Source organism: Pseudorca crassidens, chromosome 8 (genome assembly GCF_039906515.1).
Source record: "Pseudorca crassidens isolate mPseCra1 chromosome 8, mPseCra1.hap1, whole genome shotgun sequence".
Lineage (NCBI taxonomy): Eukaryota > Metazoa > Chordata > Mammalia > Artiodactyla > Delphinidae > Pseudorca > Pseudorca crassidens.
The window spans coordinates 88,818,790-88,890,360 of record NC_090303.1 but is presented as its reverse complement, the minus strand read 5'-3'; the positions used below and the strand labels follow the sequence as shown (position 1 = coordinate 88,890,360).

General features: G+C 44.6%; 1 protein-coding gene and 1 long non-coding RNA gene across 3 annotated transcripts in view; both read left to right on the top strand.

Moving 5' to 3' along the window:
• The first annotated feature begins 42,267 nt into the window (after positions 1-42,267).
• AKR1B1 (aldo-keto reductase family 1 member B) lies at positions 42,268-59,135 on the top strand. Of its 2 annotated transcripts, XM_067747063.1 has the most exons (10): positions 42,268-42,444; positions 50,586-50,753; positions 51,487-51,603; positions 52,588-52,665; positions 52,970-53,092; positions 53,599-53,705; positions 54,027-54,108; positions 54,679-54,762; positions 56,426-56,508; positions 58,732-59,135. In XM_067747063.1, exons 1-10 carry the CDS (start codon positions 42,379-42,381, stop codon positions 58,772-58,774), a joined length of 951 nt encoding a protein of 316 aa, XP_067603164.1. In that variant the 5' UTR covers positions 42,268-42,378; the 3' UTR covers positions 58,775-59,135. The 2 variants fall into 2 exon arrangements, with proteins under 2 accessions (XP_067603164.1, XP_067603165.1); XM_067747064.1 differs by lacking the exons at positions 42,268-42,444; positions 50,586-50,753; positions 51,487-51,603 and having other exon boundaries at positions 52,592-52,665; positions 52,945-53,092.
• Positions 59,136-67,482: 8,347 nt separating this feature from the next.
• The window catches only part of LOC137228653 (uncharacterized), a 19,086-nt gene continuing 14,997 nt past the window's right edge, over positions 67,483-71,571 (top strand). The window contains exons 1-2 of the long non-coding RNA XR_010945326.1: positions 67,483-67,569; positions 70,371-70,452. This is a non-coding gene — a long non-coding RNA (uncharacterized lncRNA). The remainder of the gene's footprint in view (positions 67,570-70,370; positions 70,453-71,571) is intronic.

The window sequence follows — 71,571 nt, the reverse complement described above, 5'->3', positions numbered from 1 at the left end:
ACCATGGGCCAGCCACTCAATGCCAGGCTGCAGACCCAGCCCTCCCGGAGGTCGTGGTTCCCCACACAGGTAGTGGAGGGGGATGAAGGGCTCGGGCCCATCCCTCCCCACAGGCCACAGCATGGCTTTGGCCCCTCAAGGGCTGGCGGCCACCAAGAGCAGAGCTGTGGCGTCAGGACAGTGTTCTCACAGAACAGGGCAGGTAGCCTGGACAGGCCAGGGAGGCCAGGGCAGGAGGCCGAGGGCCCCCAGGTGCCTGAGCAGGCCCAGGCTCAGGCTGGTGAGCCTTGAAGTTTAGCCTACATGACTTAGTGCACTCTAGGAGAAAGCATGGCTTTAAGCTGTTATTTTGTTCAGAACCTCAAAAACAGGTATTCTTTATAAATGGTTCAGGGACAATCTTAAGGTCAGAAGAAAATAAGGGAAAAGGCTGTATTTAGGGAAGATTAGACGGCTCCACGGGACAGGGATCAGCCGTGGGGTTTTGATGGTGATGGTCCTGAGGGCAGCAGTGCGGCCTGGACCCGAGGAAGAGCAGCTGATAAGGACATTTCCAAGGGCCATCCCCACGAGCTCGCCAGCTCTCCAGCTCTTCTCACTCGCCAGGATCAAAGACAGACAAGTGCACTTTTTTGTGTTCGTTTTTTTTCTCTCACAGTTTCGTCCTTACCTCATTCCTCCACTTTGCTCAGAGTTTCTGGCCCACTTGACATATAAGGCTGAAGTCCAATAATCAAAGGATCTCCCTCCTTTCCAACATTCTGCTCAGAAAAAAAGCACAAACAGCAGCGGATGCAAAGCCCTCTTACAACATTTTCCACAAACACCAACCCTGACCTTGGCTCAGGCCACAGTACATGAGCACACTGAAGGGAAATCTGTTGCTGTCCCATTCTGTAATAACAAGAAATAACTGAAAACTTTATGAACCAAAGCGGAGTATGCTTGCTGATAGGTTTCTTGAAGACCTCATCAGCAGAGCCGATGAGCTTTGCCCTCTCTCCTGGGAGAAGAGAGCGAAGGTGGGTTTATCCAGCAATAAATTCATGCTGATCTGCTAGAGTTTTTGTTCAGCTCCCTCTCTGCCTTTCCCTGACCGGCAGGAACACAGGCAGCAGCCTCATCAGATCTGGCAGCAGGCACTTAGTCTGCGCCACAGATGGACTGGTCCAGCCTCTGCCACCACAATCTTCTCCCCTTCAGTTGTCCCCATTCATTCCGATACGCAAATGTGTAGAATGGTCATGTTCTATCTCCCTGCTTCCTTCCTCATGTTCAAATATAGTTCTAGTATTATTGATTCTTTCTTTAAAGTGTTTACCTTTCTGTTCCACAGAAACAGAACCATATAGAATCACCCAAAACCACTGTCATTGCCCTTTGCTCCTCTCTGGACCTCTCTTCCTCCCACTGCCATTAGATTATTAGAGTTGCCAAAAGTGTGTCCCAGGGAATAGATGTTGTGTGAAAAAAAAAAAGGATGTATTCAAAATTTTTTGGAAAATTCAGGGTTAAACAAGTGTAAACAGGTCACTTTTGCACAGGACTTGTCAGAGCCTTTAATACACTAATCATGTGCATTGTGAATCTTGAAGTGGAGGTATAGATGTGGTTTTTCTAAACTTTTTTGATCCTGGAACACCATCCTCCCATTTCTACGTACTTTTGTTAGTAGATCATCCTTGACGCGAGTGAACTGCGGAGCACACGATGAGAAACAATACTAAAGAAAACTTACTCCTCAAAAATTATGCTCTAATAGTCCAGGGTGCTCTTACGACCTCCTTAGAATTTTGTGTTGTATGGAAATAGAAAGTATTCTTTGATATTTTATAATAAATAAAAAATACATACCACATTTCGTACCTACAAAAACATAAAGTATGAATAAGCTATAAAGACTAGATAACCCACAAAGACCTACGGTACAGCACAGGGAACTATGTTCAATATTTTATAATAACGTATAATGTATGTATAAAAATATGAAAAAGAATATATATATATATAATAACATATATACAGAGAACTGAATCACTGTGCTGTACACCTGAAACTAACATGACATTGTAAATCAACTAGACTTCAATTTTTTAAAGAATTTTTAAAAAAGAATAAAATAAAGGATGCTTGTGCCTGCCGCCTCACCTCCACACCCCCAGCTTGATGAACTAAACCAGGGGGCAGAAAACTTTTTCTGTAAAAAGCCAAAACTTATCCAATGAGCAAATTAGCTTGGCCCATGTGGTGTCCACATATTCAACTCTGCTGTGTAGCATGAGAGCAGCTATGAACCGTACGTAAATGAATTGGCGTGTTGCAAGAAAATGTTAGTTACAAAACAGGTGACAAGGGTTTCCCTGGTGGTCCAGTGGTAAAGAATCCGCCTTCCAATGCAGGGGACGCGGGTTCCATCCCTGCTTAGGGAGCTAAGATCCCACAGGCCGCGGGGCAGCTAAGCCTGCGCGCCGCTGCTACTGAGCTCGCGCGCCTCCCCTAGAGCCCGCGTGCCGCCAACCACAGAGCCCACGCATCCCGGACCCCGTGCCACAACTTGAGAGAACCCCACGTGCCGCAACGAAGATCCCGTGTGCCGCAACTAAGACCTGATGCAGCCAAAAATAAATAAAGTAATAAATAAATCTTAAAAAACAAAAAAGCAGGTGACAGGCTAAATTTGGGCCATGGGCTGTAGTGTGCCAACCACTGCACTAGACCAGTTCTGGAGCGCCTGGGTACACCTGCCCTTTGGCATATTTTGCTCATGCCAAGGGTCAATCCTCTTAATGGACATTTGGTTTGTTACACTTAAAAAAAATTTTTTTTTTTGGCTATTTTGAAAATGCTACTGTGAAAAATTTTGACAGTTCTTCTAATACACCTGAGTAAATTTCTTTAGGGCAACGCCTTCCAATGTTTCACACTTTTCCAAAGAGGATTTGGGAAAAAATATGAACCTTCTCACACTCCTTATGTTGAAATCTAATGTTTTTGTCCAAAGAAATGTTGCAAAATATATAATTTTTGAAAGAGTTGCAAAGGACATAATCCCAGTTGATTATCAATATCGACATTTTAAAACAAAAACTTCACTCCTAAATGTAAGATTTTCTTTAACATTTAGAAACTTTTCATCTTGCCTCTTGCTCCTTTAACTCATAATTCCAGGCTTCCACCCTCACGGAATTTTATCCTAATGTAGCACCTTTTTATGCTCGAAGCATTTTTCTTGTTCACTAGATCATGTTTCTCTCCAACAAAAATAGAGATTTAAAATTTTAATATATTTTATTTCCTGTGACCATGAAATTTGAAAGATTAGGAAATTTTTCTTCTGAATTGAGTTATCATTAGCATTACTATTAGCACAAAAATGATTTTTTTAAAGAAACATAAATATAATTTAAAATTTTTATAAATCATTAAAATCTGTAAAATTTCACTGGAAATTCATCTCTAAAAAAGACAAATGGAGATTATTTAAAAAGCAGTTTCTGTATCCATGTGTGCTGTGAGAGTTAACTCCGTAGGCCTGAATGACATAAAATGATAAATGTGGCTACGTGGCATGTGGCTGTGTGTCACTGGGCATGAAAATAATGATTTAATAGTGTTGCTTTGTAACCTTGGGTCTGAGGACTTTCAAGACTGTTCATACCAGTATGTCAGCATTGTTTGCTGACAACAGTGAAATCGACGGTTTTACACCTCAGTGTAAATTTTCCTTTACTGCCAGTTATGTCAGCGAGAAAATGCTGATTAAGCCAGTAAGGTATAAGAAGCATTGTCTGAGATCCCATTTGGACACCCTCATTCCAAGGGATTCTGTACATAAGTTGGTGGTTCTTGATTCAGGAGACAAAGTATGTCCTGGCACAGCCCTGATAGTGGGAGAAAAATGGGAGCTCAGGAGTCTCTGCAGACCCTCTGCTGTGAGGCAGGCTTTGGCTGTGATGGATATTCTTACTTTGATGCTGTTCTATACTGTGTCCTTTTCCTACAATAACCTGTAGATTTGTGCATTGCCATTTTGGATCCTGTGAGTCTAATTTAGCATTTGAACCCCATCTGGCCATGTAAACCCAAGGCCTTTTACAAACATGAGGTCACTTAGGGGTCATTGCTACCCATTTGATCTTAGCCTAAGGAACTCAATCTTTCGGGGTCTTCACTTTATTTCCTAACTGTATTAGAACAGTTAGTACTCACCAGCAACAACATGTCTGGAGGATCAAACAGCATTCAGCCCACTCAAAATAAGAGACCTTAAGAGAATTAGGAGGTGGGCTAGGAGAAATGGGCCAGGCAGAATTCATTTTTCATGAGGAAAGACGTATTGCAGAAAAAGACCTTATAACATAGATAGGGCACCTGGAAGGCATCCTATTCCAGGGAGGAGGACAAACATAGCAAGTCACCTGGGATGATAACACAGCACTGATAAAATGGGCCCTGTAATTAGGGCAGATATTAAGACAACATGCCCAAACCCAGCAATGAAAACAAGCTGGCAGGTCCACACAAGCTGGGTTATTAGATGTCTTCATGCGAATGGAGTCTGAGGTATCCCAGGCACCATGGCCAGGGGTGCTCAGAGCAGAAGCCGAAGTGAATGCTTGTGGGGGACTTACAGGCTCCCCAGTCCATGAAAATGTTTAATTGGGGAATGCAGCCCATTGAGACCCTCTTTCCGAGAGTCAGCACCATGACTGAGTGCTAACAATTCTTTCCCCCATCGTGCAACTCATGGTAATTGGACACATTTTATTTACTTCTTTATTTATTTTTGGATAATATCATGCACTTTCTTGACAACTTTTTTGGTGAACAATATCTTGGACATGTGATCATAATAGTACATGTAATATAACAAGGTGTGTACTGGAAAAGTAGTTAGAATTTTGTGTCTAAATTCATATGAGATTAGCCAATAGTTTTCTTTTCTTGCCCTACACTTTTTTTAACAGCATGTTGTTTATGGAATTTAAAAACAGGCATCAAAACTCATTTTACAAGGTTGCAAATATACTAGAGTGCTGGCCCGTGACAAGGTCTGGGAAGGCGACACGGTGCTGGCAGTAGGGTTGAAGGGCAAAGGGAAAAAAATGGAAGTGAGAACAGATGACAAATTGAGGGGCCTTGCGTGCACCGGAGGGAACATGCTGTGCACTGAATAATAGTTATTTGTTATTGGGTTTTCTAGTCTGATAAAACAATTGGCTGGCTTCTTTCAATCTCTCTTTTTTTCTTCCCTATATTTTGGAACAACTTATATGACATGACAATGATCTGTTCCTTGAAAGTTTCTAAAACTCATCCTTAACATTGTCTGGACCTGGTGCCCTTTTTATAGGTAGTTGTTTTATTACTCTTTCCACTGGACACATTCTACACAGGACAAGAATGTTTCCCATAGATCCTGTTGTGGACCTTTCTTATTGGGCAGGAGTATTTATTTAAGCCATATACCCAGAGGAAGGGAATTTGGCTGTGTACTCAAGACTTTCTATTTTTTTACTCAGACATTTTGAATCCTGGAATAACAAAGACATGGCCTCAAGTTCCTACTCTGTCGAGAAATAATACATAAGGAATGGTAGGCGAAATAATGAAACCCCCAAAGGTATTCACGCCCTAATCCCTGGAACCTGTGAATATGTCAGGTTACACGGCACATGGGAATTAAGGTTGCAGATGAAATTAAGTTTGCTAATATGCTGACTTTGAGATGGGGAGACTACCCTCGGTTATTCAGGTGGGCCCAATGTCATCACATGGGTCCTTATAAGTAGAAGAGCTTAGGAAGAGAGATGAGAAGAGAATCCGAGAGATGGCAGCATGAGAAGGGCTCAGCCCAACATTGCTGGCTTTTGAAAATGGAGGAAGGAGGCCACGAGCCAAGGGTGCAGGCAGCCTCTAGAAGCTAGAAAAGGCAAGGAAACAGAATCTCCCCTAGAGCCGCCAGACTAGAAAGCAGCCCTGCCAACACCTCGCTCTCAGCCCAGTGAGAACAATGTCAGACTTCTGACCCATAGAAGGGTAAGATAACAAATTTGCATTGCTGTAAGCCATTAAGTTTGTAGTACAGCAGCATTAGGAAAGTAATTCATATACCATATGCAAAGAGAGATTTTGTTGAGAGGGAAAAGAATAATTATAATGTGCTTATATCTGATTCAAATTGTAACCTTATATCCAGAGTACTACTTCCTATAATTCAGGAAGCATAGATAAAATTAATGTCATTGAAGCTAATGATACTTATGATAATACTGATGATGATAATCACATTTACTGGGAAATTGAATTAAAGCCCCTGAAGGACATTATCTCTATGGAGGAGAATTGGTCTGAAGATTTAGATTTAATTAATGATTGATTACAGTTCTTAACCATTCAACAGATGTATAGCATACAGTGCAAATAGCTAAAGATCAGGGAGGTAAAAATTTGTACAGTTAACTACAAAAATGTGAGATAGTTTATGCTAGAATCCCTGAATGCTTCACCTATTTGTTTAAATCTAAAAAGAACCCCTCACCGGCTATTGAAAATGTTTGGAATCTGTATGTACTGTTTGATGTCTATCTGATTAGGCAATGTTACAAGGCAAATAAGTACTGTCAAACTAAGAGTGTTTGTTTTATCATAAAAAGGCCTTTGACAGCAGATTGGGGGTGGACTGTGCTGTTAGGGTTAATTCCACCAGGCCTGGAATTAGCCTGAACAGTCTTACGAAATAAGAAATGCGGCTCTGTGATGATATGCATGATTTGCCCCTGGTATTGGTGAGGCCCCCAGAGGAGTATGGCACGGGGGCTGGTTACATAGCAAGAATGTCTCCATGACCCGCTTAGGCAATGCTGGGGCTCCATGAGAATCTGGGAACTGATTCCCTTAAACTATTCTTGTTTTCTCCTCCCTTAGAAAGTCCTCATTAGGACCACAGTCATGTCTCCTTTTGCAACGGGAAGGAAGCTTCTCTTCGGTGTAGGACAGCAGAGGGGGGAGGTGGTGGACATGACAGTAGGGTGAAGGAGGTGGTGCTTGTCTATTTTCTCCATGTATCAGTGTCTCTAAACATGCATGGAGATCATCCGCTAAATTTGAAAGGAAAAGTGTTGGTGATTTTAGGAGAAAGGAGAAGGCATAAAACAGTTTTGAAGGAGGGTAAGCAGTAAAAGACAGAGAGCAGAATTGGCCTCTTGGATTTTTTTTTCCCACCAATCAATTGTCTTTTGCCTCTTTTCTCTTTGGCTGCTGGAAGCCGTACTGTCTTGTGCTTTTCTTTTTGGCCCTTTTCCCCACGATCGGTCAACAGGTCCCTTGTGGCCTGCTGGTGAATCTCTATTAACTGGGTTACGTGCACAAAGCTTAAGATCACAGCTGAAGTTGCCCTTCATCGTAAGATGGAAATTGAAGGATCTTGTTTTTATTTACAAGAAGAGGGGTTTCTCATGATCCCTTCCACCCCTGTCTTTCATGGTAATCTTTAAAGGCAAGTCCTGGGGCTTAAATTCCCAGTTCTAGGGTTTCTCAGTGGTCATTACTAGCATTGTCCTTGACAAGGGAAGCCTGGAGACAGCCACAGCTGAGCTGTTGCATTAAAAATAATTAGAAGAGGGCTTCCCTGGTGGCGCAGTGGTTGAGAGTCCGCCTGCCGATGCAGGGGACATGGGTTCGTGCCCCGGTCCAGGAAGATCCCACATGCTGCGGAGCGGCTGGGCCCGTGAGCCATGGCCACTGAGCCTGCGCGTCCGGAGCCTGTGCTCCGCAGCGGGAGAGGCCACAACAGTGAGAGGCCCGCGTACCGCAAAAAAAAAAAAAATTAAGAGAGGCTGCCCGCTGCCCGTTCTTCCCTCCTTCTGACCAAACAGATTTATTGGGCAGGAGGGGTCGGTGTAGCTCTGAAGGGGAGCTCCATGCTAGTCTTGAAGGGGATTGACCAGCTCCTCACACAGAGCCATGACCTGGACTCAAATGTGAGTGGGCAGATGCCATGACAGGTTCTAGGGCCAGCTTTTCCACTGTCAGCGTGCCCTATCACTTAGCCTCTGTGAGCCCTCAGTTTCTTCATGTGAAAAATAACAGTGCTGTGGTGATTCTCAGCAGAGAGAAGGGGCTGCCTGCCAGAACAGCTTGGAATGATATTCTTGTCTCTTGGGGAAAAAAACTTCAAAGTCATTCTGACATACCCACCATCCAGTACTAAAAGGCTATGAAGGGTTCCTAACAGATCTAACATGTAGTCTGGAGAACCAACTCTGCAATAGTAACCTGTGTTAAAGCTTGAAAATGTGGCTGTCTAAAGGCTTGATACAGAGTGAACCTACGCGTTTGAAGGACTGAATCTAGTGACTTTGGACGTGGACCCCAAATTGCCCCATCCAGCTGAATGTGCATGCCAGACTTTGACCAGCAGAGGCCAGCACATACCTACATACCTGGCTTTCCAGACAAATCTAACACAAAACTGGCCCTCAGGTATCGTTTCTGGGGAGAGACAAAGTAGCTTTAACGAAGCCTACTTGGGTGTATCACTTAAAAGCTATTTAGAACACAGTCGGGAACTCAGGCCCAGGCCCAGAGCTAGACCAAGGCCATTTTCGGAACTGGGAAAATCTTGTCTTTGAATCCTCACCACCTCCTGTTTTGTCCCTCTTTTGCTTCTCGAAGTATGGTTGGGGGCCTGGCAGCATCAGCCTGAACTAGGAGTTTGTCAGAAATGCAGAATTTCAGGCCCCACCCCAGATCCACTGAGTCAGGATCTGCATTTTCACAAGATTCCCAGGTGATTTGCGTTCACGTGGAAGTTTGAAAAGCACTCGGGTAAACACCCCTTCTCTGCATACACCCCCCCCACCCAGAAAGCCACCCAGATCCCAGCCTCCCTCCGCACCCTCACCTGCGCACCCTACAGCACCACACAGGCTTTCCTGCTGCTTTCAGGCTGGAAGAGGGCCGGTGGTGTGGCCTGGGGTGAACAGCTGTGAGATTCCCTCTTCAGGACCTCAGAGTGTTTCCACCCATCCAGCTACGTTTGTCTTTAGGTAACTGCTGAGCAGGGGAACACTGGGGCCAGATCCCCAAAGACGTTGAAAGCCTGTCCACAGCCCACAGTCCAGAGCTGGTTTGCATAAATACAGAAATCAATGGCTTAGGAGTCCAAAATGATTGCTTTGTGTATTACCACTTGGAACTTTATTCCTTAAAATAGTGGAAAGAAACAAGCCAGCCCCTTTTTCTTCCTTATGTCACCACAGGGAGCACGTCCCACACCTTGTGCTTTCCCCCCCCAGTTGCTCAGTGCATCTTTGAGGAAGGAGCTCTGTCTGGAGAGTTCCTCTCCCTGTCCAAAGAAGTTGTCTTTGGCTTGCTGTGGAGGAGAAAGCAAATGGAAGCAAATTCCTTTTGTGGGGTGAGTACTTGTCAGGAGCTTCTTCAGGGGAGATTTGTCTTTCTGCAGAATAAGGGGTTTTAAGTTGTAGCCTCATAGTTACTTTGGTGAGAGAGTGTTTCCCCAGGACTGTCAAATGGGTCCTTGGAGATGGATGCCCGGCCCCGGGACTGTGGGAGAGACCCTTTGGGAAGAACGGCTGTCACTGTGGGAGCTGCTGCTGATACTGTGTGAATGCAGGGCGCTGGCCTGGGAAGAGCTCGGCCTCTCAGAAGGCAGTGTGGGATGAAGGATGCTCCCACAGGTGCGAGACGCTCTGTGCTCAGACAACAGAGGCAGGAGCCTGCTGACACCTCCCCAGGCATCTTCCCCCTCATTCCTCTCAGCCCTGCCTTTAGTCTTTGCCTTCCTTCCCTCTCCCTTTTGCGGGGAGACAGGGTGGGGGGGGGATGGGGCAGGGGGGTAGAAAAAGAATACAAGACAGGAAGAAAGTCACCGTATGAATTCCCGAATTCCCTTCCTTCAGGAAGTACACGCAGGAGAAGGGGAGGAACTGATAACAGGCCTGCTCCAGGCCCAGACTTGGAGGTATCTGTGAAATAGGAGCACTTGCTTTCTTCCTCCCTCCCTCCCTTCCTACCTTCCCTCCTCCCTTCCCTCCCTTCTGTGTCCCTGTTCCCTCACGCTGGGCACTTTCTTCCCTGTTTCCTCTACACTAAGAAGCAATTATAACATGAACTCATCTTGTCAACAGGGCATGCCTTCGTGTGTCGTTTTCCCCAATCCCTCCCCCCTACAACTCACCTGAATGCTCCAGGTCTCTCAAGCCCAGACCCCATGGGTGCTCTGCTCTCTTCTTCATAATCACACCCACTGGAAATGTATCCACCTTGAGCCATAAATGATCCATGGATCCTTGAGCTACGTCTTTCTGGCTATTTGCATTTAAAAGCCTGGAGCTGATGGGACTTCCCTGGTGGTCCAGTGATTGGGACTCTGGGCTTCCACTGCAGGGGATGTTGGGGAGGAGAGGAGGTTTGATCCCTGGTCGGGGAACTAAGATCCCACCTGCCAAGCAGCACAGCCAAAAATTAAAAAAAAAAAAAGCCTGGAGCTGAGTTGAAATCTTGAGGGTGAGTTGGTAGAGAAGGTCTGAGGAGTGAGGCAGGTCTGTTATTCCATCTGCAGAGAAGGCTGGATTCCAGGGGAGAGTATATGGGGAGAGGGCGCTGAGTACGTCACTCATCTCAAGGGTATTTGCCTCTTCCTATGGCCCCTGCTTTTGAATTTTCCCACCTGGAAAAGGGCTGGACCTAGGGTAGGCATTCAACCAATATTTCAAATGAAAAATAGAATGGAATATATAGTGGCAACAAAACTATAGTCACGGTGGTGATGGTGAGTTCTTGGGTAAATAATGTCTATTGAAAAAACTGGCGTCGTGAACACTGAATTATTGATATGACATCAGAGATGGATGATGTGTATTGCATCAACATAGCAACCCTGGCCATTGAACCTCTGAGTCTAACAAGATTTGTCAGCGTAAACACATTACTTGTAAACAATCAGAGAAAAGTTGAGAAAGCTAGTTTTAGTGTTTGTGATATTCAGTACTGTGTTCCATGATGTGTGGAAGGCCCTGCACCCCCATGACAAACCCATGGCCTTTGCTTCTGTGACTCACGCTGATGCCTTTGCATGGCCTTGCACAGCCCCTAACATGACTGCAGCTCTTCAGTGCAGGCCCAGGGCCTCGTGTTCTTTGCTCCCCCTGCAGAGGGCCTGGGACAGGGCCTCACATAGAGTAAGTGCAGTCCTTGGGGAATGAATGGGCCCAGAGTCTTCTGCTTCCTGGGTGAGGATAGATAACGGCCTGTGGGGACTTCCCTGGTGGCACAGTGGTTGAGAATCTGCCTGCCAATGCAGGGGACATGGGTTCCAACCCTGGTCCAGGAAGATACCACATGCTGCAGAGCCACTAAGCCCCTGTGCCACAACTACAGAGCCTGTGCTCTAGAGCCCGTGTGCCACAACTACTGAGCCCGTGTGCCACAACTACTGAAGCCAGTGTGCCACAACTACTGAGCCCGCAAGCCACAACTACTGAAGCCCATGCCCCACAAATACTGAGCCCGTGTGCCTAGAGCCCACGCACTGCAATAAAAAGTAACCCCCGCTCTCAGCAACTAGAGAAAACCTGCATGCAGCAGGGAAGACCCAATTCAGCCAAAAATTAGATAAATGAATAAAATAAAATTTTTAAAATATTTAAAAAGAAAAAGAAAACGGCCTGTGTAGGGTGAAAAATGCCTACGAGCAGGGGAGGAGGAGGCATCACTGGGCGGCCCCAGGGTGATGAAGCCACCTGTCGGCTTTGAGGTCAGAGACTGCCTGGGCCGCGGTGGTGACAGTCCAATACCCTTGGTGAGATCCCCAGTGACACCTGTCTTCACCTTCCCTACCTGGCAAGGGTCTCTCGTCCGCTAGGTGTAGACACCACGTCTCCTCCCCTGGGAGGCCCTTCCTGACCCCTCCGGGCAGCAGCCGGGAGTCAATCACTAAATCCTTTGTGCTTTCTCAGCATTTTGCTCAGACCACCTGCACCTTGCTAAGCGTATGAGCTTTAGCCTCTTCCACTGGCCTGAAGCTTCCTGAGATCAGGAGCCACGCGCATTTGCATTCTCTCAGCTCAGCGCTCACTCCGGTGAAGACAGTCACCGTTACCTGATGGGTAAATGAACGAGTTAAGAACTGAATAGATACAGTATCCATGGTGGGCACAGTGGGAAAGCGACCGGGGACACCTTTCCAGATGATCTTTAAAGGCTTTACAGAAGGAAACCGGGGAGATGCTGGCAAGGCACATAACGGATCATTCTTCAACCGCAGAAGCGCTTGAGGTAGGTACGACCTGTGCTTTTTAGTAAAATCTGTGCACCTTTATGGACCCAGGCTGGGTCTGAATTTCTCTTCTACATCTCCATGGCTCTCCTACTCACTCTGACTTTTATCACATTCGTCTCCTGGGTCAGACCTAGTACACCACGTTCAAAGTCATGTTCATAGGCAGGCACAGCACATCATGTATAAGAGCAGCTCTGCTTCCCTTGCCAGCGCCTACCTCCGAGTAGATGCACCCAGACCAGCTATCAGTTCTTCAGAGAGAGACAGAGTGACCTGTGGCTAGGAGCTGACTTAGGACCAGACCTTTCCTGGATGACTCTGCCTTGTTACCGGTGTTACCCAGTGTTGGCTGGGTGTGAGACCCCTCTTGGGAGGGGCATTGACCTGCAGCCAGGCTAGAGGCTGACGCTCTCATTGCCAGAATGCAAGATGCTGAGCAGGCCTTTCTGATGGGAACTTCAGGACACCCCTAGAAGTGCCTGATGGCCAGCTCCCAGGGAAAGACAAGTTGGCCTAGGGAGACACTGTCCCCAAAGAGATTGATGTGATTTATTCATGGGGGATTGTTTGAGGTGTAGAATAAAGGTTCAAAGCTTGAGCCGAAGCCGGCTCTGAGTGATAAGGGCACAGGGAGGAGGAAGTGTCCCCCCCAGCAGCCCTCTGCAGCCCACCGAGTCTGCTCCTCGGGTCAGCGTAGGACCAATCTGAGAGGCCTGAACATAGTTTCTTATTATCCCAAAACTGCTATAGGTTAACAGAAAAGAGTCGAGAAATGAAAACAGTCCTGTGTCTACTGTAGGATGAAGAAGCAGCTCATCCCTGCTCCCTCGGAAGAGTAAGCAACTAATCAGTGCAGGGTGTTTCTGTAATTCTAGCATCTCTCTTCAGCATATAATCACATAAATTAGATGAGCAAAACTAGATTAGGGCTTGGGGTAGCAATCGCTTTATTCTTATAGTAACACCGTGAACATTGTTATTGGTGCAACTAAGCTGGGTCTTGGGAATTATTATAGATATTATTATTAGAGATCATTAAATGCAGTGGGATCCTGAGAAAGCATGGTCTGCACCTGTGGGGACCCAGGTAAATGCTGAGGGGGCCTCAAGAGCCTGTGCATGGGGTTATGATCCACTTGCTGGATAAAGCCATAAGGGGACATTTTGGAACCAATAATCAGGTGTAAAAAGAGAAGGAAAGACCAGGCCTCACTTTTGAGGGGCAGTGTATGGGGTGGGCAGGGAACTTTCCTGGGGTAGAAGCAAGTTGAGGTGTCAAGGCTTAGGGATGCTGACTTGATTATGTATTCAAAGAATGACTGGGGTGGGAGAAATGTACTCTCGAGTTGTCCTCCATCTGGACCAACAAAACTAACTCCAAGTTTTAGAAGAGATGTGCTTGTCTGACACTGAGGGATGAGCTAAAGAAAAATCATTTTAAGAAACTAAAAGGGGGACTTCCCTGGCAGTCCAGCAGTTAAGACTCTGCGCTCCCAATGTAGGGGACACAGGTTCGATCCCTGGTTGGGGAACTAAGATCCCACATGCCAATCCGGCATGCCACGCGGCATGGCCAAAAAAAAAAGACACTAAAAGGGAAAGCCCAATAAGGATTTTAGCGATGGCAGGAAGAGGACCCTCGGTGAGCATGGCCATAGAGTGACCTGGTCAACACAATGATGACGACTTTGGAAGGAAGGACACTGGAAGGGAAAGTAGGCCCACAACTGCTGAAGTCGCAGGCAGTGGAGCCACAGCAACACTGTGTGGAAAAGAACACCCCACACAGAAGGTGAGCACATGTCCAGCATCAGAAAATCAGCAGAGCCAGGGACTGACCTAGAGGTCCCAGCAAAACAGAGAACACCAGGAATCCTGGGGACGTTGGGAGAGACGCCAGGGTACTTGTCATTAGATGGGATCTGAATCTGAGAAAGCTTTTGTTTAATCTTAAAGGACAAGTTGTCCCCACCAAGCAGGAAGACTTGAGGACATAGAAGTATTAGCCACTATGACTATTATAGATACTATGGTTGTAAGGCATAACTGCCACAGGATTTCAAGGTGTAAATTTAGCTGCTCACTTCTCTCTAGGCTTAGTTTGATCATCTGTAGATCAATGAGTTTGACCGGACAATATCTGTTTCCTTGCAACTCTAATAGATTATGATGCTTAGAGTTTGGAAAGGAAGGAAACTCAGTAAAATTGGATCCAATGAAAAAAACATGACAAGAGGCAGCAAAGGAGAGGTGAGCTTAAACTTCTTAAATAAATATGATAAGGTCACTTGTCAGGAATAATTCTTACTAAAGTGTCCAAACTATCTCTGTTTGCCTGGGACCATGGAGAGTTCCTGATCACAGGACTTTCAGGTTTTTTTGTTTTTCAAAATTTTATTTATTTATTTATTTTTGGCTGCATTGGATTTTTGTTGCTGTGCGCAGGCTTTCTCTAGTTGCGGTGAGCTGGGGCTACTCTTCGTTGCGGTGCATGGGCTTCTCATTGTGGTGGCTTCTCTTGTTGCGGAGCATAGGCTCTAGGCACGCGGGCTTCAGTAGTTGTGGCACGTGGGCTCAGTAGTTGTGGCTCGAGGGCTCAGTAGTTGCTGCTCAAAGGCTCTAGAGCGCAGGCTCAGTAATTGTGGCGCACGGGCTTAGTTACTCCACGGCATGTGGGATCTTCCCGGACCAGGGATCGGACCTGTGTTCCCTGCATTGGCAGGCAGGGTCTTAACCACTGCACCACCAGGGAAGTCCCAGGACTTTCAGTTTTAAAATCGGAAAAGTCCCAGGTAAACCAAGATGAATTAGCCACCCTACTTAGGACCTCAGATGCCCCCAAAATAATATTGCATGGAGTAAACATAGGAATGAGAACTAGGTAGTTTAATACAAATAAATCGGAATTTGATAAATGAAGGATGTGTGTTCTTGTAAGAAAGCACACTTAATAGAAAGATAACACTGCACTAAAGAAGGAAAAAGCACACCTGAACAACAAATCTATGACTCTTAGAGAATAATTGGGTGTGAAAATAAAAGGAGAAAGAAATAGATATTGTATTATTCAGGGAGCATGCTTCCAAAAGCCCAGCCAGGCATATAATATGTATGATAGTTTACCAAGGCAAATCAAGAGCTTAAACAAACCCTAAGATTATTAGGCAAATTTTAACAATTCTAAGAGTAAATGCCTTTCTGTGTTGAGTTGAAGGAAGAGGAGAGTAGGGTTTGCTTATTTTGTCTGGGGATCAGGAAAGTTGTATTTCATGGGCTATTGCTAAGAGAGTATTACATTCCAAGTTCAGGATGGCACTGCTGGGACCTTCAACTTTTAGATTGCACATCTGAGGCATAAAGTTCTTTGTTATGGGGTTTCCCTGGTGGCGCAGTGGTTGAGAGTCCGCCTGCCGATGCAGGGGACGCGGGTTCGTGCCCCGGTCCGGGAAGATCCCACATGCCGCGGAGTGGCTAGGCCCGTGAGCCATGGCCGCTGAGCCTGCGTGCCCAGAGCCTGTGCTCCGCAATGGGAGAGGCCACAACAGTGAGAGGCCCGCGTACCACACACACATACAAAAAAAGTTGTTTGTTGTGTACTATGTTTGGTATAAGTTTGTCTCACTGTTTCTCTACTAAGAACTCTTTTTAAATGCGGTTTGTCATTGTAGCACTTTTTACAACGAAACTCTACTTGAACAGTTCCAAACTGTACATACTGTATGAAGCTTCTCCTCTCAATGGGTTTCTTATTTCTATGTGGAATTTCATATCTTGCAGTGTCATGTAAATAAATGTTCTTGGATTGGAAGAATCAATATTGTGAAAATGACTATACTACCCAAAGCAATCTACAGATTCAGTGTAATCCCTATCAAAGTACCAATGGCATTTTTTATGGAACTAGAACAAAAAAATCTTAAAATTTGTATGGAGACACAAAAGACCCCTAATAGCCAAAGCAGTCTTGAGGGAAAAAAACGGAGCTGGAGGAATCAGACTCCCTGACTTCAGACTCTACTACAAAGCTACAGTAATCAAGACAATATGGTACTGGCACAAAAACAGAAACATAGATCAATGGAACAGCATAGAAAACCCAGAGGTAAACTCACACACCTATGGTCAGCTAATCTATGACAAAGGAGGCAAAGATATACAATGGAGAAAAGACAGTCTCTTCAATAAGTGGTGCTGGGAAAACTGGACAGCTACATGTAAAAGAATGAAATTAGAACACTCCCTAACACCATACACAAAAATAAACTCAAAATGGATTAGAGACCTAAATGTAAGACCGGACACTATAAAACTTGTAGAGGAAAACATAGGAAGAACACTCTTTGACATAAATCACAGCAAGAGATTTTTTGATCCACCTCATAGAGTAATGGAAATAAAAACAAAAATAAACAAATGGGACCAATGAAACTTCAAAGCTTTTGCACAGCAAATGAAACCATAAACAAGACGAAAAGACAACCCTCAGAATGGGAGGAAATATTTGCAAATGAATCAACGGACAAAGGATTAATCTCCAAAATATATAAACCACACATGCAGCTCAATATTAAAGAAACAAACAACCCAATCCAAAAATGGGCAGAAGACCTAAATAGAAATTTCTCCAAAGAAGACATCCAGATGGCCAAGAAGCACATGAAAAGCTACTCAACATCACTAATTATTAGAGAAATGCAAATCAAAACTACAATGAGGTATCACCTCACACCAGTTAGAATGGCCATCATCAGAAAATCTACAAACAACAAATGCTGGAAAGGGTGTGGAGAAAAGGGAGCCCTCTTGCACTGTTGGTGGGAATGTAAATTGATACAGCCACTATGGAGAACAGTATGGAGGTTCCTTAAAAAATTAAAAGCAGAATTACCATATGACCCAGCAATCCCACACTGGGCATATACCCAGAGAAAAGCATAATTCATAAAATGAGTTGGGAAGTATTCTCTTCTTCAGTTTTCTGAATGAATTTGTGTAAAGTGGGTATTATTTTTTCCTTAAATGTTTGGTGAAATTCATCAATGGACCTGGAGGGTTTTTTGGCAGAGAGAGGTAGATTCAATTTCCTTAATAAATATGGGGCTATTCAGATAACTATATCTTATTTTGTGAGATTTGAGAGTTTGTTCCTTTTTCAGAATTTGTTCATTTTATCTAAATCATCGTATTTATTATCAAAATATTGTTCATAATACACTATTACCTTTTAATATCTGTAGAATGTGTGGTGGTATCACATCTCTCCTTCCTGATATTGGTAATCTGTGTCTTCTCTCTCTCTCTCTCTTTTTTTAAACCTGATTAATCTGGTTAGAGATTAAGCAATCTTATTGATCTATGTTAAAAAAAACACATATTTTGGATTCATTTGATTTTCTCTATTATTTTTCTGTAATCCATTTAATTTATTTCTGCTCTGACCTTTATTATTTCCTTTCTTCTCACCTCAAGTTTCAGGGTTTGTTTTTTCCCCTAGTTTTACATGGTAGAAATTAAGGTTATTTGTTTGAGACCTTTATTCTGTTTAATATAGGTATTAGCCTTTTAAATTTCCTTCCTAAGTACTGCTTTAACAGGATCCTATAAATTTTAGCATGGTATGTTTTCATTTTCATTCAGTTCTAAATACCTTCTAATTTACCTTTGATTTCTTCTTTAACCCATGAGTTATTTAGAAATGCATTATTTAGTTTCCCAATATTTATTTGAGGTTTCTCCAGAAATATTTCTGTTTTCTTTATTCCTTCCTCCCTCCCTCCATTCTTTCCTTCCTTCCTTCCTTTCTTTTTTCTTTTTCTTCCTTCCTTTCTTTTTCTTTCTTTCTTCCTTCCTTCCTTCCTTCCTTCCTTCCTTCCTTCCTTCCTTCCTTCCTTTCTTTCTTTCTTTCTTTCTTTCTTTCTTTCTTTCTTTCTTTCTTTCTTTCTTTCTTTCTTTCTTTCTTTCTTTCTCCCCCCTCTCTCTTTCCTTCTTTCCTTCCTTCCTTCCTTGCTTCCTTCCTTCCTTCCTTGCTTCCTTCCTTTCTGCACTCTCATAGGATTTATTTTGCCAGTTAAATAATACATCACCTTTGTGTCTGTATCAGATGGAATATAAGTATATTTTAACTGACAAATAATACAATATTATGGCATCTACTATAGGTTTGCAGGACTGGTTATGTTGTGAGGGTTTTTTAAAATTTTTTAATTTTTTTTAATTGAATGAAAGATTCTTTAAATTCTGTAGTGCTTCACAATTTTCAAAAGTTTCACATACATGATTCCATAAAAGCCAATAATAACCCTTTTTCCCCCACACCTGTGTTGTCCCTCCCCCTCCCCTGGTAACAGCTAGTTTGTTCTCTATATCTGTGAGTGTGCTTCTTTTTTGTTTTATTCACTAGTTTGTTGTATTTTTAAGATTCCACATATAAGTGATACCATATGATATTTGTCTTTCTCTGTCTGACTTATTTCACTTAGCATAATACCCTCCAGGTTCATCCATGTTGCTGCAAATGACAAACTTTCATTCCTTTTTATGGCTGAGTAATATTCCATTGTATATATATATGCCATATCTTCTTTATCCATTCATCTGTTGAAGGACATTTATGTTGCATCCATACCTTGGCAATTGTAAATACTGCTGCTATGAACATTGGGGTACATGTATTTTTTCGAATTGGTGTTTTTGTTTCTTTTGGATATATGCTCAGGAGTAGAATTACTGGGGCATATGGTAGTTACTATTTTTAGTTTTTTTGAGAAACCTCCATACTTTTTTCCACAGTAGCTACATTCCCACCAACAATGTAGGAGAGCTCCCTTTTCTCCACATCCTCACCAACATTTATTATTTGCATCCTTTTGGATGATAACCATTCTGACAGGTGTGAGGTGATATCTCATTGTGGTTTTTGTTTGCATTTCCCTGATGATCAGCAATGTTAAGCATCTTTTCATGAGCCTGCTTAATTCTGGTTTGGTCATAGAACATACTTTGTATGACTTGAATATTTCTAAATTTATTGAGACCTGTTTTATGGACAAGATTATTGTTTATCTTGGTAAATATTCCATATGCATTTTAAAATAATATATATTATCCTGTTGTTGGGTGGGGTATTCTATAAATTTTTATTTGATCAAGTTGATTGTGTTGTTTAAGTTTTATATATCCTTACTGATTTTCTGACTACTTGTTCTATCAATTATTACAAAAGGAATATTGAAATCTCTTATAGTTGCAGTTTTCTTTTCAGTTCTATCAGTTTTTGCTGCATATATTTTAAAGGTCTATTATTGGGTACATAAAAGTTCAGTGTTGTTATACCTCCCTGATTAATTGAACTCTTTATCATGAAATAACCTTCTTTATCCATGAAATATCATCTGCTCTGAAGGTAAGTTTGTTTGATGTTAATACAGTCCCTCAAGCTTTCTTTTGATTAGTGTTAGCATGGAATATAATTCTCACCCTTTTTCTTTTCACCTAATTGCTTCCTTATAATTAAAATGCTTCTTATAAACAGTATATAGTTGTATTGTGCTTTTTATCCAATCTGATGATCTTTGCCTTTTAATAGGGGTGTTTAGACCATTTTCATTTAATGTGATTATTGAGGTAGTTAGGTTTAAATCTGTTACATTGCTATTTATTGTCTATTTGTCTCAGCTGTTCTTTGTTCTCTTTTTTCTTTTTCTGTATCTTTTAGATGAACTGAGTATCTTTTATGATTTCAGTCTATCTCTTTCGTGAGATTATTAGTTAAAACTCTTTGCTTTGTTTTTTAGTGGTAGCTTTAGGATTTAAAGTATACATTTTTAACCTACACAGTCTCAATGCAACTTTTTTTTTTTGGGGGGGGGCTGCATTGGGTCTTAGTTGCAGCAGGTGGGATCTTCGTTGCAGCCACAGGCTTCTCTCTAGTTTCGGCACACAGGCTTAGTTGCCCTGGGGCATGTGGGATCTTAGTTCCCCCATCAGAGATTGAGCCCGTGTCCCCTGAATTGGAAGGCGGATTCTTAACCACTGGACCACCAGGGAAGGCCCTCAATGCAACTGTTAAAAAAGGTTTCATGTTCACTGAAATTTACCAATGTTAGTTTTAATTTGAGATTATTCTTCAGAGCAATTTATCCAAATGTGAAGAGTATAGCGCACTAGCTAGCTTTGTTAAAAGTTGTATTGAATGTTACTATTGTGAACCAAAAAAAAAAAAAACACCAAAGAGTGTTGTTTTAACCCACCAGTTAAAACATGCCAGCTTTAACCCACCAGTTCTACAAGGGTTAAATTGTAACCCACTGCAATTGCCAGACAGTGCACCCTGAGAGGAAGAAACACTGGATGAGGGCCTCTGTGCTTTGGATAAACAGGCCCTTAGTTGGATGTATCTCAGGAAGAATCTCAATGACCCCAGATTCTTGCATCTTCCTATACATAGAAAAGCACTAAAATCCTTAACTTGAGATATCTGTTCTTTGTGATCTTTTACCAAGATATATACTTGACTGCATGTATTTCCTAGTGAAAAAAATTCATATATAAACTGACTTCTCCCCTACCTCTTTGGAGCAGTTCCCTCAGAGCTACTAGAAGCTGTCTCCTGGGCTATAGTCCTCAGTAAGTCCCTGAATAAAACTTAAATTCACAACTCTCATGTTGTGCATTTTTCTTTAAGTTGATACTATAGATATTGATTTTGGATTTTCAACTTAAAAGCTTGAGTTATTAAATTGAGTTATTAAAGTCACCTGAATGGAACAGACAGGGTTATGCTCTCCTACCTGGCCCTTGCGAGACACTCTGAAGGGTTTGTACACTTTGCCTTTGACAGGTGAGTGCCAAATAACTTTCACTTGCCCCACAACAAAGCCAATGAGATTCAAAGATTAATTTAATAATTCCTGTTAGACAAATTCATCTGGGGGTCAAGATAACTATAAATACACAGTACATTCAGTGCTTAAAATTAGATCTAGGAAGGAGGGTGAAGTAAGATGATTTGTTTAGCATTCCCTTTGGAGATAAAAGCCAGTAACGCACTTTTTCCTGGTACAGTCATTTCAGGCAATTTGCCTAAAAGATAAGATTATTTCGGGTAATCCGAAAAAGATGTGAAACCGCTCCCCACTCCAGTTTTTACCCTTTCCACAGACACTGAATAGGTAGGTCATAATTATCAGTATTATTTAACTTTTCCATTTCTAATACAACATCAGTTTTTTGCTGGTTTACTTGCTTTAAAATTTCATATTCCAATTTCTTATTCCAAGAATGGAAGAAGATTAATAATGGAATAAAGTTTTGCCATTTTTCATCTAAGAGAAAATAAAAAATGTGCTATGCTAAAATTTGGGACCAAACCCAACACAATGATGTTTGAATCAGGGTTAGGGTTTAAAGACTCTATTGCACAAACACAGAATAGGAGAGATGGAGGGACCTAATTCTTGGAGAAATTCATAATAAAAAGAGATAACGATTGGCTACCAGCAATTCAGTAAGAAAAATAATAGTATAAAAAAATAGAATGACCAGTCAAGAAAGCTATTGCCTCATTACACTTGGCTCTGGTAAGATCCCTTTCCAGAGAAATTCTCTTTTCTTCCTATGTGTGCTGAGACCATGAAAAACTGAAGTGTGCTGATGAGAAGGTTAGAAATCATGTCAGACAGAGAATACACTAAAGAAATAGGAATAATATGCTTGGAGAATAAACTGCACAAGAGATGATACTGTCTTCAGAAATTGAAGAACTATCATACAATATGAAACTTTTATGACTGCAAGCACTAAGGCCAAAAAGAAGATGTTTCCAGGAGTTCAATGGGGCACAAAATAGAGACATTATGACGTTATGATTGTCCAACAAACTGGCAAGCTACCTCCCAAACCTCTGAACTCGTCATCTTTTCTTGGGTTGGGTGGCCAACAGTGTGGGATGCTGGCAATGATTCCTCATTGAATGGGGAACAGTAATAGAACTTTGTGGCTGTAGTTCTCAAAACTTTTTGGTTTCAGAACCCCTTTATATGCTTAAAAATTATTGAGGACCCTGAAGGGCTTTAGTTTAATGTGTGCTATATTAACTAATATTTGCTATGTTAGAAATTAAAACTGAGAAAATTAAGAAATCTTGATGTATTAGTTCATTAAAAATAGCAATAATAAAACCATGACATATTATACAAATAACATATTTTTAGGCAAAAATGACTATTTTCAAATACAAAAATTGAGTGAGAAGACTGGCATTATTTTGCATTTTTACAAACTCTTTAATGTGTGGTTTAAGAGAAGACAGCCAAATTCCCATATCTTCTGCATTTAACTCTGTTGCAACATTGCATGCCATGTAACCTCTGAAAACTCCACTGTATGCTTGTAAGAGAATGACAGTCAAAAAGGAAAATGCTGTCTTAGAAGTACTATGAAATAGTTTTGGCTTCAGGAACCTCCTAAAAACATCTTGCACATACCAGCCACATTTTAACCCTTTTATTGTCTAATAACATCAACCCACTTTATCAAACAAATAATACTACATGAATAAGCCAGGCTTTCCTCTTTCAGTGCAGGACTGAGAGGATTCTATCAATACTTTGGAAGAAAGCATCCACATGTGAATTCATCAAAATATAAAAGGATTGTTTATTGATTGATTGATTTTGCCACAATCGAGATGTATCAACCTTCAACCAGAAGTTCAATCCTCTTGACAGCATCATATCATTGGCTGTTATAAATTCAAATGATTCACCTGTAAAGAAACTGTCTTGAAAAAATGTTACAACTGGGTCATGTCAAAGTTGACACATTTATGAGGAAATTTAAATTTGAAGTTGTCCAAAAAGTAATTTCTTGATTCACAAATCTAAAAGCAAAGTGGATTTTCAATTTACAAGTAATTTTCCCTGTTTCCTCAGTTCCACATAAACTTTATTACAATTATTCTGTGAACGTGTTGGGATAAATACAAAGTTAAATTACAACTGAAGAACACTCCATCTTGTACTAAAATTTTTAAGCTAAATTTAAACTTACATGTTTCCACAACACTAAAAATTTTCAGATCATATTTACGAGAATGCACTTGTTTATGCATGACAAAATTTATATTTTTATAAATTTGTAAAAACATGTACTTACACAATATGTGTTAAACCTCTGGCAGATTGAGATGAAAATGTGCTAATTTACAAACAATAAAAGCTTATTTCCACTGGAAGTATTAAACTGACCAGTCTAAATATTTGCTTTTGTGGTACCATATTACAAAAGCCCAATAACAAAACAAATTCCATTTCTCTACTTTTTAGTACTGCTATAATATTTAGATTATTCTCAAAACAATCCAAGTTTATGGCCTAGTCCACAGCTTATTCTTAATAATTAGATAATAATCACAATATTTGTTTAGTAAAAGATGAAGTTGTCTAATCATTTTCCAAAAGGATCTAACTTCCTACACTCCTTTTGCTTCTTCTTATTTGTTGCTAACAATTTCCATGCATCTCTCAAATTCTTTTATTTACCTAGTCATCTGATTTTTCCTACTCTTGCGATCTGATTTCTAGGCAAGGCTGCACATCAATCAATTCAATCGCTTAAAACCTTTTCCCACATACACTTTTCCAGCTCAAACATTCATATTTCTACTAATTTAAGAGAAAGGCTTCTTTGGAATGCTAGGTTCCCAAAATAAGACCAAAACAACCTGCTGATAAGAGGATGCTGACCTGACCGAGGTAAGGGAGAATGCTGCCTCTATGGAGTCTCATTAGCATCTCAGGGGGGACAGGCAAAGTTGGAATATTTATTGAGACTTTTAAAAATATATATTTATTTGTTTATCTTTTGGCTGCGTCAGGTCTTAGTTGCGGCATGTGGGATCTTTCATTTTGGCTCTAGTTGTCGTGATGGCTCCAGAGCACGTGGGCTCTGTAGTTGTGGCACATGGACTCTCTAGTTGTGGTACGCAGGCTTAGTTGCCCCATGGCATGTGGGATCTTAGTTCGAACCGGCATCCCCTGCATTGCAAGACTGATTCTTAACCACTGGACCACCAGGGAAGTCCCTTATTGAGACTTTTGAAGTCTGGTCTTTTGAAGGAGGAGGGGGCAGAGGTGGAGCTTGATTCGAACTGGGGAAGAATAAGAATGTAATAGACTAGAATTGGTGGATCCAGAAAGGTAAAGGTTTTGAGGATAGGATTTAAAGATTTTCAGGGTATAAACTGTCATTTAATGTTGTGTATTAATTAAGAGTTGATGGGTCTTTTATTGTCCTGACATGAACAATAATGTTATCTTCAATTTTAATTTTCCTGGGCAAGAATCTCCTGGAAGAGTAGGCTGATGAATAAAGTAAATTCATGTTAATGTAGACATAGACAGTAAGCTGTGTGTCATAGATGGTTTCAGTTCTCAGTGTGATTCTCATTTAAAGAAAACAGAGGACCACAAAATTTTTGTGGAGAAGAGGATGCCTAGTGTATAAATATTTTAAATAAATTTTGTATTTTAAATATGTATTATATGTATAAATAATATACATTATTAAAAGAAATATATTTATAAATATGTATTTAGTGAATGAATGAATGAAAACTCTAGGTAGGGAGGAGAAACTGACCAAGCAGCCTGATTCAGTCCCCCAAGTTTCTCCTTCCTCCGTAAGTTCTAATATTTAATGTCTTTGTCACCACCATGCCCAAATTTCCCTGAGTACAGTTTACAATTCCAGCCAATAAAGAACAAAAATATACTTTCTTCTGAATTCCCTTGGCATAGCTAAGTTAGGCAAGAATTTTAGAAATTGTTAGATACTAAGAAAACATTGAGAGACGTGAACAAAGAAATAACCCTAACATTCAAACAAAAGAATGACACCTATAATAACCAATGGTATGTCCACTCACACCAATCAGTGCTGAGTAAACAGAACCATCCACTTACTTGGTGAAAATTCCATGGTTGTTTCCTCAAGGCAGCATTGCTGATAGCACTTTAATCACTGCTTAGCAATGGACACACTCTGATTTTCTAAGACAATTTCCATAATAGTGCACATCCACAAGATGAAGTTAAAGCTCCTTTGCTTGGCACTCAAGACCTATGCAGTCTGGACCAGTCTGCCTTTCTGGCCACATTCTCTGTCCCTTCTCTTTCCCCAATGCCTTCCTGACCACTGATGCCAAGATACTTGCCATTTCCTGGACTCAGCATCTTCATTCATGTCAAGGTAACCACTTCTTAGAATGCCCTTCCCAAACTCTCTGTATCATGCTGCCCAACTTACCTAGTACAAATAGGACCCCCTCTGTGAAAACTTTCCCATCCTCCCTCCTGTGCATCCCTACTGCCCTTGCCCCGCCATCTCACCGTTAGTTCTGTACATTTGCTCTAAGCAGGTGGTTGGTGCACCGTTCAACACATTGGTTGAACTGCATTAACTTGACTTGGTTTGGTTAAATTTAGCTTGACGTAAGCCTGCCACTTTGCACACTTCTATTGTTCTGCTGTATTTTTAACCCCTGTGGTGGTTTCCTTATTGCATTACAGAGTGAGCAGATGCATGAGGGAAATGGAAAAAGAATAAGAACATCCAAGAATTTCGACTCTAAGTTCCATGACGACTCCCTGTCAAAGCTGTGTTCCTCTTGCTTCTGGTTTCCAGGTAGGAGACAAATAGAATCTTATTTAAAAATAGATATTATTAATGATTACTCTGTTTTTTCACCTAAAGAATAACTATCTCCCACCTATAGACAATTGATCCTGGATGTTAGGAATTGATCCAGGATGGAGAGCAGATTCCATTTTATGTGGTTTGAGACCCATGAATGGCTCTCTGCCCTTTCCCTCCAGAGAGCTGCCTGGGGTTAGGGAGGCACGTCAGGCAGAAGCGGCCTTCACAGGCTGATCATGGTGTTTCTTACTGTGAAAAAAAAAGTTTTTCCATATCTCTCATTTCGCCCACCATCTTTGGGAACCCTTGCCTGCCTTACCGGGTCCTATCTCTAGTACTTGTGACAGCCACAACCCCTAGACCCCCTTGCCAATATGTGTATCAAGTATCATCTTCTTGGTGCAGCTGCCGCGTTGGGCAGCCCTGGAAGAGGGTCTAGGGGTACAAAGGGAGGAGTACATATATTATTTATGGTGCTTTGTCTCGGCTGTGGCAGACATGGGATTGGGAAGTGTTAGTGCCAAGCCCAAGTGGAGGGACCCATAGACTGGCCTAGGCAGAGGCAGGCCTTCATTGGGATCACCTAGGCCTTGCATTCCGGGAAGGATACTGTCCCCCATTGAGGCTGAGGGCCTATGTTACACCCATTGCTTTGCAAAATTCCTTCTTCAAGAGAGCGAGAGGGGGAAGCTTTGTCCTTAAACCCATCTCCTACATAGACAAGAAAGTATGCAATCTGAGTAAAACGCAGAGCTAACTAACAATCTAGAAAGGAATCCGTTATTTCTCTGTGTTGTTTATCACAATTCATATCCCGTAGTCATTGATAAAGAGACACTTCTTTTCACTGAGAAATACTGTAACTTAATGACTCTTGAGTACAGATGGCATCACACGTTTTTATTAATCGTTATTACTTTCACGAGTAATACCCTATGCTTATTGCATGTAGCTAGACTTTACTCTTTATTTTTATTCTTTTAGTTGTCTGCCTGACTTTTTTAAAATCTTTATTCCATTACTTATGAATTCTGTCAATTTTTATGGTTTTACTCCTTGTTAATACTGGTGGAAAAAAGAAAACCCCAAGTTTCTTCTTGCATAGGATAAATAGAAGAGATGATGCCTGAGACCTAGAATGCTTATGTGACTCACAGTATAAATGGGAAGTGAAGCCTAGAAGAGTGTTGGCTCTGGAAACAGGGAGACCTGGTTAGAATCTCAGTTCAGTCACACAATAGCTTTGTGGCCTTGGTCAAACCCTCTGAAGCTTTCTCTTCATCAGTAAAATGCAGGTGATGAGAAACCTATTTCACAGTAGCTTTGTGAGAGCTACATGAGATAATAAGTATCACCCCCTTACTCTATCATTATTATATTAAACCACATGAACTTGACATTTCCTATATTTTAAAAACCTGAATATTTATACATATATATAGTTCAATCTTATGTTAGTTAGTATGATGCAAAGCTGTAATCCAAACTCAAGCCTTCTGTGTCCCAGCCCCTTGCACTTCCATACTTTGCTAACTTTTGTTGTCAGTGAAACTTATTTTCAGATGGACATGTAAAGGAAAAAAAATGTTCCCCGCAATTCCAGTTCTACAAGGTTCAAGCCTTTAGCCACTGTAGTTGCCCTGAGAGGAATTCAGGTTGGAGAAAAACAGGAAGTATTTTGTGCTTTGGATATACCAGCCCTTAGATAGTTAAGATACGTATCTAAGGAAAATTTTCAAATTTCAAAAATTTCAAAACTTTCAAATTTCAAATGATAGTTAAGATGCATATCTAAGGAAAAATGTCAGATTCTTACGTCTTTCCATACATAAAAAAGCACTAAAATCATTAACTTGAGATGTCTGTTCTTTGTGATTAGCAGTAGTATTTTTGATGTTTGGCTACATGTTTTTCCCAGCAGAAAAAAAAAAAAATTCTATTTATCTTGGCTCCTCCCTTATCTCTTCCAAGCTGTTCCTCAGGGCTGTCTGCGAGGCTGTCTCTGGGCTACACTCCTCAGTAAGGACCCCAAATAAAACCTAACTCAGTTTTTATGTTGTGCATTTTTATTTCAGTTGACAGACAAGTGTTGCCAAGTGGAATTACGGAGCAGCTTAATATAGGAGATGTGTGAAGAGAGCAAATAGTAAGAGTGGGAGAGAAAGAGAAGGTATGGGCTTGGTGCAAACATCTAAAGTTTATGAATATAACGTTTGCCCAGTTACCCTGCCTCTCATAAGAGAGCAATGAGGTGTATGTGGTGGAAGATCTCCATTATCTTTCTTAATGCCAATGTCATTTGTTAGGTAATGTGATGGTAAATTTTATGTGTTCACTGGACTAGGCCACAGGGTGCCCAGACATGTGATCAACATTAGTTTGGGTGTGTCTGTGAGGGTGTCTCCGGATGAGATTCCATTTGAATAGGTAGACTGAGGAAAGCAGATTGCCCTCCACAATAAGGGTGAGCCTCATCCAATCAGTTAAACACCTGAATAGGAAAAAGGGTGGAGTAAGAGGGAATTCTGCCTACCTGACTGCTGGCACTGAGATGCCAGCCTTGTACTCTGACTGGAACCTACACCCCCAGCTCTCCTGAGTCTCCATCTTGCTGACTGCAGATCTTGGGACTTCCATGCAGCCTCCATAATCACATAATCACATTTATCCTTATAATAAATCTACCCCCCATCTATCTAGATAGATACATGTAGATATATAGACATATTGATATCCTTGTGAGGGTTAAAGGAGATCTCTCTCTATATAAATTCTCTCTATTGATCTTACTAAAGGATCCTGATAAAGATCAAAAAGAGAGAGAGACATTGTAGCCTAATTTTGCAGGTTCTTGTGAGGATTAAAGGAGATAATATATAATATACAGTAATATATTTATTATATATTTATGTATATAGAGAGAAACAGAGAGAGTGTGTGTATATATATACAGAGAGAGAGACAAAGAATGTATATCTATCTGTCTATCTATCTATGGAGAGAAATATAAACATCCTATTGGTTCTGTTCTTAGCAGAACACTGACTTATACAGGGATGGATGCCAAAGGTTTCCTTTAACAATGGTCTCTGGAGCTGCCATCCATAATTGTACCTAAGGGTTTTTGTTTGTTTGTTTGCTTGTTTTAAAGCTAATGGTGTTAGCCATCACTTTTTTTTTTTTTTTTTTTTTTGGCAGTATGCAGGCCTCTCACTGTTGTGGCCTCTTCCGTTGCGGAGCACAGCCTCCGGATGTGCAGGCTCAGCAGCCATGGCTCACGGGCCCAGCCACTCCGCGGCATGTGGGATCCTCCCGGACCGGGGCACGAGCCCGTGTGCCCTGCATCAGCAGGCAGACTCTCAACCACTGCGCCACCAGGGAAGCCCAGCCATCACTTTTAGATTCAGGTTTTCAAAGTCTGAGCACACAAACCCCCAGTCTGTCTTTAGGCAGCAAGCTTTGTTTTGTCTGTGAGGCCATTATGCAAATAGAAACGCTTCCTGTGGGTGAAGAGGAATGTGTCTCAGATTTCAGTGGCAGTGTCCTGGGCAGAGTTTGACATGGTGTGTCATTTGAATTCTGCACTTGAATTCCAACTCTGCTATTTATTGGCTATAAGAAGTAACTTTTTTGAGCTTCAACTTTTTCACCTGCAAAGTGAGCACAGCAAAAAGTAGCTCAAGAGGGGTCTGGGAAACACTTAAGAGGACAATGTATGTGAACTGCATACTCACTGTATGCAGAACTCATTGTAACTCAATAGTGTTTAAAGAATATTAGTTGTTGGAATGTATTCTTGTATGCTGAAAGGAGTTTGGGTTTTGGACTTGTGTACTTAGGTTAGTTAATCTTTTTGAGTGTAAGGATCTTCATGTACTAAAGCTCAAAAAGAGAGAGAAAGAGATTACAGCCCACTTCTGCTGGTTCTTGCGAGGATTAAAGAGAATAATGTATGAACCATCTCTAGCAAAAATCCTGGCAATGCATGTGCTTCCTTTTTCCTATAAAAGTATAACTCTTGGGCTTCCCTGGTGGCGCAGTGGTTGAGGGTCCACCTGCCGATGCAGGGGACACGGGTTCGTGCCCCGGTCCGGGAAGATCCCACATGCTGCAGAGCGGCTGGGCCCGTGAGCCATGGCCGCTGAGCCTGCACATCCGGAGCCTGTGCTCCGCAACGGGAGAGGCCACAACAGTGAGAGGCCCGCGTAAAGCAAAAAAAAAAAAAAAGTATAACTCTTTATTAAATTAATAAACGATTAGTTACTTTAATGTTACTCTAAGTGTATATTTTTAAATAAAGAAAAATCAGAGAACCGCTCACACCCAAGTTCTGGCAAGTGGTGTCTGCATGCATCTTCCACTGTCACCCGTCACTATCACCTCTTCCAGCTCCACAGAGCTTCTCACCCTGAACCCTTCTTAGCCCATCAAGAACCTGTAACTGTGAAACACAAGGCCCCCAAGATTCTACCACAAGAAACAATTGTTGAGATGTATGGCTGACAGATATGTATTATCTCTGCTATCTGGTACTCAAGACTGTCACATAGTTATGAGATTTCACAGGAAGGAGAAAGAGATTTCAGCTTTGAACACTTAGATGAGCCAGAAAAAGGAAAAAATTCTAAACTCATCACATATTCAGAGCTTCCTCGCCATGATCCTTGTTTATTCATAGATCTTATAACCACTCTTTCTGAGAGATCTTAAGGTACAAATCAGTTAATGGTATACTCAACCTGGTTCAAGCTCTTGGAAGATCATTTTCTCCTTGGCAGTGAGATAAGAGGCAAAGAGAAGGCATTTGTAAAATATTCAGTCCTGGCCTTATCCTCTTTTTAGCTCTGTATAGTCTGGGGCAGGTCACTTAACCCCTCTGAGGGTTAAAGACCTCACCTGTAAGGTAGGACCAATGCCTACCTACAGGCTGAACTAATAAAACCTGAATGTAAGTAGGCTGCACAGAGGAGGCGATTTCACACACTCCCTCCTTCATTTCAGAACCCACTCTAAGGATGGAGAGAATGATGCAGGCTTGAGATTGAACAATGACTCGCATGTGACACTCCTTTGATGAGATGGGTCCCTGATCCAAGATGGCCCTTGGTGACTGCTCTTCACACACTGGAGGTGCCCATGCAGTGTGGGGCTTCTGTATGGGGCCTCTGGAGTCAGACTACCTGTCACCTCGTCATATAAAACTCTTGGCGCATTGCCTTTCACTCGAGTCATCTTAGCAGGACCTCTTGGTTGTATGTCTCTAGATTCCACGTCGCCCCCATAAAGTAGGACAGTCTGCTCTCCGGCAGCTCTTTAGAGGACAACATTCATTCCCTTTCACCTGCCCCTTCACTTACTCTTCCCTAAGGGTGATGGAGTGACAGTGACTTATTTGGTGAATCTAGGACTTTTCCTGAATTTGAATTGTGCATACTTGGGACAGCATTTTCCAGATCTTCTCTCTCTCTCTCACTCTCTCTTTCTCTCTCTCTCTCTCTCTCTCTCTCTCTCTCTCACTCTCTGTGTGTGTGTGTGTGTGTGTGTGTGTGTGTGTCAGAGAAAGCAAGCCTGTCTTTGGGTTGCATGCATTTTCCACCAGGTAAATGACTAACCTCTGAAAGGGAGACACAGTGGTCCAGCTTTGCATGGCCCTGGTGGACACATTGAATCCGGGTGCATGGGGCACATGATGGATGCTGGCTGCAAAGTTCAAACCCTATTCTCCACCTCAGGCTTGTCAGAAACAAAGCTGATATTTGATGTCTGTATCCTTGTGTCTATGGCTCAATTTATTCTCAGCTCAGGAAATGAAGAGCAGTCACCCTCAAACTCCAATAGACTGTGACTAATACATGTTGACAATTACTTTGACTTTTGTTTGCCCAGGGATTTCCAGGCTAGGAACATACAATATGCTATTTTTCTGAACATCAGATAAGTGTTCGCTTCTCAAACAAGTTCTGATACTCTTAAAATAGACAAATACAACTTTCGTATATGGGGGCATTAAATCAGATTATGATTTGGGTAAATATCTTTCTAAGCTTTGCTACAAGGGTATCTCTCTTTGAGATTTTTTATTTTTTTTATAAATTTATTTATTTATTTGGCTGCGTTGGGTCTCTGTTGCTGCACGCAGGCTTTTCTCTAGTTGCGGCGAGCGGGGGCTACTCTTTGTTGAGGTGCGCGGGCTTCTCACTGGGTTGCTTCTCTTGTCGCAGAGCACGGGTTCTAGGCGCGTGGGCTTCAGTAGTTGTGGCACTCGGGCTCAGTAGTTGTGGCTCGTGGGCTCTAGAGCGCAGGCTCAGTAGTTGTGGTGCGCAGGCTTAGCTGCTCCGCGGCATGTGGGATCTTCCTGGAGCAGGGCTGGAACCCATGTCCCCTGCACTGGCAGGCGGATTCTTAACCACTGCGCCACCAGGGAAGCCCTCTTTGAGATTTTTTAAATGACTACTGAAGAGAATTTTTTGCAAATATTTGCTTTTGTTTCTGCCTTTTTAAAATTAATGTCTATATATAGTTTGGGCATTGGCAATGCTACAAAGCTGATCCCTCTTCAATGCCAGAGTTAAATCAAGGCCAACTCTGGGCACATGGTCCCAGAGTTTACCCAGATGACTGATGCCTGTTCACTGGACAAAAGCAGCCCTCTGAGAAAGGCTGTATTGCAGAGTGTTAGCAATGAATCCCAGAGTCAGATACCTGCCTTAGACCCTGGCTCCATCTTACTCGCTATGATCTGTGGTACCTTTTAACCTTCCCATGCCTCAATTTCTTCTTTCACAAATTGGGGGAATAATAGTAACTGTCTTGTAAGTTTCCTTTAGGGATTACTTAATTAACAGGCTTGGAATAATGCCTGGCATGGAGTAACAACACTGGTTCTGGAGCCAGACTGCCTGATTCAACCTGCCACCTACTCAGCCTCTGTAGGTCTTGGCTTCCTCATCTATAAAACTGGCATAACAATACTTACCTCTTGGGGTGATTACAATGCATAATTGGGAACATCTGTGCAGAGTTTGTGGCAAGCAGTAGCATAAATAAGACAGAAGTTTATATTTTTCTATCATGTAAAAGAAGATTGAAGGAAGGCACTCCAGGTCTGATAAGGCAGCGGCACCATTAAAAGAATCTAGGCTCCTTCTGTCCTGCGGCTTTATCCATGCTGTCTCGTGATTCAATCTGGCTGCTTGAGCTCCAGCATTACATCTACAATCCAGGCAGCAGAAGGGAAGAAGGGGCAAAGAAGAGATGGTATACACATAACCCTTTACTTAGTTGTTAGGTTTACCGAGAAATGTTCTCTTAGAAAACTCAATTCCCTTTGCTTGGTTAGCATGGAATTAGAGCCTTTTCTCTACTATAATTTTACTTCCTATAAAAACTTGCTGGGGATTTTTCTGCATTCATAAGCAGAACGAATCACATAGTTTCAGAAAACATTTTCCCCCAAGAAGTTTCCTATATACATATATGAAACAAGTTGTATGTGTGTGTAGACATGCTGCAGTCGATGGGCTTATAGTGTATATATTTGTCATTTACATTTTATGGAGGCTGCCCTCTGATAATCTTAACTTTTGGGGGGTCAGAAACCCACCTGAGAATCTAAAAGAAAGCTTGGAAGTCCTCCCTGGAAGAATGCACATAAAAACATACACTCCTAATGGTGCATGTAGTGAGTTTTTATTGCATTGAAAAGGTATTTCTTTCTCAGAAATAATATTAAAAAATGTACAGTGATTTATGACTCATTCACTCTCATAAATGTTCAAGCTTGGCGAATTGTTTTGACAATGGGCTTTCCTTTGCTCTTAACAAAAGTCCGTGAGTTTCTCGGGAGCGTGCTCCCATTTCTCGACAAAGTCTTGTGATTCTACTGGTGACTCAAAGCCCTGATTCTGAGCAAACTGATGATGCCTGCAGCAGCAGACAAGGCTTCTTTCAGGATTTTCGCAGAGTATTCGAAATTTATAATGCAATGTGGGGCCTCCTCACACCCAAGGAGTCCCTCCCCCGCCCCGAGGCACTCCCCACCCCATTATTCTTTCAACGTTGTTATCCCTATATGAAATCATCACAGTCGTTTGTTTAATAAATTTATTTCCTTAAAAACTATCGTCTTAAAATCTTATTCATCGTGATTACTGAGCTTTTTGTCTCTGCACCAAATTGTGAGTGAGTGCCTCTCTTGACCCACCCTGATCTTGGCCCTCGAGGTTGGGCAGTTTGAAATAGGTTGGACTGAGGGGTGTGGGGAGGATTTACTCCACAGAAACTGGCAACCACTGCAAATCAGACCTCCCCCGCTCCCCGCTCCCCAGAGCCCTGGTTATTAAACACTATCCACAGACCACTGCCAACAAGCCTCATTGCCAGAAGCCCTTGTACTTTATCCTCCAGCTCTTCTCTGAATGTTGGGTTCATGAACTTGCTGTAAGTGAAAACCAGCGCCCTCTGGAGGACGATGCTTCCCCTGCAGCTCTCTTAAGAGGGGGGCTGTTTTTCCTCTGCCAGTCTTCATTCCACTGAGCCTAAAAGTGAGGTGAATATCCTCCTGGGATATCGCAGCTTTTCGTTTATTTCCTCTCTCAACATCTCAGATACTTTGAAGTACATGGCATCAAACTGTAAGCCCCACTGTCCCTTCTACTGACCCCAGGGTCACTCTTCCACTTTTCACCACCCCTTCTGTAACCATTCTCCAAGACTTCCAACATCCGTATAATTCTTGGTGCCTCTGGTATCTCATTTAGTTGACCCCCTTCAATTGTTATGAACTTTTCCTCTCTTTACTGTTACTACCAATACATCTCCTACCATTAAATCTCAAATTTCAGCATCGCATCCTGACCAATACCTCTTTCCCCTGCTTCTAACACTCACACTTCATCAATTCCTTGGCGCCATTAAGACCCCTGATCCACTCATCTTATCTCACTTCACTGTCCATCACCTCCACCTTCCCTAGACAGTCATCATCGCCTCGTCCTTGATTCCCTCTTTATCCAGCTTAGATTCCATGGTCTATTGCAATAATTGTTCTTCCCATTTATGTTTAGCTGGCAAATGGATTTTTTCTGTTCCCACCAATAGGAGGATCAAAGACATTTTGTATTCAGACAGAACAGACAACAGTATGCATTTACAGATTTTCCCCAGGGCTCAGTTAACTGTCTTTCTTTCTGTTGTAGTTCAAAGGTATCTGGACCTCTGGACATCCCACCTTGATCCATTATACCAATGACAGCATGCTAATGGGACTGTCTGAGCAAGAAATGGCTAGCACACTGGAGACCCTGGAAAGAAACATGTACTCCAGAGGTCGGGGAGTAAACCCCATCAAGACTCAGGATGCGTGCCACACCAGTAAAGTTTTTAGGGGTCCAGTGGTTGGGGCATTCTGGGACATTCCATCCAAGGAAAGGAAAGCACAAATTATTGCATCTTGAAACTATCATAATGAAGATGCTTTTCTTGGGAAACAGCAAGAGTGCCATTAAATGATAAGTTCGGATTGTTTCTTAGGCATTTGGGGCGTCTTGTGCCAGAGGACAAGCAAGCAAGAAGAGTCACCATCCTTCCTTGCTTCTCCACCACGCCCCTCCCCCCACCCCATGTACACACAAAACAACTCAACCACCCTCAAGGTCCACGGAGGCCTCTTCTCACCTGCTGGAATGTGTCTCTCTAGGTATGCACATGCATCACCTCCCTCTCCATCCTCCTTCCGACGCTGCCAACCCTGCCCTCATCTCTATCCTGATCACCTCCTTTGTCTTCATCATGTGGCTTAACATTGTCTGGCCAGATATTACATTAGCTTGTTTTTAGGTATGTTTACTATTTATCTCTCCCTGGCTAGAAAGGAAGCTGCATGTGATCAGAGACTGTCCTGTTTATCTCTGTAATCCCAGGACCTAAAACAGTAACTGTTGGCATTAAACATTCAGTAAATATTTATTGGATAAGTGAATGAGTTTGTTGACTGAATACACTTCTTCCATAAAGGTACCAAACTTGCTAATACTACATGTGCTTTACCTACGCACAGAGATCTTTTCTTTTAGTAGATTTTCTCAGGACGGGTATGGTGCTGGCCACTGAGGATGAAACGGGGGCTGGCAGCCAGGAAGTTATCAATCATGTCATCCAAGTCCATGCTCAAGTCCAAGCTGCCTACAAATACCAGAACCTGGGTTAGCAATTCTGTAGGTTCACTGACCTGCACCCACCCCACTCCACCCCTCCAAAACCAGGACCCCAGACAAATGAGGAGACCCCTCAATCTCACCAGTCACCTATTCCTAAATTGGAGCGCAGGAGACTTATTTATCTGCACTACTGTTGCAGCAAAAATAGAAATGAGACTTTTCTGATCAACAAGGAAAATAAGGAAACAGTGAACAGTCTGGGGAAACAACATAAACAGGCCTGAAAGAGTTAAGCAATCTTGGTTATTCTTTAGCTGTTACTACTAACAAACACTTGTAGCTAGACTTGTCCTTCACGAAGCTGACTACTCTCTGACTCCATACAAATTACCATTTGCACCTGACATTTCTTCTCCCCCTACACTCCCTTGCAGCACTCTTCATTTCAGAAAGAAGGTCACGGGCCAGTAACTTCAGGGACACCAGACCCGGTTGCTGAGCCACCTGATGCCAGCTTTGGCCATGAATTTGCAGAAGAAAAGAAACGCAAGACCTTCACTACTTTGATCCTTATCACATACCCCCAGACTGCAGACTGCGAGCCCCACGCATAAAATCTTCTCCGATTCCCCAAGGAGGGAGGCACAGTTCTTGAGGCATTAGCGTACTGTGTCCTCCCTTGGCCTGGCAAAGAAAATAAAGCGCCTATTTCTTATCTTCCAATTCTCTGTCTCCGTATTGCTATTCGGCATTGGTGCACAGGGAGCCAGATTTGGCAACGCTCGCTACGCGGCCCATTCCCCTCGCAGTGACGGATGGGTAAGTCTCTCCTCTTGCCACTAGTGTACTAAGTCCCCTCCCTCGGAAAGCAGGAGCCGCAGGCCGCAGAGGTTCTCAGCCACAGGGCCACCCCACCTCGGGATAAAGAATTCATTAATGCCTTAGGCATTTAATACAATGCCTCCCTCAGTCATCTGCTTTCTCTTAGGCTTTTTTGACTGGGAGAAAAAGGGTGGAGTCACTGCTGCAGGGGCGGGAAATTGTGCTGAAGCCCACAGATGCGCACACGTGCTCTCACGCATGCGCATGCGCTGTAAGAGTGTGGCTGGCACCAGTGCTCGTGGTGTGGATAATGAATGCTCTTTGCGAATAACTCCACCCCTGGGGGTTGGTTCCTTTTTATTTTGATGCTCTTAGGCAATGTGAGGTGAGGGAGGCCTTTGCCTCTATGCGGAATTTAAGGGGAGGAGGGCGCCAAAAATCTCAGGAATCGAGATAGGTTATATTTTAATGCAATATTTTAAAAATTGAAATTAATGCCAAAAAATCCATGATGAACAAAATATCAAAATTTTAAAAGAAGGCCACTTAACTAACTTGTTGGTATTGGGCCAATTAATATTACCAAACCTCAGTTTCTTCAATGCCCCAAATGGGAAAGGAATAGTCAGTTGTCTTGACCAGGAGGTTGTAAGGGTCAAATCAGACAGTGAATTTGAAGTGCCTGATACATGGAAGGCACCCATGGATATTATTATTCACAGGAATTTATTGAACAGTTGTGCTAAAGGTGACACAATGTTTGCTTCTCTCTCTCTTTTTTTTTTGCTCTTCTGCTGTATCTATGAGTCTATGAGGAAGGTTAATATTGACAGTTCTCCCAACGATGTTTGCCATCTAAACCTCATCTTGCAAACAAAAATAAATATTGACACAGCTCCCCGACAGACCAGTTCCCTGAGCTTCTTATGTCCAGCCCACTCCATGACAGGAGCTGAAGCCTCTGTCCTTTTCCTGTGACCTCCACGCTCTTTCTCATCTCTCCCTGCTTCCCACTTCCAGAGGACCAATCTCAGGCGTTCTCATTCCAAACTGATGATTGCTCAGCCAAGGGTACCAAAGGATGGAGTGGGCAGAGGCGGGGAGAAAGACGCCTTTGTTGGCATGACAGGAATGCTCACCCTGTGGATTTCTCCTGGGGCTGCTGTTGTCAGGTGCCTGGTGTGTGGTTATCACAGTTTTGCTGCTACCTGAAATGAGGAGTAGTGGTGAGGCCACGGTATGGATGGAGGGCAGAGTTCCAAACTGGAGACCATGACTCAGTAGTGGACCACGAAATCATTTATCATGGAATCAGGAGTGAATCATGGTTGCAATCAATACTAGAAAAATAAAACAAAACAGAATATGCAATATCAGAGTATGCCACAGATAATAAGGATGAAAATTGTTTTGTGGGTCTTTGGTGTGTGTGATACATATACATATGTGCACTGTGTCACATATGTGAACGAAGAATGTCACCTGCCATATCGGTAAAAAAAGAATTTGTGGCCATCAAGCCATCAGCCGCTGGCAGCCACCCCCAACGGTGCACCCTGAGGGGATTCAGGATGGAAAAAAAACAGGATACTGTCCCTAGATAGCTAAGGTGCATATCAAAGGAATAACTTCAATGAGCCCAGACTCTTGCATCTTCCCATACATAGAAAATTGCTAAATTCCTTAACTTGAGATATCCGGTTTTCTTTAATTAACCATAATCTTTTGATGTTCCAACTACCAGGTCTTTGTTGCAAAAACTCCTACATATCCTGGCTCCTCCCTCACCTCTTTGGAGCAGTCCTCAGAGCTCTCTGAGAGGCTGTCTCCCTCAGCAAGTCTGCTGAATAAAACATAATTCTCAACTTTTAGGTTGTGCATTTTTTTTTCAGTTGAAAAAAACATATTTCCTACTGTGAGTCGTGGTAAAATAACTTGAAAGCCACCGGTGTAGTGGATAAGAGTTCAGGTGCCATATAGTCAAAGTTCTTGGGTTTAAATCTTGACCATGCCACTTACTTGCTATGAGACCTTAGCAATTTCTTTCCCTTCTCTGTGCCTCAGTTTCCTCATGTGTAAAATGGATGAATAATAGTACTCACTGCAAAGAGTGGTTATGAAGATTAAATGATTTAATGCACACGATGCTTGTAGAATAGTGCCAGGCACATAGTAAACTCAACAGAAATTAGCTATTATATTATTACTATCAGCAACAGCACCCTCATGTAATGTATGTAAAGTGTCTAAAGCAGTATCTGAAACATAATACGGGCTCAGTTTGTCCTTGTGGAAGAGACTTTGCTGCTTACTTTATTCTACTGTATTCTCTTCTCCTCTGCTTTCTGGCACACAGGAAGATGACACTTGCCCATCTCACTGAAGATAGGCAGAACCTCGCAAGTAGGTCTGGCCAGTAGATTGTAGATGGAAGTGATGTGTGCCACTTGCAGGCCTGAGCAATTCATTACTCATTTGTGACTTCCTGGTGCTCTTTGGCTCTCCTGAGGCAAACCCTGAAGACTTGGGTTGGGGCAGCAGTGAAACAATGTGGTGGAACCTCTAGCCTGGGTCCTTGAGGGACTGCGAATAGAGCCTACTAGCTCCTTTCACCTCCAGCAGCCTGTGTGGACAGGTAGCATGTAACCTTTGTATGTCTGTTGATAACAGCTTTATGCAGATATAATTCACACGCCATCATATGCACCCTATTAAAGTGTACAATTTGGTAGTTTCTCATATATTTACAGAATTATACTAGATTTCACAGGACTTTGAATGCCAAGCTAAAGAGTTTATGTTTTAGGGCTTCCCTGGTGGCGCAGTGGTTGCAAGTCCGCCTGCCAATGCAGGGGACACGGGTTCGTGCCCCAGTCCGGGAAAATCCCACATGCCGCGGAGTGGCTGGGCCCGTGAGCCATGGCCGCTGGGCCTGCGCGTCCGGAGCCTGTGCTCCGCAACGAGAGAGGCCACAACAGTGAGAGGCCCGCGTACCGCAAAAAAAAAAAAAAAAAGTTTAAGTTTTATCCTGTACTTAATAGGAAATTGTCTTTTAATTGCAAAAAATGTTTATTAATGAAATAATCTGACAAAGAGTATCCTCCCTTACATTTGGCTTATTCCTAACTTTATCCCTATGTTACACGTTGTTTTCTTCATGTTTGTAATCATGTCCTATTTATGATTTTGTTTTCTACTTTCACCTTAGTGTTATTTCATATACACTTTTCTCTATATCTAAATTGTCTTCATTTTTAATGGCTACACTTCATCTCTTGCTATTATTGGACATTTACAGTTTTACATTATGTGTATAGAACGGTTTTTCATCCATACAGGTGTGTGTGTGTGTGTGTGTGTGTGTGTGTGTGTGTGTGTGGCTAGACTAGGGTGAGGCAAGTGAAGTGCCAAGGGTAGAAAGCTTAAGGAGGTGTCCACGTTCAGGCCTGCAATTTTTCACCTAAGTACCTCACTTGCCTCACCCCAGTCCCAGCCCTATACCTATAGTATGGTATGTGTGTGTGTGTGTGTGTGCGCGCGCACGCGCATGTATGTGTTTTCGTTTCAAATTATTTCCTCAGGATGAGATTACTGGTTCTCATGATGGGATTATTGGTTTCGAGTACATTAAGATTCATATTGCTCTTAATAGGAATTACTAGAATGTTTCTCAGAAGAATTCCATTGATGGATTTCTAAAGAATAACTTTGATATGTGTACAATGTCATTTTACAAAGATTACAGAGGCAACAGGGCCTATCAAAACAGTATGTTCCAAATACAGTACTATTGTTGCTACAGAAGAGCCACAGGTCTGACTTTTTACATTTGATAGCCCAGTCAGAATACTCCATTTTTAGCCAGTTATGCTTTCATGCAGTCAACTTGTAAACTCAATCATCAAAGAAAGAACAACAAAGCCATTCATAATGAATATACGTCCCTAACAGATAACCCCTCTGTGTATAGCAACCTGGTCACTCAGGGTGACTTTGGACGGCAACCTCTATGCCGACAAAGATCTTATGAATGCAGCGTGGTAGGCTACTGCTGTTCTACCACAAACCAAATTCCCAGCGGTAGGCTCAAATTAAAATTCTCTTACTGGGGGGACAAATAGTATCAGAATTTGCCTACTAACAACAGTTTTTGTAATAGTCAAAAGGAAAAACTCTCTGGGCTAGTCTGTTTTGTATAAATTTTTCCTAGGGGGGGCACTTTTTAGAAGTCACTAAACGGAAAATCACCAGAATGGAGTTTGGAGAGGTCTGGTTCCTGAGTCATTCACCGGGCAGAGGTAGTTCCCAATCTTGCATAATTAGGGGAAATATTAAAGGGGGATGGAGCAGAAAGATCAAATTTGAGGTATGGTGCAGCATCATGGAGAAGGGTTGTTGGAAAGAATCCAAAATTGTCTACAAAGGTCTTCCAGCAACTTTCCTATGGTTATCTTGGAAACTAATGTGTTTTCCTACCTGCCAATTAAGGCCGATTAATTTATTATCTAGCACCTCCTAATTCGGAATATTTTGAAGCCACAATATTAAAGTTAACTTATCTTTTGTGGGTTTCTGCCTTATTCATCTAGAGAGCTTCGCTAAGTTACCATGTATGAAATGTGCTGCTTTGATGGAGTCATACTTACCAAAGACTGAATGTCCTCTCTGTGTTCTGGATTAAGCTCATCAGGGATTTCTAACCTCGAGAGATGCTGGCTTTTGGAGGAAGGCTTGCTGAACCACACTCAGTGTGTACAGACACAGCTCACATCTAGGGTGGAGTGTGAAATTAGCCCTAGGAGGCTACATACAGGCTGGACAAACCCTAATCTCCAGGTGATGTTTTGTAGCAAGATTGCAAGCCACTTCTCTGGCGTGCACCTTTCTAAGAGCAAAGTGTGCTAAACTACAGCAGCAGTCTGTGTGTTCCTACACGTTAAAGACCCGGCTTTGGTCACATTCCCAAAGAGCACGATACTGGTCTTGAACAATAGACAAATGTACCCATATGCGCTCTTTTAAAAAATGAAAAAAAAAAACCCTTCCCAGGCTACTTATTTATGAGAAGTCTGTTACTTTTGCTAAAACATTCGCGTTTCCACGCTCCACAGCAGTTGGCTGAGCCAGCTGCGCCGCGCGGGGCGTGGGCGAACCAACGGCTAGAAAAGAATCCGGTCCCGCTAGGACCTAGCAGGAGGAGCTTCCCGGCAGAGCCACCCCACCCCGGGCTAACAGAGGCGCTGCGTCCTGATTGGCGGGCGGGCCAATCAGAAGCTGCCTTTGCGTAGCCGGGCGCCTATCGTACCCGCCGCTTCTGCGGGCCTCACCGGCTATATAAAGGACCGCGCTACAGCCTACGCTTCATGGTCCTCTGGTCGGAGTCAGCGGAGCGCAGCAGTCATGGCCAACCACCTCGTGCTCTACACCGGCGCAAAGATGCCCATCTTGGGGCTGGGCACCTGGAAGGTAGGTGCCCTGAGGAGCGCAGTCCGGGGCTCGCTTCAGGCTCGGCGCGGCCTGGGGCGGGAAGAGACTTACAGTGACCCTGAGCGACCCCGCCGCGGACGCCCCGCCTGGGAGGAGCCACGCTCGGGCTGGCCGGACCCCCGGCGGGGTCGGGCCTGCAGCGCGGGAACCTGGACGCCGAGGCGGGCAGGGCGCTGGCCTGCGGTTTCGACCCAGGGGCCTTGCGTGGGGGGCTTGAGAACGCCTCATGGGCGGCCGACCCTGTAACCCCTGGTGCTTGGGACCCGCGGGCCGCACTTTGAATCCTACCCCAGCTGGAAAGTCACTAACGGGGCGCCGAACGAAGGGGGCTTCCCGTGTCCCCGCCGCTGTGGCCCCGAGGATGGAGGTCGGGGGCGGGGCCTGAGAGATGGAGGGGAAAGAGACTTGGGCTTCGGCGTCCCTCGCTTAACGGCACCTCTTACGCCCGCTCCTTTGTCTTTCTTCGAAATAGTTTGTCCTTAATCGTATCCGGTTTTGCTCCCTCAGGAATAAGCGTCCCAAGGTAAGCTCGGAGACTGCAGGTGATTCCGTTAGGCGGCACGAGTTTGCCCAGGACCCGTCTATTTACATGTCCCCAGACGCGAGCCACTGAGCCCCCCGGAGCCGGGCGTGCCTCTCGGGGTGTAGTGTGCTGGCGGAGAATCTGGGCCGGGAGGTTCCCGCCCGTGCAAAACTGCGAGCTGCCCTCAGTAGTAAAACTCTTCGGAGACCTCGGTACCACTGAAATCTGTGCACAGAGTCCCCAAGAAACGGTTAGGAGTAAAAGGGGTAATCTGAGTATCTGAAAATTAGCGCAGAGGGGTGGTATTATGGGCGCCGAGGGAAACCCAATAATTTTAAGCCGCTTATACGTTAGCTTCGGGTATTGTATATTACATTGCACAGCTGTGACCAGGGTTTTCCTTGGAACTTTGAATATAGGATTGGGCATTGGTTATTTACACACAGACAAGGAAAAGAAAACACTGCATGGATTGAGGGCGCCGTGGAATGGTTTGAAATAGAGTAGCGGATGGTGCTTACCTCAACCCGAAAACCTGCAGTTGAAAATTTGTAAATATAAGGGTGAATACAGGGTCGTAGAGTTGTCTCACACAGAAAGTGTTTCTTGGCCAAAGTGATCAGAGTATATGTGACTTGTGTTTCCTTCCAAAAGCCCAATGGTGGCTCTAAGGGTGTAATTGAATTATGACCATTGTACCAAGTTAAATTACATCTGTCACAGGTTATTCTCTTGGAATGGATGTGAACAGACACTTTGTTGGCAATGGCACATTACAGTTTTTACGATGGTGAACCACCATCACATGTAACTGGAACAAAAGTTCCACAAAACAATACTTAAACCTTACTGGGTGGGATGCATTCCAATATTTTTATTCTAAGCTCGCGGTTTCAGAAATTATGGTCCTGACCTTAGGTTCATCATTTCAAAATCACGAGGCTGGGGTAAATATGGAGTAAAAGTTGATAAAAGCGGGTTTTAAATCATTTGCTTGAGCACTTGACACTCCCCCCACCAACCCCAAAGCTGTATATTTAGTTAAGATAGCTCTGTAACTGTACATTTAGGTCATTCATTCCAGCAGACTAAGTTCATTGAGGGCAAGGGTAGCGTCTACCTTGGTCACAGCTATTTACAGCACTGCTCAAGGTGCCTGGTAAATGGTAGGTGCTCTAAAGATATGTGTTGAATTAATACGAAGAAGTAAGATAAACTAGATTTTGGGGGCGGCGAGGAGATGTTGTACAGAATTGTGTAGAGGCGTGGTAGGGGAGGTGACTGAAATGGTATAAGTATGGGCTTGGAGTAGATTTCCTTTTTTTTTTTTCAAGTAAAAAAGGTATATGAATAGTGTTTTAATACCTTTCCCCTGTGTGTGTGTGTGTATATATTCCTTCACAGATGCTGGACAAAGATGGGGTTACCTAAATACCGTTTGCTTATCTTTGTGAGAACTGGGGGAGGCTCTGGGAGTGGGTGCAGCACCTCGTTCCTGTGGATCTTCCATGTGACGGTGGCTGTGTTGTATCCTTCAGACTCCTGGCGGGGTTCTGGGAGTCTCCAATCACTGTTCCTTTGAAGGTCCTCACACTCTCCGTTCTCTCTTTGGAGGTGAAGGTTTCAGGCCGATGGGAGAGCATCTCTGCCTCAGAGCCCATGTGGCTTAGAGGCAGTTTCCCTTGGCAAGCTTGACGTCCCCAATGGACGGTAAATAAGCCATGAGCATTGTATTGCCAGGAAGCGACTAAAACAGAGATTACTTCTGATGCTGACCAGTGTCCTGTTGCTGATAAATGTTTGGCCGTAGCTGAAAAGTTGATGGTAAATGGCCGTTGTAACTCACCCACATACTCAAAACCTAGGAATGGAGGTAGAGTTTCTCCATCTCTTTTCCATTATCTCTGTATCTGCCCACACCCAGGAGCCTTTGAGACATTTTTCCCTAATTTCTAGCCGCCGCCCCCCCCCCCCCCCCCCCGCCGTAAAGTTCAACATCACAGATAGACTGTACATCTGTCTGTGTCCATTGGCTCTTTGGCGGGCCACAAACCGTTTTATAAGCTAAGATTTTTTTTTGCCGCCGATAAACCAGTTTTTGCCTCTTTGAGGATGATATCACTTCCTTTAAGAATAGGAGAAAATGCTGAGAAAGAACTCAAGGCAAGCTCATGATGGCCTGAGATCCCGGCCTGGGGAAGAGGGGAGAGGGCAGAGGTGCTGGCACTGGAGCTAAACCAGTAGTTCACAAGCCTCATCTCCCTGCAGGCCTACACCTGGAGCTCTTCAAGGGCAAAGATACTTAAATAAGACCTGCCTGCCCAGGGCCATTCCTGGTCCATCCCCATCTCAACCAGGTGGAGACAGTGATGTCTCGGAATTCAGGACAGATTGATTCATGTTGAGCGGGAGGAAGTTAATCTTGGTTTCGTAAGTTGGTCTGTGTTTGTTGCCAAACCGAGTTATGAGCTTTGGTGTAAAAACCATAGCCAGAATTGACTGTTGTCCTGTGATAAGGCAATGAAAGAGATTCTTCAGCAGAATGCTCTTTATCATTGGAAATTGTGGTTTACATTATTAAACTGTAAAATAAATTTGGACATAGTTGAACACGATAAGCCAAGTGAGGTTGGCTTCTCTGCACCAAACAATGAAAAGCGTCTCTGTTGCCGTGAAAAATTGCACATTGTTGCCATTCTCAGGGTTCTGCCAGATGCTTATGTTGTTGGAGTCCACAAGTGTGGCAGATTTTAAGCCTTGTTGATACAAAGCTGCCAGATCCAGGTCTCCCAGCTGTGCAGAGTGGGAGCGTTGTGTGTAAGCACGGGGCAGGCGAGAGGCGAGCAGGCCCAGCTCGCTCAGGTTTACCCCAAGTTGATCGGGACTGTATTGTCAACTGATTAAGTTAGAGCAGGGGCTGAAACCCTTTTCGTCCCCAGAATATCTGCGTTCAATATCAGAATACCTTTTTATTTACGGAGGGGCTGAATTGGAAGCCAGAATGTTATTTGTGAATAGGAGTTGGGACAAATCAAGGCTGGGACTGTTGCCTAATCCCCATTTCTTTGTATGCTCTTCCAGCAGCTCAGGGGTTGGTAAACCGCAGCCCACAGCCTGTTTTTGTAAATAAAGTTTTATTAGAACACATCTCATTCCTTTACATGTCTTTTATGACTGCTTTTGTGCTGCTCCAGCAGCAGAGTTGAGCGGTTATGACAGACCATTTGGCCCACAAGCCCTAAAATATTTTCTGTCTGGCCACTTTCAGAAAAAGTTTGCCAACTCCTCTTCCAGAAGATTCTAAGTAAATTAATTGGAACCTGGAATACATTTTGAGAAATTAGGTCACAGATGTCTGTTTAACATGCATCTAGTTAAAATGCTTTATATTCACAATGAAAAACAAAATTATATTGTGACATCACTAGTATTTAAACAAAACCAATAATAAGAAATAAGCTTAGTTTCTCTTAAATGCAGGTTGAATTTCTCTGAAGAAAAGCTGGTTTAATCAGAAGAGGTTAAACAGTGTTTTTCAGTGACAGCTTTTCCGGAATGTTAGTTTATAAGGCCTTAGAGGTTGATGCCCTATTTCTTTATTAATCTAAGTTCACATCAAAAGTTATGGTTGGGGACTTCCCTGGTGGCTCAGTGCTTAAGAATCCGCCTGCCAACGCAGGAGACACAGATTCGAGCCCTGGTCCGGGAAGATCCTACATGCCGTGGAGCAACTAAGCCTGTGCGCCACAACTACTGAGCCTGCTCTCTAGAGCCTGCGAGCCACAACTACTGAGCCCACGTGCCTAGAGCCTGTGCTGTGCAACAAGAGAAGCCACCACAATGAGAAGCCCGTGCACTGCAACAAAGACCCAATGCAGCCAAAAATTAAAAAAACAAATAAAAAAATAAAAAAGTTATGGTTACCTGTTTCTTGCTCCAGGGTTACCATTGGCACACTGTTCTCATACTTCTTACCCAGGATGGTTTTTCTTCCCCAAAGTGAAGTTTCCTTTGTTCCCTACCCACCTCCTTCATTACAAAAGCGATACCTGCTAACTAGAGAAAATTTCAAAAAAAAAAAAAATGTCTGAAAGGACACAGTCCTTTCCTCCCAGAAATCCCCATGTTAAAACTGCAGAGGAGTCAATCTCCGAGATACTTGTGTTTTTACCAATGACATTGTTTTATAACCTTTCTTCTTTGGATCTGTGGTGTTTTTGTTGTTGTTTTTTGTTTTTGACTTGCAGAGGGAATAGAGGGAGGGATATTATCTTAAAGTAACGTTCATGGGCTACAAGCAAAGTGGAAGATGATGAGGTTTTTAAAGGGTGAGAGAGAGAGAGAGAGAGAGAGACTGACAGTGGTTTTCCTGGGAGTGTTACATGAAAAGAAAATAGGCTCAGTTTGTGAAGCTGATGGGGGCCTCAGGGGCAGAGACTTGTCACCACTGTCACTTGCTGCCGTCAGAACATCAAGTTGCTACCCAAGCTAGAGCTTTGGAGCTGTAAGGTCTGAGGGGAATGGGAATAGGTCCTGTGGCCAAGTCACAGGACAGATTAGTGGCAGAAATGAATTTCAAACATGATTTTGTCTGTAGGATTTGTATTATTATTATTTTAAAATAAATTTAAAGGATTTGTATAATCTGGTTATTTATAACTTGGGTGTTTCCTCTACTGCTTTTCTGCAGATTTCCTATTAGACGTATGGAAACAGATCTTTACGAGTTGTTTTCTTTTCAAAGTCTCAGTCTGGACCCCTGCCTTCCATGGGCAGTTTTCAATGTGGACATGGGATGGGGAGATGGTGTAATTGTATGTTAGCATTCCCAAGTTTACTGAGTCATTTTTTACCGTATCTTAAAGTGATGAGGGAAGTTAGTTTAGTCTCTGTGGGAAGGGCTCTTGATTGAGATAGTATTGAACATAGTTTGTGGATTCTGGTATATTTTCATCTCAGAGGATGATTTTCCAAGCCCAGGAGACTTGTCCTCTCCCTGACCAGTGCCTCACAGCCTCTTGGGGTCCACCCCAGAGTACACAGACCTCTCAGCAGAGGCTGGCTCTCAGGTCCTTGTGCCAGGGTTTGAATCCTGACATCTTACTGCACCATCATGGCTAGTTTCGTAACCTCTCTGCGCCTTAGTTCCCTTATCCACAGAGATAACAGTATCTACCAGGGTCGTGGTGAAGGTTCAATTCAATAATACGTTTAAAACTAGTGAAAATTGACCCATCACAAATGGCAGCTGTTGTTATTTTCAGTTTGAGCCATTGTGGGCTAAACACCGCACGGGGCAGGTTCCATTTTGTTACATATCTGCCCTGGCACAAGCCTTCTCCCAACCGGCATGCCTGTCCCAGAGGCGGGCCTGGCCTGCCCAGCCCAGGTGAGAGCCATTGGTTTCCGGCTGTACACAGAGCCGGCGGCCGCAGGCAGCCTTAGTCCCCACTGCTGCAAAGCCGTCTCTGAAAAGGGGAGGCCGGCATGTAGCACCCGTTCGCAAGAGTCTTTTTATGCATTGCCACAGCTCGTACAAATTTAATTTGTAAAATGCGTGACAGTCCTCGCTTCTGCTTTGCTTTCCCCTTTGAAAGCAGTTTGGGCTTAACTTCCCGGCACGTGCTTCTCTCGCTTATCAGCCCTCTGTCCAGGGAAGGGTCAGGGAGCTGTAGCTTCTTCATGACCTTTTGAAGGTCATTTCTGTCCTTGGCTTCTCTATAAAAACATCACAAGAACGTGTTTTTAAGTTTTTTTGTCAATTGTTCAGCAGCCTTGATTATCCCACTCTGCAGTCTTCCGGTTCCAAGGCACTGAATAACCAATTTAATCTTCAGCAGGAAGAAAAATGTGTCCGGGTGGGGATTCATTGACTTACAAAATGATGTCAGGTGTACCAGATTCAAGGCTATAAAAGATGTGCCCAGGAGCCGTCTCTCACCAACCCTCATCTGTCCCTCAACCCCACTTTACTCTAGCAGCTCCTGGCTCACATGCTTCCAGCACCGGGACCCCAGCAGAAGAAAATCTTGTCTTGGTAGCATCAGCTGAAGTCCAAAGATTGATTCTCATGGGCCTGGCTGGGGTCATGTCTCTGGCCCTGCGCCAGTCGCTGTGGCAGATGCAGCGTGTGGCTGGGCTGGGCCTGGGAAAGGTTCCTGCCCCTCTGCCCATGGTTGGGGGCAGTAAGGTGCTGGACTGGCACAGTACAGGCCCACAGAGAAATCCAGTCAGGGCGTCATCAAGCCTGAAGAGAGTTGACGCGCGCCGGCAGCCAGTTCCCCGGCTGGGTCTCCTTACCTGCTCTCTTTCCTGGGGAGGGGTGTGCTCTGCTCTGCTCTCATCAGCAGCTGTGCCCAGGACGCCACAAGGAGGCTGTGGTACTTACTCCGTTCTGGTTATGCCACGGTTTCCCTGCTCTGTTCCTTTAACCGAGAAGGGTGGGGGGAAGGCTGCAGGTGTAGCTTCTTGGGTCCTCCAGGGAACTAGGAGGTTGCCAGATTGTCTGAAGATGTTTTCTGATCTCATACCTGAGGTCAGCATCGCCTATCCACGCCCCCTACTCCCTCCGTGGTGGCCAGAGAGCTGGGCGAGGGTCCCCCGCTCCTCTGCCCTGGCCTGTTCACAACAGCCAATGTCAAAACAGCAGATGTCTGCAGCTGCTCGTGGCCCTGGGGAGTTTTCCTGGTCATTCTTTTCTACCCCAGCTCTCCAGAGGAATGCGCTGTGTGCATGCAACAGTCTGATGCACACGCGTTTGCTTTCCTCCTTTCTGGTCTGAGAGGAGCATCGCGGAGATGTCTGTGCGGCCAGACTGGGTGCTGGGGGCGCTCCCCACGCCTGTCCTGCTCACTCAGACGCGCAGATGGTCAGGGCAGGCGCGGCATTCAGTCTTTTTGCCGCTCTGACCACAGGCCATATGGTGGTCTTCCACAGCTCCCATTTCCCCCTCCTGTCAACTCATTTCTGTCCGCTAATACCTCTGAGGGCCCACCTCCCACCTCCACCTCTTAAAGCAGATTCTTACACAGTGAGATTGGAGCACAGGCCTTTGAATCTGCACCAGTAATGTTCCTGACTTTGATACACTCAAAACTGCTTAAAAACAAGTGATGGCCAATACCAGAATCCACGAGTGGAAGGAGAAAATAAATCCTAGGCATTCACTCACGGAACTCGGGAACCAAACGGGAATTGGAGTGAATATTTACAGCCTTTTGAAATATTTTGAGCTGTTTGAAGGAAACGGTATCCCTTATTGTCTTGGGAACCTAATAGATCCAGAGAGTGGGGGATTTTTTATACCGTCAGTGGGTTCTGAAGAAACAAGGAAGGGAGAGGCTTTGGCCCATCTAATTAAGGTGATCTGTGCTCCTAGTAAGTGGTGGTCAGATTTTCCTAAAATGAAGCAACATTGCATCTCACCTCGGGATGTTCAGACACTTACCGTGGCCTGCCTTTGCTAGCCTTAAAAGAAGCAGGAGCCCCTGAGGAGCCGTGGGTTCCTGCTGCCCTTGCTTCTGGGTTGTGTGCACACTGTGTGTTTTGTTTCATTTTTGGTTTTATCCCCATGCGTTCCATTTCCTGTTTCTTTCAGTCCCCTCCGGGCAAAGTGACGGAGGCTGTGAAGGTAGCGATTGACCTTGGATACCGTCACATTGACTGTGCCCACGTGTACCAGAACGAGAACGAGGTGGGGTTGGCCATCCAGGAGAAGCTCCAGGAGAAGGTGGTGAAGCGTGAGGACCTCTTCATCGTCAGCAAGGTACCCTGCTCTGCAGGGGAGCCTGAGGGAGGGTTCTTGTCCGCATTCATCCAGGGGCAGCATTAGCTTAGGGGCCACGACCACGCTCTGGGGCCTCCTAATACAGCTGCGGTTATCACCTGGCAGGCAGTTCTTCCAGGGGAGGTGTGTTGACTCAAGGCCATGGGGGCTCTAGGGCTCGCCCGTCTGTGGCCGCCTGTCTGTTGGATGGTCATTCCGCCCGGACCCATTGGTTGGAGCCCCTTGCTGATGCGGCCAAAGCTGTGGGTTGGCACCCCCGTTCCAGGGAGTTACCTTTGAGGACAGTACTTGGTTCCCACCTGCAGACTGATCTCCGCCGCTGGCCGCTGTCTTTCACCCAGAGGCTGGTGGTGCCCAAAGGACACCGGGTGGGAGGGTGAGGCTGGCCCCACGAAGACCAGCCTGTGGGAGAGTAGGCCAGAGAGCTCATGTTTGGAGCCTGAGGCTGGCTTGCTGACCTGTCCATTCTACTTGGTGGCTTCAGTTTGGTCCTTGTGAAAGGTTTCCTTGATCTGATCACCCTCCCTTCCTTTGGAAGAGTTAGGATCCACGTGTGAAATGGAATCTCCCTCCCCACTGTGTACAGCGTCATAGTGAAGTGGGTGGGTTGTGGGGAGAGGGAAGCAAGTTCTCTGTCCCCGAGCTGTCTGGCTCCCGGCCGGGAAAGCACTTCCGGCACGCAGGGTAAGACTTGTTCTCTCGCTGGCTTCAGCTGTGGTGCACGTTCCATGAGAAGGACCTGGTGAAAGGCGCCTGCCAGAAGACGCTCAGCGACCTGAAGCTGGACTACCTGGACCTCTACCTTATTCACTGGCCCACTGGCTTCAAGGTAGGTACCCGGGGCTCAGGTGTAGCCTGTGGCATCACCCTCTCCTGTTAGCAGGTCGTGAGCAGGTACACAGTCTGTGTGTGTCCTTGCTGCTCTGCTCAAGGTATGGTGCCTGGACCAGCAGCAATGGCATCACCTGGGAGCTCATTAGAACTCAGTCTCAGGCCCCACCCAGGCCCTTTGAATCTGAACCTCAGGTGACTTGCATGCACGTTTCAGAGTTTGAAGAATGCTGCTCTTTGTCATTTGGTGATTGTATAACTTGAAACTTTGTGACAGTGAACATGGCTCAGGTGACACTCCTGCCCATGGCCATAAGATGTCATCAGTGACCGCCCCTCCCCCCTGCCTCAGGCACCTACACACACACCCATTCATACCCTGTACATGTTTGTGCGTGTTTCTACATTCCACACACACCCCATCCTGCGGGAGCTGGGTAAACCTTGGCAGCCTGCCTCTTCACAGAAAGCTCTAGAGCTATTATGTCCTTTGCCTCCTTTCTAGCCACGGGGCTCAGTTTTCTGCTTTGTCAACCAGCTTGAAGGCATGCAGGTTTTTACCCTGTAACTCTTATTTTATTGCCCTGTGGTATATCGGGGCCTTACTTTCAACCTTTGTTTTTCACAGTAAGCTGGCAAGGCTCGGTGAGGTGGTGGTTTTGTAGGTTTGGATCCAGCCAGGACATGGGCCCTGTGAATCCTGGCCCTGAGTCCTCCCTGCCCATGCACACACTGCCATCCACGGCGGGGTTCATCTCACTGACCGAGAATTGTCCATCTCCACCTGATGGCCAGCACCAGCCCAGGAGTCGTCTGCCGTTTCTTCTTCACACTGACACGGATTTGCTCTTGATTATCCTCTAAAACTGTAGCCAGCTATTGTAGCTTAGAATAATTGTATCAGAACTTTGCTTTCAAAGATGCAGCTCCCCCAGCAGATCTACGCAGGGCTGTCACTGATTGTCTTTGATTGTTACCACAGCCTGGGAAGGACTTTTTCCCATTGGATGGGGACGGCAACGTGGTTCCCAGTGACAGCGATTTTGTGGACACCTGGACGGTAAGGCAGCCCCTGGCTTGGCCTCCCCTTCCTTGCCAGCTCCCCAGTCTCCTTGCGAGGGGCCAGGTGTGAATACCCAGCTCTGCCATTTCTTTCGCTGTAATTGTCACTCTCTGTTTTTTGCTCTTCCTGTCTCATTAAAGCCAACCTGGCTTTTGTCTTGGTGCCTCTTGTCTTCCCAAAGATCTCATTTGCTATCACCAAATAGGGCAGGACCTGGTAAGGTGTCTGGTGCGAGAGGTGCTTCTGACCCTTGTCCTTTTGGGCACATGTCAGCAGCAGGCAGACCCTCTTTGGTCTCTAGGCCATGGAAGAGCTGGTGGACGAAGGGCTGGTGAAAGCTATTGGAGTCTCCAACTTCAACCATCTCCAGGTGGAGAAGATCTTAAACAAACCTGGCTTAAAATACAAGCCGGCGGTGAACCAGGTAACATCCGGCAGGGAAGCCACTGTGCCTGTTTGTTACTGTGTGATCCTAGCAGTTACTTTCTGTCCGTGTCACCTGGGGCGCAGCCGGGAGGCAGGTCCCTGGACGCCGGCAGAGTCCTGATTTATGGCTCAGAAAGACAGTGACACATCTGGGAGTGAAACTTGCAGGAGGGAATGGGTTTGAGCCTGCCTTGTGAAGACTCAGGGTCCTGAGATGAGCTGTGTGCAGACATTGAGATCCTCAGACCTGTCACAGTTGATAAATGGCCAAAGCCAGAAAAACCCTCAGGGCCCATGGCGACGGTAACAAGATTATTCTCGTTAATGTCAAGGACAGTTGCTGGGAAACAGAGACAGTTGTTAACAGCTTATCTAGGAGTTGGGACATTGGTTACATATAACTTTATGTCTGGGGAGGGAAGGGCTTAGCATGGGGAGACTTCCTGTGTGTCCCATGGCCCCTGCCCACAGTGGCACCATCAGCCCTCCTGTTTGCATCTGCAGGTCGAGTGCCACCCGTACCTCACTCAGGAGAAGTTAATCCAGTACTGCCAGTCCAAAGGCATCGTAGTGACTGCCTACAGTCCCCTTGGCTCTCCCGACAGGCCCTGGTGAGTTTCCACGGGATTGTGTTCTCTTGTCAGCTAGTGACGGTTAGAAATGGCTACAGAGAAAAACCCAGCGTCAAGGAAAACGCTTCTGGGGCCGATGGGCAGACGTCCCCAGGAGCCTCCTGTTGGGGTTCCTGGTTGGTGTTTCCAGTAGCGAGATGCCTACTCTTTTTCCAGCGGGTCGGGAGTTTGGAACTGAGCTCTGAATCAGAAGACAGGCAGGCTGCCCTCCAAGGTCGATGAGGGTTAGGGTTAGGGTTGACGGCTGCCTGGAGTGGTGGCGATGATGGTTGCTCACGCAGACCGTGTTTCTGTCTCCAGGGCCAAGCCCGAGGACCCTTCCCTACTGGAGGATCCCAGGATCAAAGCGATTGCAGACAAACACAATAAAACCACAGCCCAGGTACAGCCATTTCCAGGCGCTCATGACTGTTCCCAGAACTTCCTGCATTCGTGGTGGTGGTTCCCATTAGCCGGGGGGTGCGGGTGGGGAGAGTGACCGAGCCCTGTCGAGCGCTCCCTGGACGTGTGGCTCGGGTCCTGGAGTGTGTGGTGGAAAGGGACTTAGAAGACTGCGTGTGGTCTGGGGATAATCGGACCTGCCCTTCTACCTCCGAGGGCTGGCACGAGGGTCAGCCTCAGCACTGTTTGCGAACACCCGTCTCTATACTCATAGAAGGACACTCGTGATCGGCTGAGCGCTCCCAAGTGGTAGAGCGCGTTCCCAGACAGGGAGTCATGTACCCGGGAGATGCGGAAGCACGTGGCAAGGAGGCTGAGAGCGGGGCTCGGGGGTCAGAGCCTGAGTGTCTCCCCTCCCCCTTGCTGGGCATGACCCCATCACCTCTGAGCCTCGGTTTCCTCGCTGTGCAGTTCTGGGGTTTCTTTCTCCAGGTGATGGGTGTGTAAGGTTAGGTGAAATGAAAGTGCAGAGCTCCCGGTATACGGACGCACTCGGCACCTCTGTTCACAGGTTCTGATCCGGTTTCCCATGCAGAGGAACTTGATCGTGATCCCCAAGTCTGTGACGCCCGAACGCATTGCTGAGAACTTCCAGGTAAGGTCCTGGCTGGTCGGCCCAGGGTCTTCTTGGTGGAGGAGGGGCCAGCTCTTCACAGGACCTCTGGATTGTCGTGTGTGTGCCCACCCCGCCCCGTCTCCTCTTGGAGTGGCAGGGAGCCCACCGCGGACTAGGGACAGTGGTTCCTCTGGGAGGCGGTGCTACGCCCGGCAGGCCCTGGGCCTCGGGCCCCGCTCTGCATGCACACACCTGTGCTGAGGCTCCTCGGGGAACTCATCATTTGCCGAGAAATGTTGCTCTTGAGTGATGCTGCCTGGGTTTGCCTCAGGGCTCCGTTAGTTGCTGTGCCTCTGTTTCCCCATCTGTAAAATAGTACCTATTTCAAGAGTTGTCATGAGGATTAAAAAAGATGCACCGAAGGGCTTCACGCAATGCCTGGTGCCGTCATCAGCGCTCAGCAAACGCTGCTGTGCTGACACGCCCAAGGCCTGCAGGGACCTTCCAGGGCACCAGTGAGGTGCTCTCCGAGCACCTGCCAGAGCAGAGCAGACCTCCTGGCACCTCCTGCCTGCCTGCCTCTCATACCAGTGTTGGGGGCTGGGCTGGGAGAAGAGCTCTCCAGGAGGGTCCCTGCGCCTGTGAGCCTCTGCTGTCACTGAGCAGAGCAGCTCTGCCCGGACCCCCTCTGTCTTCACCTGAGCCCTGGTTCCCAGCAGCTCTTGTTTCCATAGCAAGCAGCTGATTTTTGCCTGTTCCACTGGCCAGGCTGTGGCTGTAACACGTGCTGCTGGTCCCTGGGGCCTGGGGAGGGTGGAGGAGATAAATAAAGTGGTAAAACAGTGACCACGAGAAACACATATCCTGCTAGAGGTGCATTTTTTGTTTCATATTTTATTTTTTCAAGGTGTTAGAAAAGAAACATTATAAAATGGCTAATCTCTAGTACTGACGTAATTATTTTGCATCTTACTGTGTAGTCTGCACATTTTTGCACGGTTGTGATCACAGAGTATGCAGCAGGCTTGCTTTCTGCACATTCCGCGATCATCCAAGCTGAGGGCCCTCCTCTGGTCCTGGGGCAGGCAAAGTTCTCCACCTGATACGCCTTTCTCGTCTTCTCTGTCTGTCAAGACCTTATCTGGCTTCTTAGGCCCATCTCAAATGGCATCTCCTTTGACCACAGCCTTCGGCTTCCCTGCTGGAATTCCTTCCTGATTCCTCTGGATTCCCTGCGTGCTTTGTGGAGCCTCTTTCCTGCAGTGCGCAGCTAATTATTCCCTGTAGCATAGCTGTTGAATTACCTCGTCCTTTGCTTCATTGTAAACTGAGGCAAAGACACTTCTTACCCATCACTGTATTCCCCCTGGTGCTTATCACAGTGGAAGCGGTCGGCAGAGGTTTTGAAATGAATGGAAGAAATAAATGGAAGAAAAGGTATCATTTTGTTCAGAGGTTCTGGAAGGGAAGGTCTGTTTTCATTGTTCACATAGTACCCCGACAAAACATGTGCGTTCTCTGAATAGTCATGTGAGAAACTTTCTCTGAGTTTAGTCTACCTTCCTGTCCCTCCGCACTCCAGGCAACATCTCACCAGTGATCCTTCCTGGAGCTGCTTGTATGCTTCCCTATTCTGTGTTTGATAGCTGTTTACAGAGCTTATTGGAAGGTTGTTTTTTTTTTTCTTTTTTTTTCTTTTTAGGTCTTTGACTTTGAACTCAGCAGTGCGGATATGACCACCTTACTGAGCTACAACAGGAACTGGAGGGTCTGTGCCTTGGTGAGGTGAGTCCCGGGAGAGCCCCAGGAGGGTATCAGGTGCTGCAGATGAAAGAATAGCTCCTGGAGGCCTTACTGTCCAAGTCCTGCTATTGCAGCGGCTCTGACTTGTGCATGTTACCTTGCCTGTTACCTTGCCTTCTCCTCCGTGTACAGCAGGAAACATTTATAGTGTGTCAGCTGAGCCGCACTCAGCCCCCCGGGAAACACAGGGAGCTCTGCCCTAGATGTCTTCTCCCGCTCCCATGCACTGTTGGCCTAACCTGCAGTGACCACATATATTGACTTTTAATTCTTAAATTTTAGTGGCACATCTGAAACCAGATGATCCCAGGTGGCGCGTGCCCCGCCTTCTTGGAAAAATTTGCATGTGACTCTTCACCTCTAATGACTAATGAAAGGGTTCTAGTTGGAAGACCATGGTGCTTGGGGCTCAGCTCCGACAGCGATTAAACCATGTGACCGAGAGAATCACTCGGCCCCTCCAGCTATATATATGCTGGTTCCTTGTATTCCCTCTGACTTGTAGTGTGGAATCTGAGGGAGATGACAAGGAAGGTTGTTTTTTCTCTTTTCGTTTTTGCACCACTGCATTAACTCCGTAAAGTTTAAAACTCATTTTCTGCTTTCAAGAAGAATCTCCCCACTTCACAGTGGAGACTAAGAACCTCCTCTCTCATGATTTTTATCATCCGACTTCTCTGTTTCTTCTCTTCTTCTCAAGTAGTTACTCTTCTAAGCAAAATCTGAGCATTCCCTAAGGCTGGCTCGGGTGCTAGCTCTCTCCTTCCAGCCTCTGCTCCCTCTCCAGTTCTGGGTTTGCACTGCTGGTGGCTTCCCACCGCCCTGGCAGGTGTTCGCCGGGTTTGCATCTTGGCCGATAACTCTCTCCTGAGCTTCGTTCAAGCACGCGCCTGTGAGTGTGTTGCTGCCACGCCGTGGCCTCAGATTCGGAATAGGCCAGAGGCAGAGTTTACCACTGGCCCTTTCTGATGATCCTGTTTGCGTTAATGGTGCTTACCCTTTAGACATGAAAATCGTTTTTGATCTGGCGGGCAAGGGAGAGAGAAGAGAGAAGTGAATCAGTCGCCAAGTTACATCTGTTCTGCTTTGAGAATCACTGATTGTTCATTCAGTTTCCTTTTCCCTTCCCGCTGCTGACGCAGCATATTGAAGGGCAGACAAACCACAGGGGTTTTCTGTTCGGCCCCTTTACGTATAGACTCCTTCTACTCTCTAGTGCTATTCTAGAAACAGCTGTCAGATTATCCTGTGGCCACTGATGTTTAATGGGTCAGGGTTGGAGCGGGGAGGGAGCGGCTGGCTGCAACATCCCCGGGTCACCTAGGAAGCGTTTTCTAACCATATGTACACATACATATGTGCATCCACATTGCCACAGTTTGGCATCTATCGCTATACGGAGCCCCTGTGGCTAATGGCAGTGTTATATTTCTCAGGTTTGATAGGATGCCAAAACAAAACAAAAAAATCCATGTGGAACTTTTGAATTGCCTAAATATTTGAGTAGGAGTTGTATGCCCCAAGCAGGGTTCACCCTGGGCCTTTCACACTCTGCCCAGCCAGACTTCCCAACGCTATTGCCATTACATTCCCAACACAGGCCATCGGCCCTGCAGATGGGACTGTGAACCTTGGCCAACACGTACGCCTGCGTCAGTCCACCCCCAGCTCAACGTCCAGCCTGTCCCCTCACCCTGTGTTTCCTGTAGCAAATCCTCAGCTACTCTCCTGGCCTCACTTCAGCTCCCACTGGTACCAGGAGGTTTTGGAGGTGACAGTGGCTTCTTGTTCCACGTGTTCGGAGCACTTGCTGTGTCACGTGTGCAGACTTGTTAACATCTCTTATGTTATTATCACCCTCTTACTGTTTAAGGCAATAGGTGCTCTCTGGTCCTGCAACTAGACTGAGTTACCAGGCGGCAGGAATCGTGTCTTGCCGCCCTGCACACCCTAGGCACAGTGCTGGGCACACAGGGAGGGTGGTGTCCATCACACAGGTGCTGATGGATGAGAGCCCCCTGGCAGAGGACTGGAAGGTGGGCCACGACCCCAAGGGCAGACCCAGGATCTGCAGTCTCAGAAGAGGCTCGTGCCCTCTGAGGCCTCTCTTTCTACCTAAATGAGACACCATTTCTGACTTTTTGAAGTTTGTTGTGGTCAAAGTCTCTTCGTCAAAAGGTAATGTGTTTTTTTTTTTCCTGATAGCTGTGCCGCCCACAAGGATTATCCCTTTCACGAGGAGTTTTGAAGCTGTGGGTGCCTGCCCTTCCCCAGGTGACCTGCTTTTCCCCGCCTCACTTTTATTGTGTGTAGTATAGTTTGGCCTGTGTCCCTCAGCGGTGGGTCAGCGACTTACAGATGAACCAACGAGGGCTCAGCCAGCTTGGTGTTGGGTCCGAAGAGCAGAATCAGTAGATTAGAAGTCTCTTCAGTTTTCTTTGCCCTTCTTCTTGTCCATCTGGGGAAAGCACAACCCAGTACCCTTTTCTAAATTGAATTTACAAAATCAAAATAGTGCCTCTAACAATTGCATTTTGATTGCTTGGAACTGTAATCCTTTTAGCTAGACTTTTCTTTGCCTCAAATAAAATGTGCTCTTATGAGTTTGATGCTGTTTATTTTGTTTTGGTTTGTTGAGACGATGTACCACCTTCCCTGCCCCTCAACCTTCCTCCTGTCGATACCCATACAGCAGGCCACTCAGCTCTGCAACAGGAGGGAGGACTTGGTGTCTTTACTTTTAGGTGGGGACCCATCACCTCGGTACTTCACCCATTTAGCTTTAGGGGTCTGGGTCTCATCCTGGCTGTGCATCAGAGACACCTGGGAGGTTTTGAATGCTAGCGTGTCTGGCCCTCATCCCTGGAAACTGATCTCATTTGTCCAGGTGTACCCAGGACATCAAGAGTTTGCAGGATCCCTGGGTGACTCTAATGTGTAGCCAAGGCTGAGAGCCTCAGCCCTACGGCCGAGCCAGAACACAAGTCCATTTGTTATTTCACAAATTACTTGGTTGTGCCTCCTACCTGTGCAGGCCAAAGTCCTATGGTTACTAAGCAGCACCACTCACAAGAAACTGCTTTCATGAAGCTCGTTGTCTGGACCAGAGGGAAGAAAAGCATCAATAATTGGTATTAGCTTGGGCCACTATAACAAACTATTGGGTTGGCCAAAAAGTTCGTTTGGGTTTTACGGAAAAACCAATTGGCCAACCCAATACTAGAGACTGGGTGGTTTAAACAACAGAAATGTATTTCTCAAGGCTCTGGAGGCCTGTAGTCCAAGATCAGGGTGCCAGCATGGTCGGGTTCTGCTGAGGGCCCTCTTTCTGGCTGGTAGACGGCCACCTTCTCGCTGTATCTTCAAGTGACAGAGATGGATGAATACTTTAAATAGGGTTACAAAAGTAAAGGCCTTGTATTACTTTTACAAATGCTGTTGCTTTTAAAAAAATTAATACTGTTTCCTTATCCAGAATTAAATTAACAAAGGCCAGGAAAGGGGGTCGGATAGACAAGTGTTGACTTCAAGTTTTACAAAGATAGGTTGCTTTGCTCCTGGCTTTGTTTGTTGGATGATTATGGCCCCTGTGGTTAGGTGACAACTGCTTTGCAGGTTATCCATGTGTCGGATGGATAGCGTTTAGTTGGGCAACATTGGTTGCTGTGTCTCACCCAGGGATGCAGGAGAGCAGCCCAGCCCCTGATCAGCTGGAGTAGAGCCAGGTGGGGGGCACAGAGCACCAGGCACTCACCGCTGCTCACTGCCTGGGCCCCTCGCTTCCTGGAACCTACTGGTCACTGTGGTCCAGTCCCCACTGCTGGATAGGCAGGTCCCACCTTATCCCAAGTCAAACTGCAAACCTCTTCAGTGACCCTCTAAATCACCAAGACCAGACTATCATTAACAGCTGTGGCAAGTCCTCTGCGATCTAGTTCCCAAATGATCTCTCCAGGTAGTCAAGAGTTGGCTTAAGTGCACTTTGGAAAAACTTTAGGGTAATCACTAGTAAGAGATTTTAAATCAGATGCCTGCTTTCTAGAGCCCTGCTTAAAAATTCTCTCAAAACAAGACCATTGAGAAGTCAGCCAGGAGCACAAACAAGATAAAGGGCCCTTTGCTAGCCCTCCTCCCTGCTTTCTAGAAGACCTCCGATTATATCTAAGAACTGTCCCTTGCCTGGGGTGAAGGAAGAGGAGAGGGATCAGAGCTGTCACAAAGGACTGGGGCTGCATTTTGAAGACAAGATAGAGGAGTATTTGCAGCATAAGGCTGGAGCAGATAGACGCCAGAGGGTCTCCATAGGTAGAGATGCTGCATTCCCAGTGGAGAGCCCCTTTCCCCCCTTCCCTTTGGGGAACTAACCCCACCCCCATCCCCCCACCACCATCCTGGGCAGGTTGCATCCCAGCCTCAGGACTCAGGTAAACTCCTGGTCACAAATGTACTGACCCTGCAGGGGCCAAGTTGGTGGGAGTTACAGAACAAGGGTGTAGGTTCCTGCTTTGAGGAGCTCTGCTGGGGCCACGAAATATACTCGTGGAACAGTTGGAATTTGACCAAAACAAAGTTCCAGCCAAAGAGTGGAATTGTTAAGATAATGAGACCAACTGAAAGATGGAATAAAATTTGATTGACTCTCACAGGCGATTAAGACTCGCACTTGAAAATCTGCTCTGAACAATAATGGCGCAGGTTGATGGCAGACAGCACAAGGTCTGATTTCACGTTTCTCAACGTGAAACTGTGTCCTCTGTGTTGACACAATTCCCAAACAAGCTGTCTCAGTGCAGTGTCTGTGGTGCTCGCTAATGGAGGGCCCCCTCGCTTATGGTGGAGCTGCCAGCAGAGCCCTGGGGGGACCACCAGCAGGAAGAGCACCGGCTGTGTTGGGCTCAGCCCGGAAAGGCTTCCTAGGGGGACTGTCTTTGGAGGCTCAGGTTCTTGGGGTCCAGCTCCAGGTCACACTTAGTCTTTCTGACCCTTGAAGGCATGTTCTAGCTGTACTGCAAGGAAGACATTGGGCTCAGGAACCTGAAGGGAAGCTTCCCTTCCTTCCTTCCCCAGAGTTTGGCTTCTCAGGTCTTCCTCCAGCCCAACTCCCAGCTAAGCCTGAGGGAACACCAGTGTCTGTCTTCCTCTCTCTTGTGTCCGCAGTGCCTAGAACCGTGCCTGGGCACACAGTGGGCGCTTGGTAATGGCAGTCGCATGTACGAGTAAGTTGATGAATGAAGAGCTTATAATGACTAACTATGAAAACCTCCTAGTGTGAAATCAGTGTACTTCAGACCCAAAGAGGGGCTGCTCATTTCTGACTAGTGGCCTAAAATACGTGAGATGGTAGCAAAAAATTGTATAAATATAGACAGACTGAATCTTCATTGCAGCTCTGCTCTTCCTAATCTGTGAGTCTGGCAGATCATTTAACCTAACTCTGTTTCCCCAATCTACAAATGTTTCCCTCCCAGGGGTCATAAGGATTAAACGAGGCCATGAGTGTGAAACCCATCTCCCAGGCTTTGCACACAGCCCTCGATACATGCTAGTCATCATTGTTGATGTTGTTAGTATCGTCATTATTATTATAACAAAATGTGGGCAACAGAAGCAAACCCACTGTCCCCCCCAGTTTGTAGATGGTGCCCCAGGGGGTGGAGCTGTGTCCAGTGTGGGGCTCTTTCCTCTGCAGGACCAGCTCTTTCTCTGCTGCCTGGACCCTGTCCAGCCTCATGCACAGGAAGGGCAACTCCTGATTCATTTATCTGTGAGCAGCACAGTGTGAACTTTTGTTTCCAACCTCAGGGATTGTGCTTTCCGGCAAGACGAGTGAGCCCTGAAGAAAATGCTGCCCATGTGTTTGTAAGAAGGTTTTTCTTTTTCATACTGATAGATGGAATCATAGGCTGTTAGAGGTCGTCTAAGCCAGTGTGTCCTAATCCAGTGTTTTCAAACATATTTTTGGCAGTGCACTCTTTTCTTTAAAATAACTCCGCTATGTATCCTCAATATATACACTAGATGATGGCAGAGCTGCTGTGGTTTAAGTCGGGGAAGAGGCTGGGAACCAAATCAGTTATTACCCCCATACACAGCCCCCAGCCGGGAGGGCCCTGGAACACAATTTCAAAGCCTTGGGATCCAACCCTTTGTTTTTCTTTTGTTTGTGTGTGTGTGTGTGTCTTAACAATTATAACACTTATTTCACACACTTACTGGAGTCCAGGAATTCCGGGGCAGCTTTCCTGGGTAGTTCTGGGTGGGGGAGTCTCTCAGTAAATATGATGGTTGGGACTCATCATGCTAAGGCTCGGCTAAGGCTGGAGGATCTGATTCCAAGATAATGCACTCAGTCACTGGCAAGTCAGTACTGGGTATTGGCAGGAGGCCTCAGCTCCTCCCCACGAGTACCTTCCATAAAGCTGCTGGAATGTTCATGACATGGTGGCTGACTCTCCCTGAGTGAGTGATCCAAGAGCGCACAAAGTGGATGCCACAATGTCTTCATTGTCTAACCTCAGAAGTCAGACACCGTCATTTCCACCAAAGATCAACCCCATTCACTGGGAAACCGTGGAGGCTGGCTACCACAAACTGCAAACCTAGAACTGCATATTGTTTAGAAAGCATTTCAGAAGTGACTACAAATGTGCAAATGGTATTTCAAAAGAATATACGTTCAGATTGGCATGCCTAGCCAAGCAACACTTTGGTTTTACAATGAAGAAAACTCTGAGGATCAGAGAAGTGAAGGGACCAGCCAAAGCTCACAGAGCAATTTTTAAAATTTTATTGAAATGTAGTTGATTTACAATGTTTTATTAGTTTCAGCTATACATCCTAAAAGAGATGAAATCACTATCTCAAAGAGATATCAGCACTCCCATGTCCATTGCAGCATTATTCATAATAGCCAAGACGTGGAAACAACCTAAGGATCCATCAATGATTGAGTGGATGAATGGATAAAGAAAAGAAAAAATAATGTATATATATATATATATATATATATATATATATATATATATATATGGAATACTATTCAGCTATGAGAGAGAAGGAAGCCCTGCCATTTGCAAGAACATGGATGGACCTTGAGGGCATTAGGCTAAGTGAAATAAGTCAGACAGAGGAAGATTATCTACTTATATGTGGAATCTAAAAACATTGAACTTGTAGACACAGAAAGTAGAGTGGTGGTTGCCAGGGGCTGGGGGTGAGGGAAATGGGAAGATGTTGGTCAAAGGGTACAAACTTCCAACAGTTCTGGGGATATAATGTACAGCACAGTGACTGTAGTTAACAATACTGTATTGTATACTTGAAAGTTGCTGTGAGAATAGAGCTTTAATGTTCTCATCATAACAACAACAAAATGGTAATTACACAAAGTAAAGGATGTGTTAACTAACCTTACTGTGGTAGATATTTCCCAACGTATGTGTGCATCAAATCACCACATTGTGCAATCCCTATCAAATTATCAATGGCATTTTTCACAGAATTAGAACAAAAAATTTCACAATTTGTATGGAAACACAAAAGACCCCAAATAGCCAAAGCAATCTTGAGAAAGAAAAACAAAGCAGGAGGAATCAGGCTCCCTGACTTCAAACTATACTACAAAGCTACAGTAATCAAGACAGTACGGTACTGGCATAAAAATAGAAATATAGATCAATGGAACAGGATAGAAAGCCCAGAGATAAACCCATGCACATATGGTCACCTTATCTTTGATAAAGGAGGCAAGAATATACAATAGAGAAAAGAGAGCCTCTTCAATAAGTGGTGCTGGGAAAACTGGACAGCTACATGTAAAAGAATGAAATTAGAATACTCCCTAACACTGTTTACAAAAATAAACTCAAAATGGATTAAAGATCTAAATGTAAGGCCAGACACCATCAAACTCTTAGAGGAAAACATAGGCAGAACACTCTATGACAAAAATCACAGCAAGATCCTTTTTGACCCACCTCATAGAGTAATGGAAATAAAAACAAAAATAAACAAATGGGACCTAATGAAACTTAAAAGCTTTTGCACAGCAAAGGAAACCATAAACAAGATGAAAAGGCAACCCTCAGAATGGGAGAAAATATTTGCAAATGAAGCAACAAAGGATTAATCTCCAAAATATACAAGTAGCTCATGCAGTTCAATATCAAAAAAACAAACAACCCAATCCAAAAATGGGCAGAAGACCTAAATAGACATTTCTCCAAAGAAGATATACAGATGGAGAAAAGGGAATCCTCTTGCACTGTTGGTGGGAATGTAAACTGATGCAGCCACTATGGAGAACATAGTATGGAAGTTCCTTAAAAAGCTAAAAATAGAACTACCATATGACCCAGATATAGCTGATTCAGTGTGTTATACAGCAGACACTAACACAACATTGTAAAGCAGTTATACTCCAATAAAGATGTTAAAAAAATACATGAAACAAACAAAGAAACAAAAAATCATCACATTGTACACCTTAAACTTAAACCCAAGTTATACGTTGATGATCTCAATAAAGCTGGGGGTGAAAAGACAGTCTCGGGAAAATGCAGACTAAAATTATGACCAAGAAAAAGGGTGGGATTTGGGGTGAATTTTGCTATCAGGGAGGGACATACAAAGGGCTTCCAAGGTACCACTTATTTCTTAACGTGGGTCCTAGGACATATGTGTTTGTTTTATTTGGCTCCTTTAAATGGTATACATCAATTTTATATACTTTTTTGGGTATATGATATATTTCAAATAAAAATTTCCTGAATCAACAAATGATCTCATGTGATGCTTACAGCAATCCTGCGAGACTCACGCATCACGATTCTCATTTTACAGATGATGAATTTAATCCAGAAAAGTTCACTGATGTGCCAAATATCTAGTCAATGGTTCTGTTACCAAACCCAGGTCCGGCTGCTTGCTGCTCGAAAGCCAGTTCTCGAGAGACGAGTGTTGGTAGGAAAGGAGAGTTTGCTTTATGTTGGAGGCCGGCAACCGGGGGAGAGGGTGGACTCCTGTTCGAGAACCAACTCCCGATGGCTGCTCAGGGGACAGGGACTTTTAAAGGGGAGTTTCAAGGTTGTAGGTGGAGGGAGGGAGCAGAACAGCACAGTCAGACAGTCCTCTTGAAAGCAGTAATATGGTGGTCTGATCAGTGTCACCTTGGTTGTTTTAAGTACAGTTAATCTTTAGTTCCTGGGTTTGTTCCCATTTCTTTGAGGGCAGTTCTCGGAACTGCGGCAGCTTATGTCATGGCTTCAATCGGTCATCATATAGTCTTCCTCCTCCTTCAGTATCTGCAAAACAGCTCACAGGAGATGGCTCAGAATATTATCTATAGCCCTTAAGGAGGAACCAAAGGTCCTTGACTAAGTTTAATGATTAAACTATTATTATTTGGTCTCCTTTGACTGTTTTCCTTTGTTTCTGCATTTTCTCACTTCTCTGATTAAACTTATTCTTTGGCTAAAGTTTTTTCACGGACAAAAGTTAGGCTGAGGACATGGGGGGCAAGGACCATAGGGTCCTGCTCCGTTTCAGTTCCACCTTCTCTTTCTGTGATCTATCCACTAAATCGCACTGAAACTAATTTTTATGACGATTTCTGTTGCTATCTTAACTGTACACACAGAAAATCTAGCATGCCGAACTGCAGTTATTGAGCAAAAGAAGTCAGATTTTTCAAACAGAATTATCTTTTAAAAATCAATGTTCTCTCCTACCGTCTTTAATTTTCTATGCTGGGTAGATAACATAGCCATTCACTAGTGATAAGCAAACTATGCAAGAGTTGCAGGCCAGGAAAGTGAGAGGTGGTCGGACAAGAAACAGCAGATTTTGGAAGAGAATTCTAGGGGTATATGTCTTAAAGCTGGGACCCTGGAAGGGAGAGTTAGCCTGAGGCCCCAGGCTAACAGAAGCCAAACATGTTTTTGTGGAACTGGAGCACAGGGTCACCAGGGACCAGAGAAGGGGGCACTGACCACAGAGGACAGGTCCCCCTGGCTCAGCATGGTGGGGAGGGCATGGGGAGGCCCAGCATGGGAGAAGGGGGAGGAAAAGCAGAGGGGCTATAAACTCACTCCTGCTGCACAGTTTCACGTGGGTCTGCAGCAGAGGCTCCGGTCCTGGACCTGGGCGCTAAGGAGAATTATGTGGCCTTCCCTCCCAGTCACCATGAGTCAGCTGTTTTGGACAAGAATGTCAGCTCTGGTAGGGCTCTCAGAGGTCACGTGGTCACAGCCTTCATTGTACAGAAGGGACCAAGTGACTCAGTCAACACGAGCCAGCCAATTAGTAGGAGAGCCAGGATTAGAACTTATATCTTTGGTTGTTTATCCAGTGTTCTTCTTCTATAGGTCACCTACACTGGTGTCCATCCTCTTAGTCTGGACACATCATTTTGGAAACTCCAAACCCTCCATCGGTGGCATAATCTGGACTAGAGACCAGACTGGCTTGTCAGCCTGTGGGAAGCCAAGGGGTTCAAACTGTGTTTGAAGGAAGCCTGGATTTGTGCACCAGGGCTGAGGTCGGGAAGGGGTGCCTAGGTCTCCTCTCTCCCTCCCGCCTCAACTGGAGCAAATTCCTTTTCTTCTGCTTTGTTTGTTGAAATTATAAGATTTCATCTGCAGAAAAGTGTTCTGATCCTTAGGAAAAAGGATCAGAAAGATTAAAATCATTCCATGGAGAACGAGATTATATCTATTGGGGCTCTCTCTGCTCATTTCCCAAATTTCAGTACCTTTCAATAAAAATTCTTGGAGACCTAGTCACATGTTCGGCTCTGTAGCATGTGCTAAGGGGCACAGAGAGGGAGATCACGCCATCCTCAAGGCACAGATGTACAAAGGATTCCTGGGCAAGTTGCTTGGAGAAGGGAAGCATTTAAAAACAATTTTTATTTTTATTGAGCTACAGTTGATTTACAATGTTTCAGGTGTACAGCAAAGTGATTCATTTATATATATTCTTTTTCAGATTCTTTTCCATTAGAGGTTATTACAAGAGATTGAATATAGTTCCCTGCACTATACGGTAGGTCCTTTTTGTTTGTCTGTTTTATATAGAGTAGTGTGTATCCGTTAATCCCAAATTCCTAATTTATTCCCCCTTCCTTTTCCCTTTGGTAACCATAAGTTTGTTTTCTATGTCTGGGGAAGCATTTTCGAATGATACTTCTGCTTGCCTATTTCATGCACCATGTTCCTACCATCATCCTATTTAACTGCATCTCATTTCTTTGATGTCCTGGAGAAAGGTTGCAAAGGGATAAGGAGATAAGATCTTGGCATCTACAACTTGCTGACTTTCTGTCACTGTAATAGGGATGATTGCTTTCCATGTGTGCACGGGAGTTCTATTTCAAAAGTTTTCCAGATGATTTTCTGTACAGGGTAACATAAGGCAATAACTTCATCACAGTAGGATAAGGAAGGACAGAACAGGATGTCCAAGGTTGATGTTCCTAAATTGGGCACCCCTTGTGTACGTCCTGTTGGCTCCTGGGAATACTTGGAGGACAGACAAAAGTTTAGATAGCAAGAAGAGTTTAAGAAGGGAGTTTGTGAGAGTAAACTGACAAGCTCCCACTGTATCCAGAATTCTTCCCTGGACCCAGTACCCACGCCCCCATTTATATGATTAAAATGCTGCTTGGATATTATGGGGCACACATAAACCGCTGGTCTCAGCCCAATCCCTGGCCTGCAGCCTCACCAGAACATTCCTTGACAGTGCTTCTTTGGTTTGGGTGGGCTTGACCCAAGAACAGAGACTGGACACACTTCTAGGCACTGTGGGTCAAACGGAAGTGGGGTGGGCGGCAGAAGGAACCTAGTTCATCTAGTTCATTGCCTGTGAGCAGAGGGGGCGGTCCATCCACGCTCACCCCTGCATTTTCTTTTCCTCCTAAGCTTATACTGCCATGTGATATTTGCTGCCCCCTGCTGGCTACACATGAGTGAAGACATTTTAGTGACTGCGGGAGCCCTTGTTTGCTATTGGCAGTTAGACCTTCATAGTAACCATCACACAGTACTGTGGCCAAAACCATCAGTGGGGAACTTGTAAAAGCATATCAGGCACTGTACAAAGCTTTTTACATACATTGTCTGATTTAATCTTCAAAGTGATTTTGTGAGGTAGGTATTAATATTCCCACTAAATGGAGAATCTGAGTCACAGAGCAATTAAATGGCTTGTGCAAGATCCATGCTGGGAAATGGCAGGGCTTGGATCCAAATCCAGTTGTGTCGGACTTCAAAGTCCACAGACTGAACCACTCTGCAAATTCACGTTCCCAGCAGGCTATATCGTGGATGGGCTCACCTCTTCCATATTCGGTCAACACAGCCAAGCCACAGACCCATGTGCCTCCTTACTCCATCCATCCACACCCTGGCAACCTCCCACATAGTTTTCTCCTCCAACACCAAGCCCACGACCATTCCAGTCTCTTCTTTCCTTCCTGGTCTTCGTACAATGTGTTTCCCTCCTGCTGACCACAAACACCCACCCAAATCCAGGGAGCTCTGGATAGAATTCGAGAGGTCTCGGAACTTGGACGGGGAAAAAAATTATGTTCTACTGTGAATACAGAAAACAAACAGAAATGGTACCTGTGATTTTGTTGCTAAAAGAAATCACAGGCATTTCTGTATCATGTCACCATTGTCACAGATATCTCAAAATATCATTTAAGCACATCACTCCTTTGAAATTACAATAGTTACTAAATCTGTCATTAGACCTGTTATTTAATTGTTAATTAAAAAGCATGTGTATTACTATATCACAGATTTGGTTTTTTCAATATTTTGATTAGCATTCTTTCAAAATTATGGAATTTCTTTGTTATACTGTGCATTTAATGTCATGTACTAAAAAATTCTACTTAGATGGGTGTCCAAAGTCTTCTGCAGCCTGCCCAGGGGTCCTGGCATGATAAATGGTTAGGATCGCTGCCCTTGATTCTATGCTAGGCTTTGGGTCTCCTGACCCAGATCACATAATATAGCAGTGACAAGCAGTTGGAGTTCTCCACATAGGATGACCATGTGATTTATCTTCCAAACCAGGACCCTTCTGAGTTGAAAGGGGACACTATTAATAATTATACTGGGACAAGTGTAAACTGAGACATTTGGTCACCCCACCCGAATAGCATGCATTCTGGAAACTGAGGAATTAGATAAGAAAATGCCAGGTGATTCAATGTAACTTACAAACATCAACATCAAAACTCACCCTAACTGTAAATAGTGCTGCTGATAAAACTAGATTATCTCTTAAATTCCAACCAGAAAAAAATATAACGAATATAAAGTATACTGACTTCAAAATAAGTAATTGTAGTATGTAATAATAATATAACATACTAATGTACCCCTTACTGTAGACCAAGCACTGTCTGTCCTAATTGGTAGGTACTATTATTATCCTCATCTTATAAAAGAGGAAAACTTGGCCAGCATCACACAGCTAGAAGGAAGCAGAGCAGAGTCACAAATCCACACACGCTGGCTGCCGTGTCTCTGCTCCAAGCCATGGCCTCCACTGCCTCTTTGAGACCTTGTAACATCAGGAAATTTCACGATCTGAATGAAATCCAGGAAAATAGCAGATGGAATACAAGAGATTAGTCTTGTTTGTCTCCAGCACTGTACAGGGTAGAAGCTGCTTTTATTCTAAATCACAAGATCCAGTTATTTGAAAGACATTCCCCAGAGCAGAAAGGGGAATCTGGAAGGTTCCCACAGAGCAATTCCTTTAAGACGCCTAAATTGTAAGTAACTCTTCCGAGGCGTTCACCATTTTCCTTTGATTGCAACCGCTAGCTCCTGTTGGAGAGGCAGTGATCAAGAGCATGGGCTTGAAGTTGAAATTCCGGGCACGTATTACCAAGCTGAGCAGCCTTGGGTAAGTCGCGTGGCCTTCTGGCCGCACTTTGCTCATCTGTGGAATGGAAATAATGGTAAACCTCACCGGTTTTGGTGAGGAGTCAATGAGCCTGGTCAATATGTAATACACAGCAGCAATTATTACTATCATTATCATTTTATTCTAACCATTCTGTCCCCATACGCATCTCTCTTTATTACTCTGAGTGTTTCCACGTGTTCTTCAGCTTTACTTCCTCTTCAACTATTTTTTCCCCATGCTGTAGCTATCTTTGGGTGACTGTGAGAACATGTGCTTATACAGCATTTGCACCAGAACTCATTTGGCTGATGCAACGTAAACTCTGACAGCTGGAAGTGAGACCAGGGGTACGTGCTCTCAGGTTTATCCCATCTTCTCGATTTGCCCACTCCGCAATAGCGTTCGTGCCTGAGCTCTTTATTTGCATTTTGCTGAGCTGACATGAATTTTTATAAGTTTGGGGGTGTCTGGAGAATTCTTCAGTATGAATTGAGTTGACAAAAAACGGGATGGATCATTTATCACCTTCGTGGAAACAAGATGAATTTCTGTTTTCAACTGAAATAAGAAATTACGAAAGATTGCTGGGCCTGACCGTGTGAAAAATTAAAATGGTAAAAAAGGAAGAAAATTCAAAATAAAAAGGGAAGACATAGCTTTGGAAATGTTCACACCGATGTGAAAAAGGGTTAATAAATATGGTTTTATAAGACCACTTTTTAAAAACATTTTGGTTGCATCCTCCATGAAGAAAAATAACAGTTTACATCATGACCCACTACATACATTGAAAAAAAAAATTTCACACACAAAAAACTCACTATGTGTGGAATGGTATTTTTATTTTTATATAATTTTCTTTTTTCTTTCTTTTTTTTTTTTTTGGCGGTACACGGGCCTCTCACTGTTGTGGCCTCTCCCGTTGCGGAGCACAGGCTCCGGACGCGCAGGCTCAGCGGCCATGGCTCACGGGCCCAGCCGCTCTGCGGCATGTGGGATCTTCCTGGACCGGGGCACGAACCCGTGTCCCCTGCATCGGCAGGTGGACCCTCAACCACTGTGCCACTAGGGAAGCCCTCTTATATTTTTATTCTATTATAATTTTTTCATTAATAC

What these genes read in the sequence shown, in the direction of transcription:
- AKR1B1 (XM_067747063.1), top strand. Translation starts at nt 42,379, where the DNA reads ATGGCCAACCACCTCGTGCTCTACACCGGCGCAAAGATGCCCATCTTG. An exon ending in TGGGGCTGGGCACCTGGAAG is followed by an intron (nt 42,445 to 50,585) that starts GTAGGTGCCCTG and finishes TGTTTCTTTCAG; the next exon opens with TCCCCTCCGGGCAAAGTGAC. An exon ending in ACAATAAAACCACAGCCCAG is followed by an intron (nt 54,109 to 54,678) that starts GTACAGCCATTT and finishes CTCTGTTCACAG; the next exon opens with GTTCTGATCCGGTTTCCCAT.